Source organism: Coenobita brevimanus, chromosome 33 (genome assembly GCF_032717465.1).
Source record: "Coenobita brevimanus isolate Jiangsu-jjx chromosome 33, ASM3271746v2, whole genome shotgun sequence".
Taxonomy (NCBI): Eukaryota; Metazoa; Arthropoda; class Malacostraca; order Decapoda; family Coenobitidae; genus Coenobita; species Coenobita brevimanus.
Genome location: NC_136986.1, coordinates 6,901,798 through 6,973,886, shown reverse-complemented (window position 1 = coordinate 6,973,886; position 72,089 = coordinate 6,901,798). Strand labels below are relative to the sequence as shown.

The 72,089-nt window shown below is 41.0% G+C and overlaps 1 protein-coding gene across 1 annotated transcript; it reads right to left on the bottom strand.

Annotated features, from left to right (window-relative positions):
- Window positions 1–32,107: 32,107 nt before the first annotated feature.
- LOC145395779 (ionotropic receptor 93a-like) lies at window positions 32,108–48,898 on the bottom strand. The gene is made up of 9 exons (XM_080269316.1): window positions 48,806–48,898; window positions 45,558–45,674; window positions 44,564–44,694; window positions 40,207–40,335; window positions 39,464–39,635; window positions 37,189–37,265; window positions 34,807–34,981; window positions 33,218–33,483; window positions 32,108–32,246 (listed from the first exon to the last, which is right to left on the bottom strand). Exons 1-9 carry the CDS (start codon window positions 48,896–48,898, stop codon window positions 32,108–32,110), a joined length of 1,299 nt encoding a protein of 432 aa, XP_080125442.1.
- Window positions 48,899–72,089: the final 23,191 nt, after the last annotated feature.

Sequence of the window (72,089 nt, the reverse complement as noted above, 5' to 3'; positions counted from 1 at the left end):
ATTTGAGTGTAAAGTGGAGGGACTGTAAGAAAATGTTCTGGAGAGAGGTGAAAAGAGTAAGACAGGGTGGAAGTGAAGTTAGCAGGGGAGTGAAAAATAAAAATGGCAGATTACTAGTGGAGAAGGGAGAAAAAGTGAGCAGATGGGGAGAACACTTTAAGGAATTGTTGAACGAAGAGGATGGAAGTCATGCGAGTATAAGTGGCTGGGAAATGGCTGAGAGAAGGAGGGAGGTGAGAAGACAAGAAGAAATCAGTAGGATAAAAGTTGTGGAAGCAATGAAGAAAGTTAAATCGGGGAAAGCCCCAGGAATTGATGGAGTGTGTGGTGAAATGCTGAAGCATGGGAGAGAGATAGTAGTAGAATGGATGTGGAAGATGTGCAGATTGGCCTGAGAGGAAGGTAGAGTCCCGGAGGATTGGAAGTCAGGTATAATTATTACCTTGTACAAAGGAAAAGGGGAAAAAGAAGTGTGTGGTAATCATAGGGGCATTTGTCTTCTTAGTATAATAGGAAAAGTGTATGGTAGGATACTTATTGGCAGAGTTAGAGAAAGAACAGAGATATTAGTTGGATAAGAACAGGGAAGCTTTAGGAAAGGAAGAGGTTGTGTAGATCAGATATTCATTCTTAGATCTTTAGTGGAAAAGTTTCTAGAGAAGGGAAAGAAGTTGTATGCGGCTTTCATGGATTTGGAGAAAGCATATGACAGGGTGGATAGACAAGGATTGTGGAAAGTGTTAAGAATATATGGAGTAGATGGGAAGTTGTTGAATGCTGTGAAGAGTATGTACGATGGTGCGAAGGCTGCAGTGCGTGTGGATGGTGAACTAAGTGAATTTTTCTCTTTGAAAGTTGGTTTAAAACAGGGATGTGTCATGTCTCCATGGTTGTTCAATCTGTACATGGATGGGGTAATAAAAGAGGCACAAGGTAGGTAGTGGATGTTGGAGTGGCCCTGGTGAGAGAGGAGAGTGTTTGGAAACTCCCTGTACTGTTGTTTGCAGATGATACTGTGTTGTTGAGTGAAGACGAAGGGGAGCTGCAAGGCTTGGTGGATGAGTTTGAGAGAGTGTGTAAGAAACGGAATCTAAAGGTGAATGTAGGGAAGAGTAAATTGATGGTCTTTGAGAGAGGTGAAGTCAGTGAATGTACAGCGAGGTTGGATGGTGAGGAATTGGAAAATGTGAGTACGTTTAAGTACTTGGGTAGTGTGATGAGTAAGGATGGAGGTTTGGAGGGTGAAGTGCTTGAAAGGGTACAGCAGGGAAGAAAGGTTGCTGGTTCTTTGAAATCAGTGATAAGAAACAGGGAAGTGAGCATGGAAGTGAAAAAGTTACATGACAGTATTGTGATACCAACTCTAACATATGGAAGTGAAGCTTGGACGTTGCTGGAAGGACACAAGTCAAGAGTGAGAGAAGTGGAAATGAGTTATTTAAGAGGAGCCTGTGGAGTCACATGGAGAGACAGGCTGACGAATGAGGATATAAAGGAGCGTTGTGGTGTTGATGTGGATGTGATAGGAAGCGTTATGAGGAACACACTGAGGTGGTTTGGCCATGTTGAAAGGATGGAGGGTGAAAGACTAACGAAGAGAGTGTACGTGAGTGAGGTGGAGGGGGGAAGAGGGAGGGGGAGGCCGAGGATGAGATGGAGGGATGGGGTGGAGAGGTATATGAGAGAGGGGGGTGTGAGTTGGGAGCAGGGCAGTGAAATGGCGGGGGACAGGGCGACTTGGAGGCGATTTGTTTGTGGCCACCCCAAACGGGATTGAGGCGTCTGGCAATAGATAGATAGATAGACCTAGTTAATATGAGATCTAATAATGAGGGATATGCTTGTCCTCTTTTTCTTGTGTTATCCTTTACATGTTGTGTTATAAAAAATTCCTTTATAAGAGCCAAAAGCTTTAGATCCCAACAACTTTCATGGCTTTTATATCTAGAGTATTCCAGTTAATATTTGTGTTAAATCTCCCGTTAGTATAATTCTTTCAGATTTTTCCTCCATTCTGTATAGTAGGGTTCTTAAACTCTGATTTGTCTTTTCTACAAGGTCTTTATATTTACCTCTATCCTGTGTGTTTGTCTTGGGTGGCATATATAAATTTGACACAATTATTATCCCTTCTGATGTACTAATCTCTACTGCAACTAACTCTACTTGCGAGGGTATGTCTATCTCCATTTGTATTAATTGGAGTATTTTCTCTGTTATTATCATACCTTTTTTTTTTTTTTTTCTGTCTCTTCGCCAACTACTGTACTCATCCAGATTAAAAGAGTTGTTTGATATCCTTCAGGTTAATTTTGCTTCATTTAGACAAATGGAGCACTGCATGCCACAAGGAGTTAAGTGCCATACCTGTTGAAACCTGTTTTATTTATTTATTTATTTTTTACCAACTGCTTCCTCAAGCACTACCCTATGGCTGAGAAAAGTCGCTTTGCTCAATTCCAATTAGTGCAGTAAGGGTGGAAGTTTCATGTAAGAAGTGTGCTCCAAGCGACCATGTTGACACTTGGTCTGGGGTGTAGGTTCTGTTGTGCGCCACAAGGGGTAAAGTCCATTCGTATGTCATCCCACAGCAATGACCAGGCAGCCAAGCAGAACGTACTGTCACCCATGCATGGCCAAATAAAACCGCCAAGTTTCTCAAGGGTGGCGCCTTACCTGCTCAGTCTTAGCGTCGCTGTTATGCTACGTGTTCAGGAGCCAACTTCTTGCCCTCTGAACGTAAGCAACTGCTCTGGGCTCCCTTTGAGACCGGGTCTAGAGCTTGCAACTATAGGAACAGGGCAGAAAAACTCGGGTCAACCAACCTTACGCGTATATTGCCTTAAAGTCAACACAGTACTTAATACAGTCTTAACACAACACACTGTACAGATTAACCCATTGAGAGTGATAGGCCTCATTTGGGACTTATCAGAGTCGAAAGCGATAGGCCTCAAATGAGCGCGATTTTCAAAGACGTACCAAGACTGCACCAAGAGGAGTAGGTGGCTGAAATTTGTATGGGCAATAGGGCCAGGTGGCAGCTCTCGGTACCACCCACGCACTGCCCCACTCAGCTCCATATACGCTCAGAATATGCGCGCGCAGACACCATGGAGCACACACGTAAATTTTCCTCACTTTCCTCCCGTGATGCTAGCAAACCCAAACCAGGCGCTAGGGGATCTGTACAGAGAGAGAGAGAGAGAGAGAGAGAGAGAGAGAAAGAGAGACAGACAGACAGACAGACAGACAGATAGAAAGACAGACAGAAAGACAGACAGACAGACAGACAGACAGACAGACAGACAGGAATGACAGACACAGCGTGGTCCCTTGTGAATGAGGAGAAAAGGAGTGACAGCCATCCCACTTCTCTTTCTCATTGTCTATTCCCTCCCTCTTCTCTCGGAGACAGATAGATAGAGAAGGAGAGAGAGAGAGAGAGAGAGAGAGAAATAAAATCCGAAATGGCACAATGTGCGTCCCTTCATCCCTCTGAATGAATGAGTAACATCCCTCTTGTCTTCCTTCTCCATTCTCTCCATCCTCTCTCGGAGAGAGAGAAAGAGAGAGAAAGAGAGAGAGAGAGAGAGAGAGAGGGTTATGGGTAAATTGTGTAATAATGTATGCTTTCTTGGTAGTAAGATAATTTATCGCAGTTTGAGAAAGAGAGAGAGAGAGAGAGAGAGAGAAAGGGAATCTGTGTGCACACATACACACACACACACACACACACACACACACACACACACACACGAGGGAGAGAGAGAGAGAGAGAAAGAGAGAGAGAGAGGGTTGATGATACAGTAATCACCTGATCCTTGAACAAGGCCACGGCAAATATAGGCTGTTTTTCCCGGACAATGACATTCCTGAACCTCACTCACCGAGGGTGGTTGGTTGCTCGTGCTACCGGCTGTTCACCTTCTGGCCATTTTATCTCACCACCACGTGACTTTGTGGTCATATATATATATATTGCCGGATGCACGCGAACATATCCAAGACGATGACGTGTGTTTTATTCAATTCTGTAAGACTCGAAATTTCGGCCGAATCGTCGCTTCCCAGCAGGTACACACAGAACGATCGTCGTTCTCCACAGGTTAAATACACAATAAGACAGGAGGACTCCAGTTGGACTGCTGGGGATTTGGGCTAATCACAGGTCTTGTCCAGGTGTGGGAGGGACGGGACTACTGCCAGAGGCTGGGTCATCCAGAGTGAACTGCTGGGCGGTGTGGAGGGAGGCCCTTTCCTGGTGGGGGCTCGGTGAGAAGGTCAGCCCTCGGGACTGGGTCCGAACAGGGGAAGCAGGTGCACCTGCTTGCGCCCGGTCCTGGAGGAGGACTGCTTGCTGATGAGGCTGGGAAGGCCACGCACCTGAGTCCTGGGGGCTCCCCTGGATGACTGAGGGCTGCGGTCTCACTCAGATCGAGCCCCGTCAGGGGCTGCCTGCGGCGTCCCTTCCTTCGGGAGTCCGACAGTGAGGGGGGTCGTTGGGGTGCTGCTTGCAGGGCATGGATTCCCAGATTCACCACGGGGCTTCGCCAGATCTCCTCTAGCTGCAACTCCACTGGGGAACTGACTCTGTGGGGAGACACAGATGGGTGTCTCACTTGGCCTCTGGATGGGTGAGGCAAGCAAGGGATGTCCTTCTTGAGGGATGTCACAGGGGTAGTTGACGAGGGACGTACGGTGACCGAGCCCTCACGGGCGTGGATGGTGGCCATCGCCAATGTTTCACAAAACCCTGGGACAGCAGGTAAGAGTATACGGTGGCCGACCCTTCCCTGGTGCAGAAGGTGGCCATCACCGTGGTCCTGCTCCCTGCGGAGGTGGCAGACAAAGAACGAACAGTGATTGACCCTTCCCCAGAGCGGACGGTGGTCATCGCAACGGTTCTGCCCTTTCCTGGGGCCACAGCTGAGAGATGTAGGTGCCCTATCTCTACCTGGTGTGAACGGTGGCCGTCACTGAGGTGCTGATCCCAGCGGAGGCTGCTGGTGAAGGGGGTATGGTGGCCGACCTTTCCCCGGCACAAACAGTGGCCATTGCCATGGTCCTGCTGGGGGAAGTAGCTGAGAGACATATGGTGACCAACTTCTCCCCAATGTGGACAGTGGCTGTCATCACAGTGCTACCTAGGAGTGTAGGAATACAAGTCCCACCCCGATCCTGGCGAGCGTTGGGCCAGCTTTAGACTAGTCTACAGGGACGGCGTTCTTCAGTCTGGCTACATTGAGGGGAATAGACGTGCAAGGTAGTGGGGGACATAGGCCTGTCTGGCCTGGGCCCTTCGTGCGCCCTATGCACCTCCCTGTGGTCTCCTCTTGGGGTGGGTGTTGCGACACCCAGTCCGTGGTTCCTCCTTGGGGTGGGTGTTGCGCCAACCCGTCCGTGGTCTCCCTTTTGGGTGGGTTCAGTCACCTCTGCCGAACGCAAAGCACCCTAGGAACTTAGGCCTTGTCTTGGGTAACGCTTTGCTCTACCATTTTCTTCCATATTACCCTTAAAGAACAACATACCTTTATCATAGTATTGGACGAATATGATGTTTTATTGCGTTGAATAAGAAAAAAACAACAAAAATGGCTGCAAAACGCTCACAAAGTCTGACAAGACACTTGCAAAATATATTTTTCTGCTGATAACGTAATGTTGACAGTGAAAATATTATTCTGCCAAATTTCTTAAATATTGCTCTTAAAGTACTCACATTTATGCACCTTATGTCCAAATTTTAGAAACTAAAACAAAAAATACAGCATTTCCATGAAATATTTTGTCACCAGAGTCTGAAGACGATTTGTGGAAAATTGTAAAAGTGTCACTTTGCCCCTTGTGGCGTCCGGGGCCTCAAATAATACAAGGCTCATTTTCTATGATATAGTCTTTCATATCTAAAAACTTGGATACCATTCCTTCTATATTTGAGTATATTTTATCTGTCAATTGCCAGGTGCTTTAATCAGGTAAGGGGTGGCCATGAACAAATCGCCTCCATGTTGCTCTATCCAACGCTATTTCACTGCCCTGCTCCGAGCTCACACACCCCTCTCTCATATACCTCTCCACTCCATCCCTCCATATCATCCTTGGCATCCCCCTCCCTCTCTCCCTCCACCTCAGTCACATACACTCTCCTTGTCAGTCTTTCATTCTCCATCTTCTCCACATGACCAAACCATCTCAGTGTGTTCCTCCTAACGCTTCCTATCACATCCACATCCACACCACAATGCTTCATGACATCCTCATTTGTCAGTCTGTCTCTCCATGTGACTACACAGGCTCCTCTCAAAAAACTCATTTCAACTGCTCTCATCCTTGACTTGTGTCCCTCCAACAAGGTCCAAGCTTCACTTCCCTATGTTAGAGATGCTATCACGATACTGTCGTGGAGTAACTTTTTCACTTCCATGCTCACTTCCCTGTTTCTTATTACTTCTTTCAAGGAACCATCAACCTTTCTTCCTTGTTGTATCTTTTCAAGCACTTCACCCTCCAAACTTCCATACTTACAGATTACACTACCCAAGTACTTAAATACACTCACATTTTCCATTTCCTCCTCATCCAACCTCACTGTACATTCACTGACTTCACTTCTCTCAAAGACCCTAACGTTACTCATTCCTACATCGACCTTTATATTCCGTTTCTTATTCTCCCAAACTCATCCACCAAGCCTTGCAGCTCCCCTTCATCTTCACTTAACAACATAGTATCATCTGCAAAACATTGCCCTCTCTCATTAGGACTGCTTCAACATCCACTGCCCTACCTTGTATCTCTTTTATAACCTCATCCAGGTACAGATTAACAACCATGGAGACATGACACATCCCTGTTTCAATCCAGCCTTCAAATAGAAACTTTTACTCAGTTCACTAACCACATGCACTGCAGCCTTAGCACCCTCATGAATACTCTTCATGGCATTCAACAACTTCCCATTTACTCCATATACGCGCAATACTATCTACAACCCTTGTCTATTCACCCTGTCATATGCTTTCTCCAAATCAATGAAGGCTGCATACAACTTCTTTCCCTTCTCTAGAAATGTTTCCACTAAAGATCTAAGAATGAATAATCTTCACAACCTCTTCCCGTCCTAAAAATTCCCTGTTCTTCTCCAACTAATCCCTCTGCTCTTTCCCTAACGCTGTCAAGAAGTGTCCTACCATACACTTTCCCTATTATTCTTGAAAAAGAAAGGCCACTATGATTACCACATGCTTCTTTTTCCCCTTTTCTTTTGCACAGGGGAATAATTACACCTGACTTCCAATCCTCCGGGACTCTACCTTCCTCCCATGCCAATCTGCACATCTTCCACATCCATTCTATTACTCTCTCCCCCCCATGCTTCAGCATTTCACCATACACCCCATCAATTCCTGGGGCTTTCCCCATTTTGACTTTCTTCATTGCTTCCACAGCTTCTAACCTACTGATTTCTTCCTCTCTTTTCACATCCCTCTGTCTCATAGCCATTCCCCAGCCACTTAATCTTGCATTACTTTCATTCTCCATGTCCAAATATTCCTCAAAGTGTTCTCTTTACCTGCTCACTTTTTCTCCCTTCTCCACTAGTAATCTACCACTTTCCTTTCACTCCCCGACTAACTTCTTTGACACCTTGTCTAACTCTCTTTACCTCTTTCCAGAACCTTTTCTGACATTCCCTCCATTTTGCACTCAGATTCCTTCCAAATTCCCCATCCACTCTTTTCTTTTTCTCACTAATTTTTTCACCTCAATCTTCCTCTCCACATATAACTCTATCTCTTCCGTCTCTCAACTTCTTCCACGCCCCTGTTTCTCATCCACTTACTATATGGTTTCTTCTTTAATGCCACAGCCTGTCTCACCTCTCCATTCCACCATGCTGTTCCCTGCACTTCCTTTCGTCTACTCTTCACCGCACACACCACCTCACATGCTGCACAGATTTCTTCCGTTAATATCTTGCACACACTCGAGGTGCCTGGAACCACTGTCTGACTCACTTCTTCTTCATTTCTGCAACATTCGCGGCCTTTCCTCTAACTTTTGCTTCGTTGCGCACCACCTCTCCTCTTCTAAACCTCATCTTCTTTTTCTAACTGAGACCTAGCTGTCTGAGGCAACTGACAGCAAACCCTTTTCTGTATCCTCCTACTTTCTCTATACTCATTTCAAAGTCAAAGGTGGCTGTTGTGTATATGTACGCAACGACTTATCTTGCTCTCGTGTTCCTGAACTCGATTCTTCTGAATTCTCTACACTCTGGCTTCGGCTTTCCTGTCATTCTCTGACTAAATATATCTGTGCTGTTTACTTATCCCCTAATTCTACTGACTATCAAAAATTCTTCGACTATCTTACTTCTACGATGGAACACATTCTATCCATTTCTTCTTTCTCTGAAATCTCCATTCTAGGAGATTTCAATGTTCACCACCACCTTTGGCTCTCCTCTCCTTTCACTGATCCACCTGGTGAACAACCCTACATCTTTTCTATCCTTAATGACCTAGAGCAGCTTGTACAGCACCCTACCCGTATCCCTGACCACCTTGGACAGAGCTCCAACATACTTGACCTCTTCCTCACAACTAATCCTTCTGCTTACTCTGTTAATCTTTTCTCTCCGTTGGGGTCCCCCGATCACAACCTTATCACCTTAACCTGTCCTATCACTCCGGTACGGCCTGTGGACCCTCCAGGGAAACGTTGTCTGTGGCATTTTGGAGCCACGGACTGGGAGGCCCTCAGGCAGTACTTCTTTGATTTTCCCTGGAATGATTATTGCTTCCATGGCCATGAGCAATCTGAGTGTGCCTTGCGGATTACGGAGGTTATTATCTCGGGCATGGAAGCATACATTCCTTTGTCATATCCTATGACTAAAGCAGGAAACCCTTGGTTTAATCACGCTTGTTCTAATGCTGTCCGCAACAAGGAGAGGGCCTACAAAAGGTACCGGAGCCAACCCACCCCTGAATCACATCATCTTTACGTTTCTGCCCGGAATCGTGCTAAGTCTGTTCTTCGCTCTGCTAAAAATAATTTCATCCATACTAAATGCTCTAAACTCTCCAACTCGAATTCTTCCCGCTCCTTCTGGCACCTTGCCAAAAACCTTTCTAACAACTTTACCTCATCATCCTTCCCTCCTATTTTCTACTCTGATGGTTCTGTAGCTATTTCTTCTACTGATAAAGCAGATCTCTTCGCACAGACTTTCTCCTCTAATTCCACCTTAGATGATTCCAGTGCTGTTCCTCCATCACTTCCCCCCTCTGACTTCTTCATGGCTGACATTAAAATTTCTTCAGCTGATGTATTTTCTGCCATCACTGGCCTCAGTACTAACAAGGCATATGGGCCTGATGGGGTCCCTCCTGTTGCTCTCAAGAACTGTGCTTCTGTACTTACACCCTGCCTAGGCAAACTCTTTCGCCTTTGTCTGTCAACTTGTACCTTTCCTTCTTGCTAGAAGTTTGCTCTCATTCAGTCAGTCCCAAAGAAGGGTGATCACTCCCAACCCTCCAACTATTGTCCAATTGCTTTAACGTCCTGTATTTCAAAAATTTTCGAGTCAATTCTCAATAGAAAAATTTTAAGGCATCTATCACAACCTTCTTTCCGATCATCAGTAAGGGTTCCATCAGGGACGTTCCACTGGCTATCTTCTCACCTACCTTTCAGACTCCTGGTCATCCTCCTTTCGAGACTTTGACGAAAGCTTTGCCATTGCACTTGACATCTCAAAGGCTTTCGATCGAGTCTGGCATAAATCTTTAATTTCCAAACTGCCTTCCTACGGTTTCTATCCTTCTATCTGTGCCTTCATCGCTAGCTTCCTTTCTGGTCGTTATATAGCCGCTGTTGTAGACGGCCATCGTTCTTCTCTTAGATCTATCAACAGTGGTGTTCCTCAGGGCTCTGTACTATCACCAACTCTCTTCCTTTTATTCATCAATGATCTTCTAAGCTGTACATCTAACCCTATCCACTCATACGCTGATGACTCCACCATTCACCTTTCCATTCAGTTCGCGCAACGCCCATCTCAACAGTTACCTCAACAAACAAGGGATGAGGCTATGCCACACCTAATGTCTGACTTGGCTCGTATCTCTGACTGGGGTAAAAATAATGTTTTTTTTTTTAATGCATCTAAGACTCAGTTCATACACCTTTCAACACGACAAAATCTTCCACAGGTATACCCACTAATGTTTAATAATATTCAGCTTAATCCTGCATCATCCTTGAACATGCTTGGGGTTTCATTTACGCGGGACTTATCCTGGAAAGATCATATTACATCTCTTGTAAAATCTGCTTCCAAGAGATTGAGTGTGCTAAGCCGACTCCGCTCTTTCTTTACCCCTGCACAATTGTTGACTCTATACAGGGGTTTTATCCACTCCTGTGTGGAGTACAACTTTCATGTGTGGGGAAGCTCCCCACATACAGCTCTTCTCAATAGGGTGGAGTCAAAGGCTTTTCATCTCATTAACTCTCCTCCTCTTACTGACTCCCTTCAACCTCTGTCTCTTTGCCGCACTGTTGCATCTTTATCTCTTTTCTATCGCTACTTTAATGGTCACTGCTCCTCTGAACTGTCTGCTTGCATTCCTCCACCTCTATGACGGGCGCATAGCACCCGTCTGGCAGCAAACTCTCATCCCTTTTCTGTCCAACTCTCTAATGCAAGAGTTAACCGTTACTCCCAGTCTTTCATTTATGCAACAGGTCAACTCTGGAACTGTCTCTGTCTGTCTGTATTTCCTGCTGCCTATGATCTCCAGTCTTTCAAACGCAGTGTGTCCAGGCATCTCAAAATGATCGGATCTTGAATTTGGCTCTCTATTGTATTTTGTTTTTCTCTTGGAGGGAACTGTTACTGCGGGCCCATGGCCTTTGGTTCCTTCTTCCTCGCATTAAAAAAAAAAAAAATCCCCCATCTGCTCCAGTCCATATTTACCCAGTTGCTCCTCCACATCCCTCTTATAATGTGCTTTATTTCCATCCTCTTGTAACCTTTCCACCCTCCTTGTATGCACTACTTCCTCATTATTTCTTCGGTTCACTTGGACCTTAATTCTCACCACCACCAAGTGGTGATCAGAAACTCCACCAACCTCTATAATTATGCACTTGCATCCATTACACACCTTCTCTTCCAATCATCCACATGCACATAATCAATCATTGCCTTTCGTTCATTCAGTACACCACCCACCCTTCTCATCACTCGCCACATATACCTATGGATCATTTTGTGCCTGAAGAGGATATTGGCTATCACCAACCCTCTCCCGGCACAAATTTCCATTAAAGAACTGACATTCTCATTCATCTCTGTAGGCACACCCCTCTCACCAACTACTCCATCTATCTTTACATTCCCTACTTTTCCATTAATATATCCAATCAAAAACACTCCAATTCCTTTCAAACTTTTCCATGCATGCTTCCACATTTATCCAGAACTCAACTCTCACTCTGCTTGTACGATCTTGCATTGGCATAGACATGCACACAATCACCCACACTTGTAGTCCAGCTTTCAATTTTACCTACACAATCCTTGCACCAACGGATCCATACTCTTTTATATTCTCTTTCAGTATGTTACTCACAATACCCACTCCTTCTTTTGCCCTCTCATTCTCACCTACTCTCATGCATATACCTCATCCAGACTCTCATTCTCTCACACTCTCATCTCTTCATTTAGTTTCAGTTAATCTACATACATCTACTTTCGCACCCTCAAGCACCTGGACAATCTCTCTTTCACCTCATCATTTGCACCCCTTACATTCCATGTCACGATCCGTACCATGTCCTTTGTTCGGATCTTAGTCATCATCTTTTGGTCAGTCCTGGTCCGAGGCTTCTTGAGTACATTAAGTTAGCCATATTATTCACATATTTAACATTGGTTGAGTCTATTATCTTCCTCTTATTTAGTCCCTGCTGTTTATATGCCAGTTTTTTACTTACAATCCTACTTCACTATAAAAAAAAAAAAAAAAAAAAAAAATTACTTCTCAGTTCATCTGATCTACCTTCCTCTTTTTCTTTAGTAATCCCCATTCCTCTTGAGCTATGCACCTTCTTATCCACACTTCTTTGTACTACTCTGATTCCTTAAGTTTCTTAGCATTTATGATGCCTCTTCTACAGTGTTCACATCTTAGAAGGTTACTTTCAGAGGCTCTTGACCTGTTTCTCTCATATGACCCTTATCTTTTAAATTCCTGTACATCTTTCTAACAGATTACACATGATACTACTTTCAATATGTTCATTATATTTACCAACACTTTGTTATCTCTGGTGAATCTATCCCTTATTTCTTCTTCACCTTGCCAGTGATGACTTTAGATCTGTTAATCCCAGTTGTTTCCTTTTTATCAGCCATGGGTTCCTCTTCATGATGTTTTTCACCTTCTCTTAATCCTTGTTTTTTAGATCTTGAGTTTTTTGGCTAATTCTGCCCATGTATTTTGTACTTCCTCTGTTTAGTTTCTCATCATTTCATTTGCCTGAGTTATCTTCTCATCAATGTCTCTACTTTTCTATATCAGATCACCTGCTTCCCTAATTATAGCTTTATCATCATTGCACTCCTTCAAAACTCTTTTATGGCTGGCTACTGTATCTCCGAGTTCGTTCATTTTCTTCCTTAGAATGTCTACCTCAGCTTGTTGCTCACCTACTGGTGCATCTTCTCTGTTAAATTCCTTTACCAGTTCCTCATTTTTTTTTCCTTTAGTTGGTACAGTTCCTTCCTTACTTCATCCAATTCCAGTTTGAAAGTTTCTTCCAGTTTGTTCACTGTCTCTGCTAAATTAATAAATGTAACCAGTTCCACCAGGTCTGTGTGGTTATCATTTTGTTTTTTACTGTTTCCCTTCCTCTTGCCTAGTTGCACTTCTTGAAAGTACGCCATTTTATAGAAATATACTTTCTACTTACAGTTTATTATCTCCTTTCGGTCAGTGTTGGAATTTACCCGGGTCTCGTCTCTACCCAACACAGCGGCTGTCATCTGCTAACGCAGCAAACTCCTCAGGTCTCTGACCACTTGATATACTTCCTTTGGAAGTATATCAAGTGTGTGTGTGTGTGTGTGTGTGTGTGTGTGTGTTCCCGAAATATCTCTAAAAGTTGTGGAAGAATTTTCATCAAACCATAATGTAATGGCAATTATGTGAATGGGTAGAAGTGATTAACTTTTGGTTAGGATTTGATCAAAGGTGCCCGATTACCATCCGCCATACATCAAACTGTATTTTGTCCATTATCTCACCAATGGACAGATATATTTTCTTAAAATTAGGTTTGTAGGTAGCTTGTACCTTAGCTTAGATATTTTGATGGTGAATAGCATTTGGCCTCCGAATACTTTTGTTTTTCATTTCATTAAAAGTTTAAACAGGCTTCATGAGATTTCTAACTTAACCCAGTAGAAACCATTGTCACCCTCGGGTAACAGTTGGCGCATTTTCAAAACATAAATAAAGAGGGAACCCCTGATTGGGTCCTATGATCTTTGAGACTATGACCTGATAGATGAATGGCAGTATATTAAGAACCTTCCTCACAAAATCCCACCTGCAGCAACTCAGGGTTTTGAAGGGTTAAGTGCAGCGGTAGAGAATGTAACCCCTCTTTCATGACATTCTTTAGAAGCTGCATCAAAATTCTGTTATCATTTGTTTGAAGATAACCTGCCATGCCTCGTCCTGTAATAGCTGTTCTGCATTGGAACTGTTGAGGTGTTTGAGGAAATTGGGAGGAACTTCAACAGCTCGTGTCTGAGTTTCACCTTCTGAGATTGCCTTCAGGACACTATGTTCAGAGACAAGACTCTTCCTGCTCTAAGAGTATATACATTTCTCCATTCACCAGCTATTATGTACTGTGGTACTCGAGGTGGCTGTCCTATACTTTGCTGTACCATCTGGTCTCTCCTTCAGGCTGTGGCTGTTCAATTACATCTGGGGAGGAGTTACAGTACATATTCTGTTTTCTTTATCTACCCTCCCCCCCTCCATGCCCCTCTGTGCCTTGACCGCTTCATTCGTCAGCATCCTTGGCCATTTGTTTTACGCGACGTAAATGGGCGTCATGCATTGTGAGTGAAACTATATGTAACACTTTTGGTGATCTCATGGCATCTTTGGCTGAAGATTTGTATCTGGTTCCTCTGAGCACGGGACAACCGACGCATTTCATATTCAAACTGTTATTCTATATGTTATTGATTTTACATTGGTATCCCGTGATTCTTCGCTGAACTTTTCATGTGAGATTTTGTTTTATTTGAATGGTATTGATCATTACATTATTGTGGTTAAAGCATGCAACTCAGTGCTGGTGAATCATGTCCCTCCCTTGTGTTTGGGTTCTGCTGACTGGGGAGAGTTTGCAGAACACTGTAGTCTCGATTGTAGTGTTCCCAATTTTCAAAAGGCTGATGATGCAGAACAGTATTTCATAACTACTGTATATCAGGCTGGCCTTTCCTCAGTTCCACGAACGTCTGGAAAGTATTGCAGGTGACCTGTGCCTTGGTGGGATAAGGAGTGTGCTTTATGTAGGTGTGTCCACAAAGCTGCTTGTAGGAACCTTAGGAGAAATACTGATGTCTTCTTTTAAATTCAGTTTAGGAAAGTTCCTGCCTGTTATCAGTGGGTTCTGAAGACCTCGCATCAACCCCGGAGAACCTATGTCTCCTCAGCCACCTTATCCACTCCTTTACCATTGGTCTGGAAGAAGGTGATGAAAATAACGGGGAAGTTATCACCTTTTCCTTCCTTGGTGCTTAAAATTCAGGGATCTTCTTTATCCAACTCCTCTGAAGTAGCTTCAGCCCTGACAGAGCATTTACAATGATTTTCGTTCAGATCTCCACAAGCTATTTAGCTTATTCCGGCATCAACAGCAAAGGTTAGGTATTTCTTTTCTGTATAGTGAATGGGAACCTTATGTTTTCTTTGCCATCTATGAACTCAGGGATGCTCTAGTAGTGTAACGACTCTGCTCTTGGGCTTAATGACATTCCTTAAGCTATGATTTACCATTTGTTACGATTCTCTGTTTTTTATTAGAAATTTATAAGAGGATAAGGGATGAAAATAAAGTATCCATAGATTGGGGGATGGGTTTGGTTCTTCCATTTCCTAAGCCACTTAAAATCTATTTTTTTAATGAGTCTAACTATAGTTCCATTTGTTTGACATCTTCTGTATGCTGACAGTTTGAGAATATGGTTAGTGGGAGGGTAGTTCAGTACCTAAAGAAGATGTTTCTTATTTCTGTCACAAAGAGGGTTTCATTGGATGAGATGGACATTGGATTACCTAATCGGATCTGAGTCAGCAGTCTGTGAGACTTTTACATCTGGACATCTTCTTGTAGCTTTGTTCCTTGACCTGGAAAAGGCATATGATATGGCATGGCACCATGGCATTCTGAATTAACTTCACAGTTTGGGGTTGCATGGCCACCTGCCATTGTTCCTTAGTGGCTTCTAGTTGAACCCCAGGTTTCAGATCCATGTGCTCTCCTCACTCTGTGCTACGAGTTCAAGTGGAAGGTGTACCACAGAGGAGTGTGCTAGGTGTTCCTTTACTTGCTGTTGCCATCAATGACATAGTTGATTCCCTGCCACAGAGGGTGTCTACTTCCTTTTATGTGGATGATCTTGTGATATGTTTGCTGGTTCCTAGATGTGCCTGTTGAGAGGAGGATGCACCTGGTGCTGGAAAGGGTCGCCAGATGGGCAGCCTGCAGATATTTCCATTTTTCTTCAAGCATGAGTGTAGCAATCCACTTTTATAGATTAAAGGGGCTGGTGCCTGCTACAGTGCATGGAGAAGACTAAGCTTCTATATTATACCCGATTCCTAGGTTGTGGAGGCTGATGTTCCTTCCTTTTGGTGGAATTGTGTAAGATATATTCCAGAGTCATTGCTGTTTGTGTATCATGGCAGTCATTTTTTCATTATCATGTTTCTCATCCTGGCACTCCACATTCCTTTGGGTACAGGGTCAGGCAAATTATGGGGGATTTACATGTCACTGCATAGCCTATCTGACCCACTGGGCAACAAAGAATCGCGCCATGGTACCTTCCTGAGGTGCAGGTGTGCAGGGATTTTTAAGATACTACATCATCTCTCTCTTCTCTGGCGCTTCATCAGCCATCATCTATTTTTGGAACATTCGTCCATTCACAGAGGAACCCTCCCTGTATATAAAGATGTTTTAAAGTCAATAATTGTTTCTCATCCTCGCACTCCACATCCTTTGTGTACTGGGTTAGGCCGATTATGGAAGATTTAGGTTTCTCTGGAGTGTGTCTGCTTCTCTCCTGTTCCCAAAAATCGCTCCATGGTGCCTTCCTGAGGTGCACATGTGCATGGATTCTGAGGTTACAGTCTTCTGCTTCTTCTCGGGCTCTCCATCAGCTGTTTATGAACATTCGTCAGTTCACAGGAAAACAGTCCTTGTATATACAGATGATTCAGAGTCAGACACTGGCATCGGGTCTGGGGTGAATTTCCCAGATTTTGTAAGGGTAGGATTTCTTCTGAATTCCACTATTTTATCATCAGAAAATAATTCAGCTCATCCTCTGTCCTTGCTTCTCTCGAGTAAGGCAAGGGTTCATGAGCATGTCAGTGTGGACGGCAATGACATGGCAGATGCATCAACAAAATCCACTTCTTCTCGATGACACCTGCCAAGTACCCCCTTCCTGCTTCCAATATGACACCATACTTGAAGTATGATTCTAATCTGCTGGCAGAGTGTGTGGGATGCTGTTGTTAATAATAAGTTAAGGGATGTTAATCAGAGGGTAATAGTAGTCCCCTCCATGTCTTAGCGACTGGAGGTGGCTGTTGTCCAGCCACGCATTGGGCACTCATGGCTTAGTCATGGGTTCCTAATGTGTGGTGGGGCTCAACCGTATTGTGATGATTGCTTTGCTTCCCTTACTGTCTGTCACACGCTCGAGCTGTGTCCGAGTCTGGGGGATCTGCGGTGGATGTTTCTCCAAAGGCACAGCAGGACTGGTGGTGCCTATTCTCATACGTGACTGATGATTTAGTTACTTTGTTGCCAATTTTTATCCTTGTTTGAGGTATCGATTTTGTTTTAGTACACATGATTTAACGTTCATTTGGCAACGTGTAATCGAGCTGTTGCAGCGCCACAATTTCTATTCCCAATAATTCAGTTCATTTCTCTTGTCTTCTACGAAGATTTTTATTCATCTCAGGATATAACTCATCGAAGACTTGGAATTAGTGATGACTAGTTCACTACTAGGGACTTATCCGCAACAGGGTAAAAGTGCTTGGAGGCTGCAAAAATAGAATATGTAAGACATCATCCTTGTGAAATTAATAACTTCTTTAGTACAATGATATGTTTAAAAGTATTGCTATCTGCAGTTGTTGTTACTCAGATATGGAGTGATTTCGTGTGAAAAACATATTAAGCCAAAATATTAAATTCTCTTACCCACCTGTGATACAATCCTCAGAAATTTATCAATCTGAGGTGTGTAGGGGGCATCATGAGGCACTGGCCAGGCTACCGCAACCTTTAGCAAGTTTTCCTTGCCTAGATAGAAGGGGGAAGTGCCGTCTAGTTTAGCAAAGTTCCGGTATGTTAACACCTGCACGTTCAGAGGGCTACTAATATGTGCACTCCTGAAATAAATACAAAAATACTGAATTGTAATAATTCACTCAAACGCTTTTCCCACCTAGAAATAGCATGAGTTGGATAAATAAGGACGGGTTATTCGATACTGGAAGAATAATGAATAGCATGCCGACTAAAATGAGCCACATATCATCCGTACATCATTCAGTTCTCTGGAATCCTGGCGCCTTGCCACATACCAAACCATCTACACGTTTTTGCTCCTTCAAAATCAGCTGCCAAATTGCTTTTCACATGACTGTTAAAATAAAATTGTTCCACATAAATTTGTTCCACTCAGAATACAGACAAGATACGTAAAATCCATCCTTGACAATTTACTAACAAACAAAGCTCCAGGCCCAGATTGAAATCTTCCAATTGTTTTGAGAAAGTACTCCCCAGAATTTGCTTATGTTCTAGCTAAATTATTCATGCTATGCTCACGTACTTCTTCATTCCCTAATTCTTGGAAAGAAGCCAATACCAACCCAGTTCTGAAGAAAGGAAGTTCCTCTGACCCCTCCAATATCTATCATGTCTTCTCTTGGTAAAGTATTTGAAATTGCAATGAATAAAAACATAGTTAAACATATTGAATTCAACAACCTAATTAGTGATACGCAGTATGATTTTCGCCACGAAAGATCCACTATTGATATACTCAGTCTCCTGACTCACACCATCCACCAATCAGTTGACCAACATGGAGATACTGATGCAGTAGCTTTTGATATTTCTAAAGCTTTTGACAGTGTGTGGCACCATTCCCTGCTATCCAAACTCCCTTGCGATGGACTAACATCTTTTGTTCCTCTGATTTCCTCATATGTCAGCTACAGAAATATGAAAGTAGATGATGTATATTCAGATATCACTCAATGAACAACGGCATGCCAAAAGAATCAGTTCTGGCTCAAACACTATTCTTAATTCATACTAATGATGTTTTATATGTCACCCATAATTAATTCATTCATACGCAGTTGACTCAACACTTCACAGTTCATTCACACTTAAACATCCATTCACAAACTTTATTATGACTAACTCACAACTCAGTACAGCCATCTCCAAAAATCAAGACTTATCTAGGATCACTGAATGGGGGCAAAATAACCTTGTCTCATTTAATGCTAGTAAAACCAAATATACACAGTTTACTAATAGACAGATATTGCCAGATTTCTACACTATCTATAATGCTATTAATATTCCCATCTTCAAAAGTACTGAAATTTTTGGTGTCTCACTTATCAATGCCCTCAGATGGACCTCTCATGTCAGATCACTTGCTAAAATTGCCTCAGAGAAACTTGGATTATTGTACAGAGTCCACAACTTCTTCACTGACCAGCAGTTAGCTATAATTTATAAGAGTCTTGTATGCTCTCAGCTTGAATACTGCTGACCCTTGTGGAATGGATGTGGAGAGGTTGCACTAAAACAACTAGACAAAATTCAAAACAAAGCTGTTGGAATTATTAATAACCCTGCTATTATATGTAAACTACCTCCCCTACGAGTAGGAATGAATGATGCCTCCCTTGCATTATTTTAGAGATATTTTTATGGCAAATCCTCAGGCGACATTCCGTCCATTGTGCCACCTCTCTCATACCTTGCCTCGTGCTACATGGGATCTGGTAGCACTCATGACTGGAATGTCACATAGCCATAATGCAGAATACCTTCCTATCAGAATTCTTGTATTCCCCGAACTGCATCTCTCTGGAACTCGCTTCCCCGGAGTTGTTTCCCCCCATACTTCAACCTACAGCTGTTCAAGTCCAAGTGTTACAAATATTTTATGAATGGAGGACGAGGTAATGTGGTGTATGGATTTTTTTTTTAATTCCTTTCCTTTTCTTCCTCTGTTCTGTTATTAAGAAAAATGAAAGATAAAAAGAAAATTATATATAAATAAACAACTTTATGTCCTCCATGCTAATAACCCACTCCTGCTAGGAAGGAAATAAATAATGGTTCATTTAGGTTCATACCAGTAAATATTTATTCATCTGAGAGAAATATGCACAATGAAAGGATTACACAACTGCTGTACAACATCTCACTTTTCTTTTTTCTTTTTTTTAATCTTCCTTTTCAGTCTCTTAATTCCTTTACTTGAAGGACGCATTTCCTATTTGGTCCTGCATAAAGTCAGATCACAGTATTCAGCCTGATAAGAAAAACTGAAGCTTGTGTCTGGCTTTTCATCCTCAAAAGGTCTTCAATATAGTCGTGTGGGGATAGTAAGATGATAACATAAGATATATATTGAACAGATGTAGTATGAAAACTATCCTGAACAGTGGCGATTTAGTCCATGGTATCTTAGTTTAGAAGTTTCTGTCACTATACCGCCGAATATTTTAGTACGAAGGGAAAAAATCCATTGTAAACACGTATTTTCTCTCTGTAATGCAAGACAGTACTCTAAGTTCACCCTGAATGACATGTAACAGACTTAGTTCATATAGCAGGGGTCACTCTTCAAATAGCCATTGTGGCCCGTATTATCGCTGGCTAAGAAAACTCCTTAACATCATTGCTTAAGCAATTTATTATGCTTATTACGCCTTACTGTTATAGTCAGTGTTATATAAATCCTTCACACTTCGCTGTGCTCTGCATAAATAACGTACAAAAAGATATTAACTAGCCACATCCAAAAGTAAATCTCTATGGACAAGGTGCTAGGGAGCTTTTTTACCCAACAAGAATACAGGCCTGTGTCTAAGAAATGCAGTGCTTTGGGGAACAGACTAAACTTAAAACAAGTACTTTTTCTTTCCAGAAAATTGTATCAGTGTGTTTACATGCATTTTCTTCTTAAACTCTCGCAACAGTATATTAAAGTTTTGGAGACTCAGAGCCATAGGCAAAAATGTATTTACAATGTACTGTGAAAAATTACAAACATGAGAAAACAGATATTCATAAGGTTTGCTCAGTTATAGTTATAATTTGTGTTCCTCCAGCTTTATTTGTTCTCAAACTATTGCCATGACTCTTTGTGAGGTCATAAATATCAGACAAATTATCACCATACAGAATTATAGTTTGTCTTCTCCGGATAATAAGTAATTGTTTTAAGTAATTACATCACATGGAAGTAACTGTTAGAAATGGTCGAGAATAAATACAGTCGACAAAAGCACTAGAGAGACCTCTACATTCTACTGTTACCTTTAGTCTGGTGACATTTGACTTTTCATCCATGCTATCTCCAAGCAATGTCATTTAGGTCTGGAGAGATTTTTCAAACAGGTTAGGACAGATCAGGCATCCATTTACCCCTTCATAACAAGAGATCTGCCTAAAGGTGAACAATGTAGCTGAGGAAACATGAATAAATAAAACAAAAGCATTCGAGGGCCGAATGCTAATTGCCTGCCTAAGCATGTCGTTGGAGAAGGGAACAAATTACCTTAAAAAAAAATGAATATGTTGAAAATTTACAATACTCTACGGAATTCAGTCACCACACTTCGCAAAAATCCAATCCATATTGTTAACCCGTTAGCAGCATTAGGTTTTGTTGTCGATCCCCCTATGCACGAAAAAACAGATTTTTTTTTTCCTCAATAATCATTTTTGCTCTTATAAATGAAATAGTGTATGGAGAAGAATAGGAAAACCAAATATGAGTTCATTATTTACCTTAGTTTGGCCATGTTATGCTATTTATTGACATTTGGATGAAAAACGTAGCGTATCTTAAAAAAAAAAAAAAAAAAAAAAGCTTGATCATATGATGTACGTAGCAGTCACACGCTATTCTTCATATGATGTACGTAGCAGTCACACGCTATTCTTCATATGATGTACGTAGCAGTAACACGCTATTCTTCATATGATGTACGTAGCAGCTATCAGGTTTAGAAGCAAGATTTGCCAGTTAGGTATTGCTAGAGAATTCTCAATGTTTCCCGATATTTACTGTAGGTTCCGGTACGAGTCAGAGCTGCCAGTTTGCCTACTGTTTGTGAGCATAGTTGTATCGTAAGTTATGCATTAATTTTTGTGCTCTTTTTCTTTAATAATGTTTTAGTTATGTGACTGTTAAATTATGCAGTTCAATTTAAGTTTGTGTGCTAAATATTTTATAGTGTCATGTACTGCAAGAAACCTTGCATGTTTTTGGTTGTCTCTGAGTTAGTAACTGTGCTCTCCCTCTAGAATACACAAGGACTGTGGAAAAGTAGATCATTCTTGATCAATGTAAACTTATAAAAGGATGGCTAAGATATTAGTTCAGGTTTAGTTGGTGTTCAGTTCAGTTTGAGTGTGGTGCAGTGTCAGTGCATTGTTATATAATTTGTATAATTTCGGAACTTGTGAAAACAGTGAAGTGTTGTCAAGCATTAAGTGTAACTGCAGTCAGTAAAGTCTGTATAGCTCCAGTGCTTGCGGGAATAGTGAAGTGAAGTTGGAAAGCATTAAGTGTAATTATTTGGAAAATAAAGACTTAACTTAAGAAGCCAGTGTTTATTCACCACGCCTGAGCTGATCTTGTGTACAGTACTGTACACCTAAGGCTGACCATAGGAAGAACAACTCACTGGGCAACATATTTCCTGTACTGTACTGCTGCTGTTGGAGCCTGTGGCAGTGTGGGATGGGGACATAACACTGGTGTCAGAAGTGTGGATTATTTAGGGTTGCAGTGAGGCTAACCTTCAACATGGAAGCAGAAGGTGTCCAGACAAGAGGCCAAACTAGGCAGAAGAGGCATCACTGGGTGCAATTTTTAACTAGTACAAGCACAAAGTGTCCAATTACTAGCACAAAGTCTACAACTACAAGAACAATTACAGGACAAAGTGTAAAACTGAGGGCAGAGAGTGAAAACTAGAGGCACAATGTGAAGAACAAAAGAACAATTACAGGTCCAACGTGAAGAACAGAAAGAGCTAAGAAACGAAATCAAAGAACAAATGCAAGCTCAGAATGAAGAACAGAATGAACGATAAGAACTGCTTCAACAGGCATTACAGGAGCAACAGAGGGAAGTACAACTGAGGGTGCAAGGACAGCTACATGCATTCATGGGGGAAATGAAGGAGGAACAGCAATAGCTTAAGGAGTAAATAGATGCCAAGCTAGTGCAGCAGAAGTTTGAGGTAAGCAATAATGTGATGGAATGTAAACAGCATGTAGACAACCAGCTAAAGATTAGTGAGGGAATAGTGGCAGAGTGCTGACAGCAAGCAGATAATCAGTTGACGCATGTAGTTGACCATGTGAAAATAATTAGTGAGACAATTGAGGCTGTAGAGAAATACTTCACTGCTGAGCCTCAGGTTAGTGTACAGGGAGCATATGAAAGGAATGGACAGTATATAGTGAATCTTGATGGATCCCAGGCATCTAAATGCAGCATTACAGTGCTGAGTAATCAGAATGCAGAAATTTTAAGTCCTGGCCTTAATTATGATGCCCCAGTTTTTAGACCCAAACCCGTGATGTGCATGGCTATAATGGGGCGCCAATTAAAAAGAAACCTCGTGAATCTGAAGGTAGAGTCTCTTGGGAAGCTTACCGTGCAAAGTCTGAGTTACTTGCGGATCAGAATGGTTAGGATGATAGGCAGAGGACTGTGCAGCTTGCTACTTGCCTTAACGGTGCCACAGTGGAAATTCTGGGCCAGATGTCGGTGATGGAGAGGAACGGTTATCATTCCCAAGTAGAAGTGCTGGAATGCAGATATGGAGCCATGTACAAGACTGAGGTTTACAGAGCAAGATTCCAGAGCCGATTAAGGGCTCGAGGAGAATCCCTACAGCAGCTTGCACATGACCTGGAGAATATGGCATACCAGGCATACCCTGGTGCAGCACCTAACTTGTTGGCTATTGTACTGGGGGACCAGTTCATCGATGCTCTTGATAGTGCAGAGTTGAAACTGCAAGTCAAGCAGGCACAACCAAGAAGCACTAGCCAGGGCTCAAGAGTTTGAGTCCCATGTCAGGACCAGCACATCCATGCATGCAAGAAGCACTAGCCAGGGCTCAAGAGTTTGAGTCCTATGTCAGGACCAATACATCCACTTTTCAGACAGGTCGTAGTGCAGGATTCAAGGCATGAAAGGGGCAAGCATGTGAAAAGGAAAAATTTGAGGGAAGGTGCTGGTACTGTGAAAAGCCAGGACACAGAAAAGAGGACTGCCACAAGTGGAAGAGGGAACAGAAGACTGGAGGAGGCTGCTTGTTCTGCACGAAGTCAGGGCACAAGAAGGAGGATTGTCACAAATGGAAGAAGGAGCAAGAACAGAGTAGTGTAGGGAAGTCTTTACTTGTAACAAAAGCATGTTGGACATGTTGTGAGGTGGGACACTTCAGTTCTGAGTGTCCAAAGAAAAAAAAGGATGATAAGAAGGCTGCAGAAGACCAGAAAGAAGTGGAAAACTAGTGGAGGCTGGTGTGAAGGAGCAACCACCAGCCAGCCTTTCCCAAGTAGCCCCACCACTCAGAAAATGCAAGACAACAGCAATCGATAGTGTGCAAATAGATGGAAGGATTGATGGAAGGAAGTGTTCTCTGGTGATTGATTCGGTCTCAGAGCAGACTTTTGTGAGACCTGATGTGTTACATCATTGGTATCTGCCTGAGTCATCAGAACGACTGTGTCGCGTAACTGTGCACCATGCGGAACTGAGGGGACCCCTGAATGTCTGGATTGAAGTGGCAGAGCAAAAGGCTACTCTTCCAATCTATGTGGCCGACATGGAGGATCCTTGCCTTCTGGGTCTGGACTTTCTGATGTCCATGGGATGTAAGCTGGACTTCTGCTTCATGAAGCTGAAGGTTCGAGGAAGGTCAGTTCCTGTCTTGGTAGTGAGACTTACCAGTTCTGTTGGCGAGTTGAGGGCACTCCGCACTACAGTGATACCCCCAAAATCAGAACTACTGCTCCAGTGCAAGGTGAGTGGCTCTTTTGACAATTATCTAAGGGTTGTGGAGCCTGATGCACAGTGCAACACAAAGGTTGGAGTGATGGTGGGGAGAACACTGGTGGAAACAGGTACAGATGAAATGCCGGTTGTGGTGGACAATTTCTCCCATGAGCCACAGAAGATCAGTGAGGGAGAAATTGTAGGACTGTGCCAGGTGGCGGACGCTGAGTGGCATCAGAGCAAGGCCTGTAAAAGAAGCATAGTCAAGGAAGACGAGAACCTGACAGACCACCTATTTGCAAGGAATTGCCAATGCCTGGATGGTTCACAAGTCCTCAAGTAAGGGCAGCTGTTGACAAAGTTTGCTGATATCTTTATCAAAGGAGACCTAGACCTGGGATGCACTGATTTGATGGAATATAATATAGACACTGGGGATCACCACCCGATTTAACAGCTGGAGCAGATGGCGCCTACCTGACAGCAAGAAATGGAGAAGGTGATGGAGATTCTCCAAAGTCAAAGAGTAATAGAAAAGTCCAGCGTCCTTGGGCATCAGCAGTGGTTCTAGCAAGGAAAAAGGATGCCTCAATAAGGTGCTGTATAGATTATTGAGTCCTGAATGTGACAGTGAAGGATGCATAACCCATTGCCAAGAATTGATGACACCCTGGATGCTCAGTCAGGTGCTAAGTGGTTCTCCACCCTCGACATGAAGGCAAGATATCATCAGGTCAAGGTTGCAGAGAAGGCCAAAGAGAAGATGGCCATTTCATACAGGGAGGTTTATGGCATTTTACATTAAGGTGATGCCTTTTGGCCTATGCAATGCCCCAGCTACTTTTGAACATCTAATGGATCGCATACTGGAAGGCATGCACTGGCAGATGGCCCTCATCTATCTGGGTGATGTAATTGTGTTTGGATAGACTTTCAACAAAGAATTGAAGAGGCTATTGGAGGTGTTGAACAGGATCCGCACAACGCACCTGAAGCTTATCCCCAAGAAGTGCCACTTGTTTCAGAATGAAGAAAAATACGTGGGACACATTGTAGGTAAGAACGGCATCCCTACTTACCCAGAGAAGGTGGCAGCAGTGGGAGAATGGCCAGTTCCAACTTGTGTGAAGGAGCTACGGAGTTTCCTTAGCTTGCGTACCTTCTATTGGTGTTTTGTCAAGGACTTTGCAACGATAGCTGCACCTCTGCACAAGCTGTTGGGGAAGAGGCAGAAATTTGTGTGGACAGCAGAGACTCAGAAAGCCTTCGACGAACTTAGGCATGCGTTGGCAAGCTCTCCAGTATTGCCGTACTCTGATCAGAGTCAGCCATTTACCTTGGACTGTGATGCTAGTGACCATGGTATTGATGGAGTCCTGTCACAGAAGATGAATGAAAAAGAGTATGTGGCAGCATATTACAGCAAGAAGCTCAGCCCGCTGGAGCAGAACTACTGTATGACCCATAAGGAGCTATTGGCAGTGATGATGAGCCTTGATTTCGTTCATCCCTACCTGTATGGGTCAAACTTCATCATCAGGATGGACCATGCGGCACTCAAGTGGCTGAAAACGCTAAAGGATCCAGAAGGACAACAGGCATGGTGGCTTAGGAAGTTAGACCAGCACATTTATCAGGTTACATGGGCGGGTACATGGCAATGGTGACAGCATGAGTCGTCGGCCTTGTGATCCAGAGTGCCAGCAGTGTAGTTAAAAGGAAGATCATGGTAAGAAATGCAGCTGTGCCGCATTGACAGGGTCAGCGTCAGATGGAGAAGACCAGAAGAGGATGCAGATGGAGGATGCAGATTTAAAACCAGTGCTAGAGTGGCTGCAGCAGAGTACAGTACAAACATCATGGGAAGAAGTTTTCAGGTTAAGCTCTGCGACCAGCAGTTACTGGGGTCAGTGGGACCTTCTTTGTTTAACAACAGACGACTGGTGCGTCAGTGGGAGATACCTGATGGCCTCGGCAAGTATTGCCAACTGGTGGTTCTGAAGAAGATGAGGTCTGAGATCTTGGATGAGTCTCATAACTAGATCACTAGTGGCCACCTTGGAGTGAAGAAAACCATGCTGCTACAGAGATTCTGCTTGATTGGCATGCATCAGGATGTTGAAGAGTGGTGTCGGGCCTGTGATGTATGCTGTGCCATGAAGGGACCCAAAAAACATGGTTCCGCCCCTCTTCAGTTGTACCAATTAGTGCGCTGATGGATAGAGTAGCAGTGGACATTGCTGGACCTCTGCCATGCACCGAAAGAGAAAACCAGTATATACGTGTCACCATGGACTACCTCACAAAGTGGCCAGAACCCTATGCCATCCCCGATCAAGAGGCTGCGACTGTTGCTCATTTGTTGGTTGATCAGTTTTTCTGTTGCTTTGGGATGCTGCAAAAGCTACATTCAGACCAGGGTAGAAACTTCGAGTCTGCTGTGTTCCGTGAATGCTGCAAGTTACTGGGGATCAAGAAGACCAGGACGACCCTGCTAAGGCCACAGTCAGATGGGAGGGTGGAGAAATTCAACTGGACCCTAGGACAAGAACTGGCCAAGTACTGCATAGATGGACACACAGAATGGGACCAGAAATTACCTGCATTGTTGATAGCATATCTGTCTGCATCCCATGAGTTTACCGGCTACACCCATGCAAAACTGATGTTAGGCCACGAGTTATGCATACCTGTTGACTTGTTAATGGGAAGACCACCTGGTGAAGAGCTGCCTACAGACACCATCGACTATGTGAAGCACCTTCAGGAAAGACTGGCTGAGGTACATCATCAAGTGCGAGCCCTCAGGTATTCAGGAGAGGTGATGAAGTGCAAGTATGATCCCAAGGCAAGTGAAGTGAGCTTCAAGGATGGTGACCAAGTTTGGTTATACAGTCCTCAGCGAAAGAAGGGACAGTCACCAAAGCTGCAGAGGCCATGGGATGGGCCTTACACTTTGTTGGACAGCCTATCAGACGTAACGTATCAGATTTGGGGAAGCAGGAAGTCTCGCCCAAAGGTGGTACATGTGAACCATCTGTGGCAATACCATGGGCCAGGACAGTACAGCTGAGACGTCTCTAAGTAATTGTGCTCACCTGCAGCCGAGGATGTTGAGGAAGGCCAAGGAGCTGAAGTGCAAGACGAAGGTGACAGTTTCCCAAGCGAAGAAGTGAATAACAAAGCGGACCAAGACTTTCCAGAAGGAGTGGACTGTGTGGAGGAACAAGGATATCGTTGGAAGTGGTATGGAAGAAGACTTGATTTGTTGAAGGATTATTTTGTGTATAGTTAGATGTTTTCATTAGGATTAACCCGCCCCATCCTGACGTTTTCTGGGCAGTGGTACGCCCCAGTCCCAACATTTTTGGACTTTTTTTTTTTTTGGCTCAAACATCCGCTTTTGGTGGGAAACATCGAAAATTCATAGAGAAATCGCTCACCTGAGGTTCAAAATACTCGATCTAGGTACAAGTACTTCCTTACCTGACTGGATTTTCTAACAGGCTGGCACCAAAGAAAACGAGTTCTATGGGAGGGTAATTATTTTATCCACTCATAAACAGTATTTATTTATTTACTTGGTACGAATTTATATGTAGTACAAGAGTATATTGGTTTTCAAACAGTACTATAGGCATTAAAAGCATTGTTTCACTCACTAACTCATCACCATTCATGACCTTTTTTTTCCCACATAACCTGATCATCATTTCTGACTATTTCTTCCTTAATGCTATGTAAACTTTGTCCTCCACATTGTCATCGATTGGGGAATCTCTCTGGCCCTGAATGTCTTTATTGGCCAGGACACTGGTAACAGGTGAATTGCTGAGACAATGGCGTGCAGGGGGGGGGCAGAGGTTATGCGGTGTAAGGCATTGTCCCTGCTTGGCATTTTGTAGAGGAATAGAGGAAGGTGTCCCGTGTGTACGTGCCAAAAATCACTCGCGAAATCACTCGCGAAAATTGAAAATTGTGCAAATTAGGGACCTTGCAATGTTGCCGCGTTAATTCATGTCGCCGGGACATGAGTGCACATCATGTGCGGACGTTAATTCACGTCGCCGGGACGGCGCAGGTTAAGATTTATGTTTGCATATACTGTGTAGTTTTCTCGGGACGACAAAGAACTAGGGAGGGGGTAGTGTTAAAAAGCGAGAATTGCCAGTTAGGTATTGCTACAGAATTCTCGACGTTTCCTGATATTTACCGTAGGTTCCGGTACTAGTCAGAGTTACCAGTTTGCCTGCAGTTTGTGAGCATATTTGTTTCGTAAGTTATGCATAACTATTTGTGCTCTTTGTCATTAATAATATTTTAGTTATGCGATTGTTAAATTATACAATTGATTTTAAGTTTCAATGCTAAATAATTTATAGTGTTATGTACTGTAAGAAAACTTGCATGTTTTGGTTGTCTCATAGTTGGTAACTGTGCTCTCTCTAGAATACACCAGGACTGTGGAAAAGTAGATCATTCTCGAACAAGGCAGGCTTATAAAATGATGGATAAGAGACTAGTTCAGGTTTAGTCGGTGTTCAGTTCAGTTTGAGTGTAGTGCAATGTCAGTGCAATGTCACTTTGTATAATTTCGGTACGTGTGAAAACAATGAAGTGTTGGCAAACAGTGAAATGTTTAGTAAAGTTTGTCAGCATTACCTGTGAAAATAGTAAAGTGTTGTCAAGCATTAAGTGTAATTGCAGTCAGTAAAGGTTGTATAGCTCCAGTGCTTGTGAGATTATTGAAGTGAAGTTGGAAAGCATTCAGTAATATTTTGGAAAATAAAGACAGTGAACTTAAGAAGCCAGTGTTTATTCACCACGCCTGAGCTGATCTTGTGTACTGTACACCTAAGGCTGACCACAGGAAGAACAACTCACTGGGCAACGTCCTTCCTGTACTGTACTACTGCTGTTCGAGCCTGTGGCAGTGAGGGGTGGGGACGTAACAATATTAAAAAACATATACCGGCTGACATTCGGCCATCATTGATCAAATACCCACAAAAAGTACTAGGCTTCTGCACATCCATATAGCTGCTATTTCCCGAAGGTTTGGTGAAAATTCGTCCACATCTTTTCGAGACGATGTTGGAATCAGATACATATACAGACACACAGACACAGACACTGGAAAAAATATTATCGTTCCACCTTGGTAAAGGCGGATGATAATACGGTTTAAGAAACTGACCCTAGGTGATAATAATCGTTATCTATTTGTGGCCGAGTTCCTAGAAAGGTGTTCTCATATCCCAACAGATGCAGACTTTACTGACCTGCTATAAGACCCGCTAACATGTCGAAACGTCAACCTTCCTAATACCAGTACACCAGTCCTGTGTCAGAGCCATAGCATGTTTTATATATGGATGGCGGATGTTAGCGCAGAAGTGATGACATGTGAAGGTGTATGGAACAGTACCTAATGAGACTGCTGGACTTCAAGGAATGAGATCTGGTTCAGACATGTTGTGAAAAATCGTGTTACTAAATTATCTTAATTTAAAATGCAATATAACGTACGGTATGTTAAGTAGAACAAAAAATTCTAGTAAATAATTGATAATGCCAACACATTTTTTCTTTTCTTTTTCATTTGTTCATGTACAATACAAAAGTTATTTTTTTCTACTGCAAATGTATGTCAAAAGTTTAACATACATAAAAGAATCAAATTTATTCATGCAAGCATCCCAGTAACTTTAATTTTCATACGTCAGTCAACATATCTCGGAAATACCAAAAAATTATGTAACAAGTCATCACCCATTTCTCCACTAAAATCTTCAGACGATATTATTACAAATGGCTCACGTGGTAAAGCGAATATCCTTACTTGTACATCTGCAAGAATTCCTACGTTGCAAGAACTCAACTAGAACGTCCCAGGACTAGAACTTGACTCTCCCGAAATTGCCTCACTTAAAATACAGACTAGATACATACAATCCATCTTAGACAATTTACCAACAAACAAAGCTCCAGGCCCAGTTCGAGTTCCTCCAATTGTTTTGAAAAAGTGCTCCCCAGAACTTGCTTGTGTTTCTAGCTAGATTATTCAGGCTATGCTTACGTATTTCTTCATTCCCTAATTCTTGGAAAGAAGCCAATACCAACCCAGTTCTGAAAAAAGGAAGTTCCTCTGACCCTTCCGATTACAGACCAATATCTATCATGTCTTCTCTTGCTAAACTATTTGAAATTGCATTGAATAAATGTATAGTTAAATATATTGAATTCAAGAACCAAGTTAGTGATAGGCAGTATGATTTTCGCCATGAAAGATCCACTATTGATATACTCAGTCTCCTGACTCAAACCATCCACAAATCAGTTGACCAACATGGAGAAACTGATGCAAAAAGCTTTTGATATTTCTAAAGCATTTGACAAAGTGTGGCGCCAATCCATGCTATGCAAACTCCCTTGCGATGGACTAACATCTTTTGTTCCTCTGATTTCGTCACATCTCAGTGACAGAAGTATAAGAGTAAAAGTAGGTGACGTATATTCAAATATTCCTCAATGACCAATGGTGTGTGACAAGGATCAGCTCTGGCTCGAAACCTATTCCTAATTCATGTCATTCATATGTACATGACTCAACACTTCACAGTTCATTCACACTTAAAGACCCATTCACAAAGTTTATTATGTCTAACAACTGAGTACAGCCATCTCCATAAACCAAGACTTATCTAGGATCACTGAATGGGGACAAATTAACCTTGTCTCACTTAATGCTACTAAAACCAATTATTTACAGTTTACTAATAGACAGATATTGGAAGATTCCTTTTTTATCTTCAATGCTACTAATATTTCTGTCTCCAAAAGTATTGAAATTCTCGGTGTTTCACCAAACAATAACCTCAGTTGGACCTCTCATGTCAGATCATTTGCTCAGAGAAACTTGGATTATTGTACAGAGTTCGTTGCGTCTTCACTGATGAGCAGTTTTCTATAGTGTATAAGAGTCATGTGTGCTCTCAGTTGGAATATTGCTCACCCTTGTGGAATGGATGTGGAAAGGTTGCACTAAAACAACTAGATAAAATTCAGAAAAAAGCTGTTACAATTACCAGTAACCCTGATATTACTGGTAAGAAGGAATATTGTCTCCCTTCCAATATTTTAAAGATAGTTGTATGGGAAATTCTCAGACGAAGTTGCACCCATTGTGCCACCTCTCCATGCCTTCCCCTCTGCTACATGGGCATCTGGTAGCACTCATGAGTTGAATGTCACACTGCCATATTGCAGTACTTCCGCCTACCAGAAATCTTTTACTCCCTGAACTGCATCTCTTTGCAGCTTGCTTCCCCAGAGTTGTTTCCCCCCATACTTCAACCTACAGCTCTTCAAGACCAACTGTTAGATTTTTATGAATCGAGGACACCAGTAATTTGGTGTATGAATTTATTAAAAAGAATAAAAAGTATCACTCTAAGTAAAACCAACTCACTTCATCTTCAGAGCTGCGTTGAGTCCGTCCATAATATCTACCCCGACTATCATCCTCCCAAGTTCTCTATAGGCACTTGATTCAGAGTTTAAAAAGAACTTCTTGTATGTACCATTAGAAGATCTTATTGTCACCCTGTAACATGTACAAAGAAAAATTGTTTAATTAGTATTACTACTAAGGCCCCTAGACTAACACAACACCAAACTTAACTTCAAGATGCTTTTATTTATTTTTCTTTTTAAACTTTAAAATTAGCATAAAACTGTCATATCTGCACCTCGAATACCAACTTGTGACAATAAATAAACACCAAAATATGATGCTAGTCACGAAGAATTGCTATGGAAAGAAAGTGAGGTACAGTATTGTCTCTTCCTGCCACTGAGTTTCGTGAAATAAGATACAATTGAAATCTAATAAAACTAGGGCAAGGTAAATTGAAAGAGCTATAGTGTTTTCATTCGGACTTTCTCTATACCTTTTATTACAACACATTCCTTGAATTTAATCTATTGCAGTATAGGAATAATAATAATAATAAAGTTACACAACTGCCTGAATATACGATAAGCAGTGAACTAAATAATTTCCAAGGTGCCACAGGATGTGCGGATCCAGTCCATGTATTAAGGCAGACAGTGGAGGAAGCATAAACGAAAGACTATGACAGTGAAGTCTCTGGAGAACAATGTATGTGGAAGTGAGTAAGGTTTCGAGAGTGGAGAGCACAAAAGTAAAGAAAAAAATATAGTAAAGCCGGAGATAAATACTGAGGGATGGAATATTTCAAGTATGGTTATGTGGATGGTGTATTACGTGGTACTTGAGAACACAATTGATTGATTCTTTCAGTGTTGCCCTGTTTTTGAACAGTCAGGTCTGAAAGTAACGTATCAAAGGATTTGAATGAAACACCATCTGCTGGGGGAAAACTAACTCACTGTGTGATGCGTTGGTGAATGAGGAGAAAAATAAAACTGAGACTTTAAGAACTCTGACGCAGTGATGGAGCAGTGATGAATAACCAAAGGGCCCAGCATTAACTTACATTTCAATTTCATTCAGTACCTTTGCATCCAAACGTTTGTTCTTCGATATCTCACCTGTCAACTACTTTGACTAGCTCCTCAACTGTCTCTGGTCTGGGTGGCGGCTTTGGGAGGGTGAGGGAAGTGATGAGGCTGGCTCGATATGCTGTGCCCACCACTACACCGAAGAACAACCAAATGCCGACCAGGATGTGGTTGGACTGACTGGTTGAGAGGCGTCCGTACAGTCCCTGGCCCAACAGGGTGCCCACAGACTCCAGCACCACCGAGCCAGTACTCAGCACTCCATGCCGCGTTTGCCATGTTTTTCTCTTTGTAATCTGTAAAACATACATATACTATGATATACATATACAACGATATGAGTGCGTAGCTGTTTATTGTGTCACGGGGCAAGCAGTGATGTTTTGGACAGTGAATGGTTTTGATAATACCAGTCATAAAAGAAAGTGCACCTTCACGCATCTGCTACCGTCAGGAAGACACAATTCTGATGAGGTCATTCGGGCCATTTTTTTTGTGGAGCTGCTTCGCATAGCCTATCCAGTTTCGTAAAGTAATTTTGATATTTTTCTGCTTTTCATAATGTAACTTTTCGGCTACATATAGCACGCTCTAAAATATTGAAAATGTTTTGGAATAGTCAGATATTGTTAGGCCTATAGTGAAGGTACGATGTATTATTCATTTTTTTAAAGTTCAAGTTCTTCGCCAAAATAGGCAGACCAAAATGAAACTGCATAAAAGGAGAATTAATTAACACTTCCAAGCTATGGTCTCAAGAAATCAATAAGTGTTAAGTAGCCTAGCACATACGTGACGATGGTGGCTGTACTACAGGCTCGAGGTGGAAGTAACAATGCAAACCCATTTTTTACTCACCTGTACCATAAATATAAATTCCAGCAAAAGTGTTTAAGGATAAATTGCATAAATACAGCAATTTATATTCTTTTATTTCTTATTGCATGAATCTAACATCGTCGAAGAAGAGTCGTTGTACTTATAGCTGTAAAATGAAACTAATATTTTCCATTATATTTCTTTATCGCTCATACTGATTTTCACCTGTAAGCCTCATGTTAAACACTCACTTGAACCTGTCGTCTGGAGTTAACTGGAAAAGATAATAGAATTAACCTGACCAAGGGAGTGTTCATGGTACCAGAATAAGCAACTGTCTCCATTGACATTCACCTAAAAAAAAGTCATATACTGTTGGGTCATGTTATATAAAAGAAAAGAACAAGAAAACGCGACCATGAGAGGGTTAAATGCATCATTGTCCTCGTTGAGTATAAAACAATGAAGAACAATGGCAATAGACAAATGTGGGCACCATACTGGCCTTTGCTAAAACAAAGAACCATATTGTGTTTCGCTAGAGGAAAGCACATTTGCGTAAAAATCCTGAAGGAGGTGAACAGAAGCACCTGCCTTATGGAAATATATTTACGCGTGTGACTAACATTGGAAGACGGCCCCGGGCTGCTAATTGAGAAAGTCCCACAACTAAATTATGATGATAAATAAGAACAACAACAACAACAATAATAATAATAATAATAATAATAATAATAATAACAAAAGGAACCGTTTTCTGCTGCCTGTTATTACTAATACTGGATGCTGCCGTGACTGACCACTTGCATGTTTACCTTGACAAGTGTGAAGCTGACAGTCAGCGCACAAGCCAAAACACCGACCCACACTCGGCCACTCAATGGGTAGTAGAAGCTCAGCCAACTGGGTGTTATGACCGGCGTGGCCATGGCGAATTTAGTAGTAATTTGATCAAAGGAGAAAGTCACATCCCATCTGGAAACATTGTTGGAAATAAAGAGGCCACGTTTGTAGATGCTATAGCCATTTGTTGCATCCAACCGTAGGAGGGAAATTGGTCTCGAATAATAATAATAATAATAATAATATAACAATAATAGTAATTAAGAATGAAAGTAAAGCATTCGGAATCCGAATGCTAATCGTCCGCCAGAATATGCTGTTGGCCAAGTCCAAGATTTTGCCCATATCTTGATATGCTGAAGGTTTGATTTTGTTAGCTCAAGACGTTTATGAGAAATGATTGTGCCACAGGCGGGCTACATATAATTCTTGATTTTTGGCAGCCATGTTTCTGACCTAAACCTTGACCCAGAGTGACCATTTTCGAACTCGACCAAGATTTTGACCATATCTTGATACCCTGAAGGTTTAATCGCTCAAGCCGTTCATGAGATATTATGGTGCTAAAGGCGGGTGATAAAAAGTAGTTCAACTTTGGCAGCCTTTCTGGTGACCATGTTCTTGACCCCGAGTGCCCACTCTCAAACTCGGCCAAGATATTGGCCATATCTTGAGGCCCTGAAGGTTTCATGTTGATAGCTCAAGCCGTTCATGAGATATAATGGGAACACACACACACACACACACACACACACACACACACACACACACACACACACACACTGAGGCAGGGAAAAACATTATTTCTCTGCCTCGTAAGGTGGGCGATAACTAGAGGCCCTCCTAACAGGGGAATCACACCAGCTGCGAGCCGATACATACCTAGCGCGGTTCGGAATATGACCTTGGCCTACTTTCACCAATTTCGAACTCGTAAATTTTCATCCCTGCTACACACCTGAAAAATTTCGTGGTAATATCTTGAACGGTTGCAAAGTTTTCATGGTAACAGACACACAGACCTTGACCTACTTTCACCAATTTCGAACTCGTAGAAGATTTTCATCCCTATTACATACCTGCAAAATTCTGTGATGATAACCTGAGCGGTTGCGAAGATATCGTGTTTACAGACACACATACCTACTTTCACCAATTTCAACCTTGTAGGATATTTTCATCCCTTCTACTCAACTGTAAAATTTTGTGATGATATCTTGAGCAGTTGCGAATTTATCATGGAAACAGACACATAGAGTTTGACCTACTTTCACCAATTTCGAAATCGTGATCGATTTTTTTTTTTTATCTACTACAGACCTGTAAACTTTTATAATATCTTGAGTTGTTGCGAAGTTATCGTGCCAACAGAAACACGGACTGAGGGGCAGAAAGACTGATAGATTGAAAACAATACCAGCATCGTTATCGTTAATATTATTATTATTATTATTATTATTATTATTATTATTACAGCTGAAACTGAAGTCCCATCTGGGAACAGCTAGTACCGGAATATTACTGTTATATATATATATATATATATATATATATATATATATATATATATATATATATATATATATATATATATATATATATATATTTCCAGCTTTCCATAGCTCCAGGCATACCCTCCAGATCATTTCCTGTACCATCGAACATTGTCAGACTACAGAAGCTACTGTATATTATTTACAAGTCCATCATCATCTTCCCATCCATCTATCCTTCCAAGTTCTGTTTATTATGTTGGGAAGACGAAAATAACCAAGAATTAGGCACACGAAATATATTTTCCTCAGAGATGAATATATAGTCCTTCTTGAACGCACTGCCGGAATATAACATGATGGTACTGACATTTTTCTTCATCGGCTGAAATGAGATTCTTTTTAAAAGAAGAGTTAACCGAGCCAGTTTCTAACCCCTTCTTTATGGGATGGACTTTCTTAGGCTTACTAATGTTGCATAGTAACATAAAAGAACCAAAAGAAATGTATTTATTGTGAACAAGCAAAAGAAGGAAATATGTGCAGACTTCAATTCCACATCTGTAGGCAGTCAGTAGAAGAATGCTCCTAACTATTGTACACTGACAGGTTCATTTTCTAGTTACCTCAATTAAGCAAGTAAAACAAAATTCAAATATTATTTTCCTTATCACTTACATTATTTATAATTAATAAGACACTAAGCAATTTCAAATTAGGCTATTTCTATCTTTTCACGATGTATAGCTTTACTTTGCTGCATAAAACTATCTGCAATTCAACCGGATTATCAATAAAAACAATGAACACTGCAGAGCAAAGGTTACTCTTAGCTTAGAATCTCACCTCTCTAGTTCTTGAGGAACAACACCATATACCACTGTTGCCATGAATGATTTACGAATCTGCACCTGATCTGTTACCTGCAAGTAAATATAACATTAAAAAAAAAAAATGAAAGCCCAGTTGATGTTTTTCTCTAGTGTGTCATTTTTACCATAAACTCTTTCAGGGAAATGTTTTGAACTAAAAGTTATGATGTAGGATTCCTTAAAGCTTACCAGCAAGATGCCCTTCCTAATTCGAAAGAAACTGATCATTTTAGTGCATAATAAAGTACTAACCAAAGGTTCCAAGTATAATACTGTACTGCTCTTCCTAGGAAGAACTAAAAAAAAAAAAAATCATCATGTTTATTTCGAGATATCTGGATCGAACACATTGTTTAAAAGTTTAGAGATCATAGGCATTATGAAATACAGAATGATGACAGTTCCTAATTTGATTATATGTATACATGAGGACTGAAAATACCAGGTAACTCTTGCAAGCAAGAGCTGGACAGGAAAGGGGACTAGGGTTCCCTGCTTGTCGAATGCTATATGGCCTCCGTAACTGGGGAGGGACAGAGGCATTCACTTCAGAAGAGTAATGATCTTTGAAATGTCAGTAAAATATGGCAGGATATGCAACGCTTCAGTTGAAGTGCGAGAAACACAATGCCACAAAGAAGCAGAGGGGTGGCGGCGGGAAGTTATTCCTTTACCACCACTTTGTTTTGAATACGAGAGAGAGAGAGAGAGACAGAGACAGAGAGAGAGAGAGAGAGAACTCCTTACGGAGTCAAAATTATCCTTTGGGCAAAGTCAGCAAACTGTCCAGGGATAATGGACGAGCTATGACAATTTTCTTTTTAATTTCTAGTTTTACCAGTTAGTGAATAGTCAAGATGAAACACAAATTATTGCTTTCGGTACCAAAGTTTTTTTTTTTTTTTTAATAAATCTGATAATATCCTGTAAATAATAAGACATTTAACAACATCCTGTAAATAATGAGATATATATCAAAGGAGAGTCGAAAGAAACCCATCGGTGCACATCAAACAAGAAAAAAAGACGTCATTCACAAACAGTGGTGCACTATGGTTGAAATTATCTATGTACATACTGGGGGTTCATAAGACACCAAATAGGATACCTCTGGGGTTTATCATGCAGTTTTAGGTGGCACTGACGAGACCGATGCCAGCGATAGTTTGTACTGTACGTTTCTGATCGACATCGATCACCACTGAGCGCAGTAGAGAGGTTAAAGTACTGTTTCAGTATGATTTTTTTTTTTTTTTTTGCTTATCGACCATTGGGGCCGGAGCCCCTGGTCATTAATGCAAAATTATATATATATATATATATATATATATATATATATATATATATATATATATATATATATATATACACACACATCCTTACGTAGGAACATACACACTTTCATGCACCCGTACATATATATATATATATATATATATATATATATATATATATATATATATATATATATATATATATATAATTTTTATTTTATTATTTTTTGTATTTTTATTTTTATCATTATTTTTTTTTTTTGTATTTTTAACCTTATATTACTTATAAACTAAAATGCCTAATCTAAACACCCTAAAACTAATCACCTAACAGACAAATCGCTAACCAATACTAAATCCTAAGAGACAAATAACTAGACCTACACTAATAGTAAAAAAGCCACGACCATGAGAACACCATCGACTGCAGATATGTAATGCCTTTCTACATTACATACCTGCACTCATCACCTGGTGACTGTCAGTCGAGGCACAACCTAATATAGGGGACATCAATATATGGAATGGAACCAGACGAGTCAGGAACATTTCCATATACGTCATCTGCCGTTCCTAATTAGAATAACTTAAGCAAGATGGTTATATGATTACACAATTCATCTAGCATGATACTGTAGAACACTGATATGCTGGTGCTGAATCGAGTTTGAATAACACCTTAATTTAAAAGAGATGACATGTTGTTTGAAATTAGGTTTCTGGCAGTAGCAGCCAAAATGAGATCAAATCCAAACCCTTGCAGTGAATACTTTCTGAATATTATATTAGTGCAAAACAATGTAGTTTCTATAGAGATTGCATTTTAAATAATCGCTGATATAAGAGAGATGGCTACAAAATACTGCAAAACGATGCTGATATTATATTCGAATGTAATGTTCATATTAATTACTTTATAACAGTAACAGATAATAACAGCAAAAGATTGAATTTAGACAAGTATATAATACGCACCTCTTTCCAGCTGCGTGAAGGAAGGACACGGAAACTAAAGTTCAAGGCCTGGGCAACCGCAACCAGCTGGTTGTAGTCAGTGCCTGAGTACGTGGTGGTGTTGCCATCGATAGACTCTTGCCAGAAGGGTTCACAATGAAACGCCGTCACATTTATCGTCGCGCCATAGAAACTGCCAAAAATAACGAAATATTCTGAACGCGCATAAGTTACAGTTAAGTGGAAGTGACTTTATTTCAGCATATGATAATCCTGTAGGAATAAAGGTTACTGCGTGTAATTCAAAGCAAGTATAAGTACACTATGACACATTTTTATCTATTACAGGATTACTGTAACTGTTTCTCAGCTCGATGTTCTCTTTGATTACATTATCTATAACATGTATACTGTCAGCTACAAATTATACCTGTTTTACACTAATCTGCACTAGATTTTCAACCTTTCACAACATATTTCACATACCTCAGATGCAGAAAAATTCAAAGCTGTGTCAACTTCATTTCCATAACACTTTCTCATGACTAGCACATACTCTAGTGTTAATCTCTTGTTAAACCCATTCAAGACGAAGAGATGACAGTTTTAAGCCAGGTTAGAATGAAATGGGTATAGTCCAGTGTATACTCGTGAGTAATCTGGATACATGACTTATATGTTTCCAGTTTTGTATTGCCCAGTAATTTCAGCAGAGTACATGAGATACTCCAGTTCTGAAATGGCCTGTAATCTGTACACATTACTTGGTGTATTTCGCCGGGAAAAGGGTGGGAGGTGTGAGAGAGCGTAGACCTGATGTGGGGGTCCAGGAAGCCACTTGCAGCACCCGGGCACCGTCAGGACTATACGGTAAGTGAACCAACATGCTGTACCTGCACAATACGTTTATAGTTTTCAGATAGAATGCATTATCTTTATTCATTCGACAGTACAAGGGTGTAATTTATCATTTCTTGTAGCTAATGAAGGGAGAGTTTCACGTAGTCTTTGGAAGAACTCTTGTATCTTATCGAGGCTATAATCTAACCCATTCGTTAAGGAAAGTATAACTAACCCCTAAGTCTGAAAATTTTCTAGTTAATGAAATTTTCTGGTGGTAGCAGGAATGAACGAAAACAATAATGTATGAAGTTATTTCCGTGTATTCTCTGTTCATCATATACTGCAGGGCCGTTTTATCTGTCTTGGATGTTTTCAAGTAATATATCTTGTCCAGTTAATTGCTTACTACGGTGACTCATCAGCCATTGATTCTATATACTATCCACTGTTTTTATCTCGCCGAAACAAAGTAGTATTCAGGGCTTCTCACGGGATAAAGGCCACTTACTCTATACTGTTAATTTTTACTTGGACAAATACTATAATCTCTCCATCTCGAATGCTAAGCTACATCTAGATATCAGCACTATGATATGTTGCTGGTCATGAAAAGTGTCATAGAAAGGAAGTATAACCGCAAAACAGTTGTTGTGCCACTTAGCTGTGTGAAATACAATGCAAAAGGTAAAAATCTGGGACAAATTATAATGAAAATATAATCATCATATAGACTGCACAAGTAATAATATCATTGTGCATTGTTCTTTCTTCAATCCAATAAAGCTTTGAACTACCAACTCAGCACTGGACAGCAGGTGTTTATTCAGTGTGGAACTCCGGCTACGATTTCCTTGGACTTCTTGGGAAGTTTAGAGGGTTGGCAGATACTGTTGCTCAAAAGTGTACGTGTATATTTGCCACCTAAATATTGCAGCGTTGACTCTTACAGTAGAGAGTTAGACAGAAAAGGGATGAGAATTTGATGCTCAACAGGTTTTATGCACCCGCCGTAGTGGTTGAGGGATGCAAGCAGACAGTTTATATGAGCAATGACCATTGAAGTAGCGATAAAAAAAGAGATAAAGGTGCAACAGTACAGCGAAAATACAGAGGTTGAAGGGAGCTAGTAAAACGAGGAGAGCTGATGAGATTAAAAGCTTTTGACTCTACCATGTTGAGAAGAGTTGTATATGTGAAGCCTCCCCACACATGAGAGTTGTGCTTTACACAAGGGGTGAATGAAACCCGTGTTTAAAGTCAACTGTGCAGATAAAAAGAAAGCACGGAGTCGGTTTAGCACCCCTAATCTCTTGGAAGCAGATTTTACAAGAGGGGTAATATGTTCTTTCTATGATAAATCCCGAGAGAATGAAATCCAAGTATGTTTTAAGATGGTGCAGGATTAAGCTGGATATTGTTGAAATTTCAGGGTAGTCCTGTGGAATATTTTGTCGGGTTGATAGATGTAAGAACTGAGCTTTTGATGCATTAAGAACAAGATTACATCCAGTCAGAAATATGATCCAAGTCAAACATCAGGTGTGCCATTGCCTCATCCCTTATTTCTTGAAGCAAGTGTTGATATAAACCCTGTGGGAAGTGAATGAAAAGGTTGAGGGTGGAGTCATCAGCGTATGAGTGGATAGGGTTAGATGTACAGCTTAGGTCATTGATGAACAAAAGAAAGAGGGTTGGTGCTAGGACAGAGCCCTGAGGAACACCACTATTGACAAGTCTAGGAGAAAACGGTGACCGACTATAGCAGCAGCTATAGGACGACCAGATAGGAAGCTAGAGATAAATGAACAGGTAGAGGGATAGAAACCTTAAGAAGGCAGTTTGGAAATTAAAGATTTGTGCCAAACACGATCGAAATTCTTTGAGATGTCAAGTGCAAAGCTTTTGCCATAGTTCCGAACGGAGGAATACCAGGAGTCTGAAAGGTAGATGAGAAGACCGCTAGTGGAGAATCCCTGGCGGAACCCATATTAACGGTTGGGAAGATGGTTATGACAAGGAAGATGCTTTAACAAATTTTGGGTTAAGAATAATCTCAAAACCCTTTGAAATACATGCTGTTAAAGCAATTACAGTAACATCCTGTATTTGTAAGTGTTTAAAACTATTCTGTAATAAAAAAAAAAAATAATAAAGCACCTCCCATATCATAACATTCTCTGATTGTCATTAGGGGCTTAGGCAGGGGTGCTCCACTGGCTATCTTTTCACCTTCCTTTAAGACTCTTGGTCATCCTCCTTTCTGAACTTCGGTGAAAGATTTGACATTGAACTTGACATTTCAAAGGCTTTCGGTCGAGTCTGCCATAAATCTAAAATTCACGGCCCTGTTACGTTTTCAGTCCTATTTGTGACTTATCTCTAGTCGCTCTATAGCTGCTGTTGTAGACTGCCACCGTTCTTCTCCTCGAGCTATCAATAATGGTGTTCCTTAGGGCACTGGCCTGTCACTAACTCTCTTCTATTCATCAATGACCCACTAAAGTTTACATGTAATCCTAGTCACTCATATGCTGATGACTCTAGTATTCACCTTTCCATCTACTTCCTCCAGCGGCCATCTCAACAGTTACTTCAAGAAACAAGAGAGGAGGCTATGGCACAATTATTATCTGACTTGGCTCATATCTCTGATTCGGGTAAAAATAATCTTGTTTTTAATGCACCGAAAACCCAGTTCTTACATCTTTTGACCCATTAAAATGTACACTGGGAACATCCTTGAATTTTTAACAATACCCAACTCAATCCTGCATCATCTTTGAACATACTTGGGGCTTCATTTTCTCAGGATTTATCTTAGAAATATCATACTACCACCCTTTATAAAATCTGCTTCAAAGTGATTAGGTGACCAATGTTGACTATGTACCTTCTTTACTCCTGCACAGTTGTAGACTTTAAACAGGGGTTTTAATTGCTCTTGTGCACACCACTACTTTAATGTGTGGGGAGGCGCCCCACGTACAGCAAGGTGGAGTCAACGACTTTTCTTCTCATTAACTCTCCTCCTAACGACTCCCTTCAACCCCTATCTCTTTGCCGTGCTGTTGGATCTTTGTCTCATTTCTATTGTTAATTCAATGGTTATTGGGCCTCTGAATTCTCTGCTTGCATCCCTCAACCACTGTGGCAGGCGGGTAGCACCAGTATAGACGCAAACTACTATCCCTTTTCTGCCCAATCCTCTAATGCAAGAGTTAACTGTTAATGCCAGTCCTTTATGTGTGCAGCAGGTCACCTCTAGAACTGTCTTCCTCTGTCTGTATTCCCTACTGCCTATGACATCCAGTCTTTTAAACGCAGTGTGTCCAAGCATCTTGAACAGATCCTCAATTTGGGAATATTATCGTGTATTTATTTTTGCTTAGAGGAAGCAATTTGCAGGCTTGTATCATTTATTTTCTTTTTCTTGCATTAAGAAAAAAGAATTGCTGCAATATAGTGCATCATACATGAAAACTGGATTTGTTGTGATAGTAAACTAGCATTTTTTGTGTGCAGTTCCTCTCGTGCAGTAAGAACTTAGCCAAATAAGTGCTTAAAAAAATATATGCATCAGAAATGGACATGACCACAGGGATAGCTCAAGTGATCTTATGCGACTCAGAAAACTCACTCGCAGAGACAGTAAAAGCAATTGTAATGGTTAGTCATGTGTAATAAACCTTGGCATTTCTTTTCTCACTCCCATCCAACACACTGTAATGCACATTGTCACTCTGAATAAACAGGAAAAACTGGGTAAATTAGCTGAGTTAGCCAAACGTAGAAGGGGTGATAATTCACTCAAGTAACGGTGGCCTGGGGCAGTGGAGAGGAGTGTGAAGGACAAGTCGGGCAAGGGGGAGCAAGAGTGCATGCGAGCATGGATTCCCTCTTTTTCCCAGGCCGGGGCGTGGGCTGTAACTACCAGCTCACCCCCGTACGAAAACATCCTTTCGTGACTCCCCAAATTACCTCCCTTCATCACCTCCTACCTCCACAATTCCTTCACCTACAGCCGACCTGAGGATACTTACAATGGAAAGATGAAAGACAAATGAATAATATGGTCTTTAATTGAAAGTTCAATGTGCTGTCATAATGCAGATGTGACTGGTTGGCAAACCCTACTTTCAAGAAAAAAATAAATTCATGAAAGGCTTGTCTTGTAAGACCCCCAAGGTTTAGGGATTAGTACTGAAGTGAGCGTAATACTTGGGTAACTACATTCTGAAGCTGTTGGAGATAATATATAATAATGAATAGGAGTGGTACCGTTGGTGACTGAAGCCCTGTTTAGGGGGCTTGAGTAGATCTACATTTTTTGTAGATTGGTACTGTAGGACAGGTAGCGCTGACAATTTATTTAAGATTTTGGTTAGAAACTCTTTGTGAGGCACAGGAGGCTAAAAAGGGTTGCACGAGCAGAGACAAATGATTAGAAAAGATTAGAATATTTAAGTGTTGAAGAAGGGTGGGTGTAGTACACAAGGTCAAGATTAATATAAACTTGGCAAAGGATTTAATGAATGTTATTTTTATGACAGTTAAAAAATAAAGGTAAGCACACGGCTCTTTCAAATACATGTCATCCTACAAAACAACTACAAATTAAGATTTTGGCATTAGAGGTACGTTCTTGGTTGCTGAATAATTTACCGTTTGTCAGATGCTGAGGTTTCATCATTTACAACCACGGTGTTCATCATGGAAAATGTCCAGTGGGAAACGAGTAGAGCCTCGAGGTCTTTCCTGGGCAGGCGAGTGACTACCAAAAGCCTCGTCGACCACACCAGGAGGCGGCCATTGAGGGACCAATCGGCGAAGGCAGTGAGGAAGGCTGGGTCGTCACTCACCACCATCACCATCAAGCACCACGACACCTGCCGCAGCTGCTGATGTCACAGTGGTACAGGTTAGCTGTGTGACCTAACTGCCTCAACAGTAATGAGATTGACCAACCCACCTCAGCATTATTGTGAGAATAACCTACCCACCTCAGCAGTGCAGTGAGAGTGACCTACCCGCCTCTGCACTAATGTGAAAGTGACCTATACGCCTTGCCAGTAATGTGAAAATAGCCTACCCACCTCATCAGTAATGCGAGAGTGAACTACCCTCCAAAGCAGTAATGTGAGAGTCACGAACCCACATCATTAGTAATAAGATACTACCTGACTCCCTCAAGAGTTATGTGAGAGTGACCTACCCACCACAACAAAAGTGTTAGAGTGACCTTCCCACCTGAGCAAATGTAAGAGTGACCCACCCGACGAGCCTGGATGACCACCGGGGAGAGCTGTGCCTCCGTCACGTTAGCGTCCTGGCCGTCCACACCCACCTCAAACACACCCACACCCCGTGCCGCTCCAACATCACCAATACTCTAATAAAAAGTAGTATATAATTACTCAGAGTAAATTAGTTTTCACAGGGTTAAGAAGCCGGCGAGCAAAGTATATCATTACTTTAAAATTTCTCCCTAATTATCTACTGTATCTATCTATACTCAGACGTCTCAATCCCGCAAAGGAAGGCAACAAACAAATCGATTCAATGTCGCTCTGTCCCAGCCCATTTTGCTGCCTTCCCTCAGCTCTAACCTCCTCTCTCATATATCTCTCCACTTCATCCCTTCATCTCATCCTTGGTCTCCCCCTCCCTCTTCCAACCCTCCACTTTACTCACATGCACTCTCCTTATCAGGCTCTCTCTCTCCATCTTCTCCACATGACCAAACCACCTCCGTGTATTTCTTCTAGCGTTTTTTATCACATCCACATCCACACCACAATGTTCCTCCACTTTCTCATTTGTCAGTCTGTCTTTCCATGTAATTCCACATGCTTCTCTCAAATAACTCATTTCCACTGCTGTCACCCTTGATTTGTGCCCTTTCAACAAGGTTCAAGGTTCACTTCCATGCGTTAGATTTGGTATAACAATTCTGTCATACAGAGGCTTTTTTTTACCTCCATGCCCACTTTCCTATTCTGTATCACTGTTTTCTACGAATCAGGGACCTTCCTTCCCTGTTGTACCTTTTCGTGGACTTCCTCCTCTAATTTTCCATCCTTACTCATCACACTTAGCTACTCCACAGTCACTTTAATGATCTCACATTTTCCATTTCCTCATCATTCAGTCTCACTGTGCATTCAGTGACTTCTTTTCTTTCGAAGATCACAACTTTACTCTTCCCTGCATTCACCTTTTGGTTCCGTTTCTTACACATTCTTAGAAACTCAGTCACCAAGCCTTGTATTTCTCCTTCGTCGGCACTTAACAATACAGTATTATTTCCAAACAGTAGAACAGGAAGTTTGCAAACGCTGACTTTTCTTACTAGGACCTCTCCAACATCCACTGCCCTACCTTGTATCTCTTGTATAACTCCGTCCATATACAGATTCAACTACCGTGGATACATGATAAAGCTTTGTTTCAATCTAACATTCAGAGAGAAAAATATGCCCAGTTCACCATCCATACGTACTGAAGCATTAGCTCCCTCATACAGACTCTTCACGGCATTCAACAGCTTCCCACTTACTCCATATATTCTTAACATTGTCCACATTCCTAGTCTATCCACTCAGTCATAATATGTTTACTCCAGATCCATGAAAGTCACATACAACTTCTTTCCCTTTGTTGAAACTTTTCCAACGAAGATCTTAGGACGAATATCTGATCAATATAATTTCATTTCTTCCTAAAACCTTCCTGTTCTTCTCTAACTTATTGTTCTGTTATTTACCTAACCCGGTCAAGAAGCATGCTGCAATATAATTTTCCTATTTCACCTTGAAGACAAATACTACTAAGATTACCACACACTTCTTTTTCCCATTTTCCTTTATACAGGGGAATAATTGTACCTGACTTTCAGTCCTCCGAGACTACCTTCCACCCACGCCAGTCTGCACATCTTCCATATCCACTTTACTACTATCTCTCCCCCATACTTCAGCATTTCACCACACACTCCATCAATTCCTGGGGTTTCCCCATTATGGCTTTCTTCATTGCTTCCACCACTTCCATCCTACTGGTCATTTCCTCCCTCATCTCCCTCCTCGTCTTAGCTACTCCACAGTCACTTATACTCGCACTAGTTTCATTGCCTGTGTTTAACAATTCCTTGCAGTGTTCTCTCAGTCTGTTCACTTTTTCTACCTTCTCTTCTAGCAATCTACCATTTTTACCTTCCACTCCCCTACTTTCTTCTTTATCACTCTAACTCTCTTTACCTCCTTCCTAATAATCAAGGTATTTTTTACAGTATAGTAATGTCTTTGATAAAAGAATAAATAGTTTTCTGTGTATTATTGAGTACTTAATGTAACTTTCAGTGTTAAAACTCAATTCTATCTGTAAGACCATCGCTGTGGTAATGAACTAAGACATCAAAGTAATGATCTCATCCAGTTATTGTGCCTTATTTAATAACCATTACCGTATTCTTTCCAAATACCTTGATTATGGTGGTATTTGCTGTTAAGTTGTCCGTGAGCAGCATTGGAAAACAACTGCCTTGTAGCCAAGTTTCCAACACTGATCCAACCGTCGGTACCGATTCCCACAGACGATCTCTAGAATCTGTAATGAAATAATGTCTCTCTCTCTCTGTACACACACACACACACACACACACACACACATACACACACATATAGATAGATAGATAGATAGATAGATAAAGGTGGAGCGTTTTTACACTTTTCTCGATTTTTTAATGTGGGTTGTGCGGAAAAGTTGTCAATTCATGAGAAATAAATTGTGTTAAAAGCATTTTGCTCTACAATGATATCTTTTGCAGCCTCAAACTAATTGAAGTTTTTAATCTCACCCTCGAAAATAGGCAAAAGATTTGATAAATCCCGATCTGATATTTTGATGTATTTTCCTTTTGGGTACTGCTGAAAACAATTGTTATATCTTGTAAATGATTCATGCAAAGACGGACTGATATTTGATAATATCTTCTACTGTCCCAAGTCGTCTGAAAAAATGAAAAAGTTTATTTTTTTCACTAGTTTTTAAAAAATTCCTAAAATTCTACCATGATGTCTGTACTTTATTGGTAGCTATAATATGAACATTAAAAGCCTATATATCATTTGTGCAAAGGTACATCAGTATACAATAATATCTTCCACTGCCCAAATTAAAATCAATTATACTATACATGAACTTGGTCAAAAACACTGCATCCATGACTGCTTGCCAGTGTTCAGAATATATATCTTCTGTTTTTTAAGCTATTATTTAGTTGAATAGAATTTCATATACAGCTCTTTGCTTATTTCTCATTTAAACTGAGGAAAAAATAACCCAGAACTCACCGCGAGGAGGTGGCTGTATTTCAAGTTCCGCCCTACTCCAGCCCAACCACCCTACCATTGCTGCAACTATTTATTTGCTAAATTGCTTTTTAGTTTCAAATCGAGCCATTTGTTGGCGAGACAACAGATTTCCTTGAATATATCCATCCCAGTTTCTTCTTCCACAAACTTTCTCAGAAGCCTCGGTAACAAGCTTGATGTTCCGCTGCTTGAGTGTGACACGGAATATCCTTTGCTTGAGAACGTGGAACATCACCTGCATTAATGAATTCCACGATATTTTCTGTGTCCATGTTCCTTGTAAGAGGAGGTTCTGTCAGCTCCAAGAAATGCCTGTCAACCATGTTACCATGTTATAGGATTCAGCGTTGAAATTTAGAGTGGGCAGTTTAAAAGCTTTCACACAATCTGGTGCTGATCTTCATGCCATCAAGATCCTCCTTCAACCCAGCTCTCTTATGTGACCTTTTATGTAAACTGCCCACCTTAAATTTCAACGCTGAATATATATAATATATATTATGGAACATTTATCAAGCTTGTCATCGAGGCTTCTGAGAAAGTTTGTGGGAGAAGCAAATGGGGTGGATTTATTCAATCAACTCTGTTGTTTCGCCAACAAATGACTCGATTTGAAACTAAAAAGCAATTTAGCACATACACAGTTCCAGCAATGGTAGGGTTGTTGGACTGCTGTAGGGTGTAACTCGAAATATAGCCACCTCCTCGCGGTGAGTTCTGGGTTATTTTTTCCTCAATATAAATGAGAAAAAATAAGCAAAAGAGCCGTATATGAAATTCTATTAATCTAAATAAGAGCTTAATATCAGAAAATATATATTCTGAACTCTGGCAAGCAGTCATGGATGCAGTGTTTTTGACCAACTTCATGTATAGTATAATTGATTTTAATTTGGGCAGTGAAAGATATTATTGTATGTTGATTTACCTTTGCACAAATGATATGTAGGCTTTTAGTGTTCATATTATAGCTACCACTAAATTACAGACATCATGCTAGAATTTTAGGAATTTTTTAAAAACTAGTGAAAAAAATATATACCGTTATATATATATATATATATATATATATATATATATATATATATATATATATATATTGTTACGGAACAGAGAAAGATAATGAACACTTCAAGTGAGAATACTAAAAATCACTACTGTCCTGCAAAGTTCCAGGTTCAAAACAAAAGAGTTAGGTAAAATTACAAGTTAAAGTTTAATGCTCAAACTAACAACTAAACATTCAGGACTCATAAGGATAATGTAATGGCAAAAACAGGTTAAATATATGGTTAACTGCAATAGCCGCTATTAACACGAAATTAGCAAGAGTAAATTTATCTAAGTCAGCCCTGATAAAATGAGAAAACCGGATAATGCTCAGTTAATGTAAGATATATTATTACAGATACAAAATATTATTACTACTGGCTGACAGTGAAACTTTACATTAATCACAAAAACCTCACCAGGCCTATGAATAAACACCTTATGCTATACAGTATAAGAAAAAATGTAATAACACTTATACTCAAATTACACAGCAGCTAGATAGTTGGAGACTTCCCGAGCACTCACAAAAATAATAACAACTGTACAGGGGAGGACAGATGTGAACAAAATTAGTAGATCTAAGTGGCAATAATGCAGAGACTAAGCTCATTATATAGGGGCCGGCAGAGCTTGATACAACTTGTAAGAAGGACACGCAAATGAAGCCATAGGGGACAAAGAGTTGACATTCCTGCTCTGAACAACAGAAAGAACGACTTACTCTACTATAAGGGAGGAGGGGGGGAGTGAGGTAGAACACGCGCTATGGAAGCCACGAGGCGAATCGTGATCAAACATGCAGCATACTGTACGTTAAAGTTATACAAAGGATGATGAAATCATAGGCTATGTAACAATATATATATATATATATATATATATATATATATATATATATATATATATATATGTATGTATACCTCGGGGCTAAGATGCTAATGACTGCTTGAATGGATGAGTAAGTGGGGAGTGTGTCGTCCTGTCTCGGCTACCTCCCTTTCCATGGGGGAAGCAGCCTAGGTATATATATATATATATATATATATATATATATATCTATATATATATATTTATATATATATATATATATATATATATATATATATATATATATATATATATATATACAGAGAGAGACAGACAGACAGATAAACACCAACGTGGAACATCCATAATAAATTGGTAACGTTTTGACAACTCATTTGTCATTTTCAAACTTAGGAGAATGCATGAAAAACCAAAGTAAACACTATATCTATGATACAAATATAAGCAAAACATGATTATGATACCTAGGTTTGAAAATGAGTTGTCGAAATGTCACCAATTAAAGATGTTCCTGACCACGTTGATGATCTTAATATTAAGACTACATTTCCCCCATGGTGGCTCTGTTTCATCTGTCTTTATATATATATATATATATATATATATATATATATATATATATAGATAGATAGATATAGATAGACAGATAGATAGATAGATACATAGATAGATAGATAGATAGATAGATAGGTAGGTAGTTAGATAGATGGATATATATATATATATATATATATATATATATATATATATATATATGTTGCCAGACGCCTTAATCCCGTCAGGGGTGGTCACAAAGACATCGCCTCCATGTCGCCCTGTCCCCCACCTTTTCATTGCACTGCTCCCAGCTCACACCCCACTCTCTCATGTACCTCTCCACTCCATCCCTCCATCTCATCCATGGTCTCCCCCTCCCTCTCCTCCCCCCTAGCTCACTCACATACACTCTCCTCGTCAGTCTCTCACTCTCCATCCTCTCTATATGGCCAAACTAGCTCATTGTGTCTCTCCTAACGCTTTCTATCACATCAACATCCAAACCACAATGCTCCTTCACTTTCTCATTTGTCAGTCTGTCTCTCCATGTAATTCCACATGCTTCTTTCAAATAACATTTCCACTGCTCTCCCTCTTGACTTGTGTCCCACCAACAAGGTCCAAGCTTCACTTCCATACGTTAGAACTGGTATCACACTACTGTCATGAAATTACTTTTTCACTTCCCTGTTTCTTACCACTGTCTTCAAGGAAGCAGCAACCTTTCTTCCTTGCTGTACCCTTTCAAGCACTTCACCTTCCAAATTTCCATCCTTACTCATCACACTACCGAAGTACTTAAACACACTCACATTTTCAAATTCCTCCTCATCCAACCTCACTGTATATCCAGTGACTTCATTTTTCTCAAAGACCATACCTTTACTCTTCCCTACACCCACCTTTAGATTCCGTTTCTTACACACTCTCCCAAACTCATCCACCAGACCTGGTGCGGTGTCATCTTCTCCGTGGGTCTACCGCCCAGAGGCTTTCGAAGCAGTGGGGGAGGACAGCATGGGGGCTAAACAACCACTAACCTCCCCGGTCCCTCATGGGGCCCGAGAACCTGGAAGTGGCTTCGGTCACCCGGGCAAGTACCACATCTATCAACCCAACACAACAACATCGTTTTTTCTGCACCGAGAAATGACTTCCCGGTGGTCACTTCTTGAAGACTTCTACCCGGGGACATTGAGAGCAATCCAGGACCCATCAACAAATGCTTATGTCCAACATGCACAAATCCTATCACTTCGAGCTGTCAGACAAAGGGTTCAGTTCAGTGCAATTCCTGCAAGAACTGGACCAATTACACCTGCACAACACTGCTTCCAGAAAATATTACACAAATACCTGAACCTGCTGCTTATGATCCTTCTTCCCATCCACTAACCCGTCCACCAACCCCACTCCTACTTCCTCCACACCTCACCCTAACCCACCGATCCTTCCCACACCATCCAATCCCCCCAACCCCTCCCGTTCCATCCCAATCTAATCCACCCCAACCCCTCCCATTCCACCCCACTCTAATTCACCCCAACCCTTACCTCCATCACAACCTTCTCCTACCCCTTCCCCTCCATCCACACCCCCACCTCCCCCCGGTGCTGCAGCACCCAACACACATCTTACACACAACATAAACATTCTTCAAAAAAACATAGATGGTATAAACACCAATAAACAAGAACTCACACATTTCATCAAACAACAAAACATACACACTGCCATCTTACAAGAAACAAAACTATATACAACACACACACAAAAATACATTTCATAATTTCACCACCATTAGTCATGACTGGGCCGACGGCAGTGGCATTGGACTTATTACCCTGGTACACAAATCCATCAATTTTTCAGTCACTAATGCACACATATAGTCACTTCTCCCCCCACAAGACACAACAACAGAAATACAATCAATTAAAATACACACTGGAACTAAATCACACATAACAATTGCCAATACATACATTCCCCCCAGTCGTCCCCCATAGTACCACAATTACTCTCCACAAATACACCACATCACTAACATACCCAACATTATCCTGAGTGATGATTTCAACGCCAGGGTGGCAGCCTGGCATGTCAACAACCCTGACACAGACAGGGGGCTGGTACTACAATCCCAAACAGATAATCTTTTCATTCTCAGTTTTCTCCATCAACATACCCATATCCTACACCAAGCCCTCTTCCTCCCATTATCCCCAAACATCACCTTGTGCTCCCCAAACCTCATCCCCATAACATCCTGGAGAAAGGTCAAACCCCTTGGCTCTGACCACCTCATAAGCATCGTCACTACCAAAACCAGAATCACCCCAGCTGGCCACAGACACACATACACTAATTATGGGAGAGCCAACTGGGGGGCCTTCACAACTGAAACAGCATAACACTTTGAAACATTAAACAGTACCCCATCACAAACATCAACACCGCTGTGCACACTTTCAATAAAATTATTCAAAATGCAGACAAAAGACACATCCCTAGAAGGAACAGAATGAGACACAACCCCAACTTCACACCAAAAGTTCAAGGTCTCATCAGTCAACGAGACACACTACCACACTCCCGAACACCCCATACACAAGTCACCGTAAAACAAATACAAGAACTCAACACTCAAATAAACAACAAAATATCAGAACAGCAAAAACTTCATTGGAATAATTATCTCCAAACACTTGATCACAAAACAAACACCAGCAAACTCTACAAAACACTAAACAGCATCACACTCTCCAACAGCAACACTACACAATCACACACTGCCATCACAACAACAAACACCATACCTTCAAACAAACAACAAGCAAACACTCTCATCAATCACTTTTCACATGTCAGCCATCTAACACCCATTGCGACGACCGCCGTGTCATCCGATGCAAGAGACAGTTCCCACAGATCCAGACTTCACACCTTTCACTTATAACCAGACGAAGCACATCAATAGCAACCTTAAGCACTCATCTGCCTGTGGACCAGACAACATAAGCAAGATACACCTTAAAAACCTTGGACCACAAGGCATACAAGCACTCATAAACATATCAAACTACAGCCATTCACACAACATAATACCCATCATCTGGAACATGGCACTAACGTCACTATCCACATACCCAACAAAGACCCCACATTACCTTCCTCACACCGCCCCATCACACTCCTCTGCACCCCCGCCAAAGTCACTGAACGACTGGTATTACAACTGGTTACACCTCCCCCTTCCCCCCTAAGCCCCGTCACAACATGGTTTTAGGCCACTACCCTCCACGAACACTTCTTACAGACCTTACACAGAGAGTTTTTCATGGCATGAATTCAGATAGGCCACAACACACACCACTCCTAATCACACTAGACATTAGCAAAGTATCTGATATTATCCCCCACCACAACCTTACAAACAAAATATTCAACAGAAACATGCACAATGACACAAAAAGATGGCTGGCCATATATGTAGCAGGCAGATGTGCACGCGTAACATTTGCTGGTCAATCTTCGAATATCAGAAACTTCGCAAATGGCGTCTCCCAAGGATCTGTTTTGTTCCCAACTCTCTTTACCTATACATGCATGGCATACCCACACCCTAAACACCACAAATACACATAGCTCTCTATGCAGACGACATAACACTTACGTGTACACAGTAAAACGCAAACACAGCCGCACACATCCTCCAACCTTACCTCAACACACTACACGAATGGTTCACCACAAACACGCTCAAAATAGCCCCAGCCAAATCTACAGTGACCCTTCTCACAAACGGGACAACAGAACATAGTCACATTCCACACATCAACATAAACAACACTCCCCTACCACACACACACACACACACACACACACACACACACAAAATCCTTGGTATAACATACAATACATCAATATCATTTAAACAAACATCACAAACATTAAAGATAAATTAACACCAAGACTCAGTACCTTGAGGTCACTTGCCCATACAACATTTGGACACAACAAAGAAACCACCACCACAATATAGAAACAATATATACATTCAATGCTGAATTATGCAAGCCCTGTTTGGGCTTCTAACCTCACTTAAACACACAACACTCTACAGACCATACGGAACAAGGCACTAAAATTAATTACAGGCTGCACAGCCACTAAACCCACAGACCATCTACACCAAGAGACCAAAGTCCTCAAAGTCAAGGATCATCTAGACATGAGAAGCACCCAAATTATTGCTGCAGCCTCCACAAACCCACACCATCCTCTGCACTACATGGCAGCACGTTCACACACACCAAGGAACATCAAAACAACACCCAGCACACGATATCATACACAAATACAGTCATCTCTCCCCCCTCACCTGCCTTAGACCAGCTTCCAGAAGCATATCCATACTTAAAATAATCGCTTGCTGCTCCATTCAGCCACTCAAAGACAACATACAGCTGGATGCACAGCCTCCTGATATCCACCCTTCTGAATCCTATCTCCCTCACGAGGACAGGGTCCACTTGGCCAGGCTGAGATGTGGGCATCATCCAGTCCTCTAGAGTTATCAGAAGAGGCTGGATGTCTTTGTCGCTGATGCCAGTCCAGGATGCAACACAGCACCCCATACTATTAACCCTTCTGTGGGCGTGGGTCCGGAATTTTCTGTACACCCCAGGCAAACGTGGGAGCCATTTTCTGAAGTTTCGAAAATTAATTTTTTTTCTTGCTATACTGAAAGAAAATTCAGGCACACCTAACAGTGCAAATCCCAGCTTCCTAGACTCATTCTGTGGCTTGCAGTGGAGTGCAAAAGTTGCAGAAATATCGGCAACCGATATTCGGCACCCAGAGGTGCTGCCGCACTGCAACATTGCAAGTGTTGTTATTTGTTTTTTTAAACCGCAAAACGAAGCAAATGGTTCTGAAATATTGCGCATATATAGGATTTGATGATATCGAATTATTTCAGTACATAATCTGTTCGGAATGGCTGGGAAAATATTTATTATGAATATTTTTTCATCTTTTTTATATATAATGTATTTATGGTAGTTTTGAGTTATTTTTTATGTTATCGTTGTGCCCATGCTTGGAAAAGGAAGTGAAAGGATTAAATTTTCAGTCCTAAGTCAGAATATTGCACGTCCTCCGAGGCTAGGCTCTCCCACGGGGGATGAAAATAGAGGGGTCAGATGTCAGATCCGATTAGCAATGCTGAAGTTGAGTCGCAGCTTCCAGCTCCCACACCACATGCATGGCTAAAAATAGAATCGTAATGCAGTTTCAGAACTACGAATAAGTCTAAGTATTACGAATACAGAGACAAAGCAGAAATAAATATGTTTACAGATGGGGGAAAATGTATTTTTTCCCGTAATAACACGTTCACTTTTCTCTATCATTTTATCTTGTAATTTTCGCAATATATGTTGCTGTCTCGTAAACAGGGTGGTTGTGTGTGTTTTGCGAGGGAGGAAAATGAAAATATTTTCTGTCTGGGTCGAGCTAATGGGTGTAACACTGTGTTTTTAGGCATCTCAGGAGCGCAAAAATCGTACATCCACTTGTCACGGCAGCAAGTGGTGAACTGACAGATGATATGTGACAGGGTGTAGTCAAGGTCAGTCTCATGTCCCAGATGTTCGTTCACTTCCCACAAGTTTTCAGTTTTCTACAAGCGGCACTGCACTGAATGATCTAAACCATTACAACAAACCTGAGCAAATAGGTAGATACCAAGACAAAAATTTATTTTTCACCTATTACCATGTCTTTGATTGTGCCTGTACTAATTCATAATCATAAACAGGTGGTTGTGTGTGTTTTGCACGAGTGGACAAAGATGATATTATTTTCTGCCTGGGTCGAGATAGTGGGTGTAGTTGTGCTTGTTTAGACATGGCCAGGAGCAAAAAAATCGAAAATCCACTCATCACACCAGCAGGCTCTGAACTGCTTGATGGGGTGTATAGAAGTGTAGTGTAGGTTAGTTTGAAGACGTTCAGAACGTACGTTCACTTTCCAAAAATTTTTGCAGCTTTGTATAGACTGCCCTCAAATGACGCCTGCGGCCATTTATCGGCTAAATATCATATATATATATATATATATATATATATATATATATATATATATATATATATATATATATATATAAATAAATATATACATAGAGAGAGAGAGAGAGAGAGAGAGAGAGAGATCTGTGACTGTTGGCAGCAGATTTTCATTAATACGTGTTGAGTTAAACACGACAACAATTTTGCAGTTGCTAAGCTTCTAATATTTTCAGTGAGCGAAAACTAACTCTCCAGAGTTGTTTATTTTTATTTGTCATTTCATCTAGAGAGATCACCAGCAATGGAAAGTCTACACCCACATCTGGGAATGTAATATGAATGTATATATATATATATATATATATATATATATATATATATATATATATATATATATATATATATATATATATAAAGAACATAAGTATAGGCAGCTCTTTGAAGGGTAACTGAATTACTAGGATGAGATAAGGACTAGAGGTGCACCAGAACTTAGGTCCGGCCGGAACCTCAATTTTTATAGAGTACCGGTACCGGCCGGAACTGTTATAAAATAACTGGCCGGAACCAGAACTTTTATTTTACATCCAATCATTTATCATACTACTTATAAATTTTGTCTCAACTCATAACTTCTTGAATTTCTTTCTTACTTATTTCTTCTTAACTCTTCATTTATATTAGTTTGTTAAAAAATTAGGCAGCTAAAATACTGTAGTTATATTTTAAGAATATTTATTAAAAAAATATGCAGTACAAACATAAACTAGAATTTTTCTGTGAATTAAGATTACAGTAATTCCTCATTTTTCAACCAATGTGCAAAAGAAAATGTCACTTCCCCTCATCAATATGTTTAAACTGAAAAATGAGCCGGTGACTGCACTGAACTGAGCTCATTCATTTGCCATGATCTGCAAGTTAGAAGCAAGGAAGATTATGATGGAGAAATAGTTACTCTCCTGTTCGAGGTAGCAGATGAGAACGTTTCTCCTCGTATATATTACCAGCTTCCGAAAACAGCCTTTCAGAGTAGACTGAAGATGCTGGACATGACAGATACTTTCTGGCAACTTTGGATAGTATTGGAAAAAGTACAGTACACAATGGACAATGTACATACATGCTTAGATCTCTCTCAGCAGTTGTTCATCAGTCACCAGACTGTGGGGAACTGAGGAGTGGAGACTGAGGCAGGCTCAGCTTGATGACTCAACCTGTACTGGACGTGTTAGTTGCTCACGCGTCTAGTACGGGTTGACCATGAATGGAGGGTTAGGCCCAGCGACAGGGATAAGGAAGAGAGGTCTATTGGTCTGATAATACAAATAAATTAATAAACTAAATTCTCTTTCTCTCCAATATATATATATATATATATATATATATATATATATATATATATATATATATATATATATATATAGAATATTAAACCACAAAAATTTCCTAGTTCCGGTTCCGGTCGGAAGTTCTGGCCGGAACTTTTGGAGAGTTCCGGCCAGTTCCGGTTCCGGCAGGAACTTAATATCCTAGTTCCGGTGCATCCCTAATAAGGACAGCAAAGAAGAAGACTCTCCCCCGCCCTCGAAACCCTCCAGCCGATGCCGGCAGGGAAAAGTATAAAAGAACACCATGCAGAATAGAAAAACTGGCGTGGACATTTTATAGGAAAGTGTGAAGAGAGAAAAAGAGGTTATCATAGTATACCCGGAAAAGGAAAAAGAATGAATTAGTATTGGTTATCAGATTTTATTTCTCTATATGCTCCCCTTATTTGCCTTATGAAATTAGCCTATGCTTGAATCTCTCAATGGAAGAGGCAGCAACTACTTTACTAGGTAACTTATTCCACTCGTCTACTACTCTATTATCAAACCATTTCTTACCTTTTTCCTTACTGAAACAAAATTTTTCTAGTTTGAAACCATTACTTCTAGTTCTGTCCTAAGTACCTTGCTAATATCTCCCTTATTTATACCCTTCATCTACTTTAACACCTCAGTTAAGTCTCCCCTTACTCTACACCTCTCTAATGAGCGCAGACTTAGTCTTTTAAGTCTGTCTTCATATGACAGGTTCCGAACATCATGTATCATTTTTGTAATTCTTCTCTGTACATTTTCTAACGAGTTATTATCCATTTTATGGTAAGGACACCAAAACTGCACGGTGTAGTCTAAATGTGACCTTAATAATGCTAGATAAAGTGCAATATTACTTTTGATGACCTATTGCTCATTCTTCTCGAAATAAGTCCTAGGACCCTATTTGCTTTATGTCTTGCATTAATACACTGTTGCCTGGATTTGAGATCCTTATTAACCATAACTTCTAGATCTCTCTCACATTCCGATTTACTAATTTCTTTGATATCTAAGCTGTTTTTAGTATCTCCAGTGGTCTTACCTACGTTAAGTACTTTACATTTTTCAACGCTATAATCCAATTCCATTTGCCAATTTTATAACCATTTGGTCAACATATCGAGGTCCTTTTATAAGTTGTGGCAATCGTCAGTTGAGTTAATGATACGCCCTATTTTTGTATTGTCGGCAATTTTTTTTTTTTTTTATGTGTCCGACTCTAGGCATAGGCTTCACAGCCTGCTATCAAGGCCCAGCAGTCCTCCTACATACCATACACCTCTACATGTCACCACTTCGGTGCTAACACCCACCGTCCATATTGAATATATGCTAGGGCTGTCTCATACAGGACTGGTATAATGCAATTAGCGGGGGTATTTTTACGACATGTCGGCTTGTCTTCTGGTAGATCAGTAAAGCCTGATTTATTGAAATTCAAATCCTTAAACTGTTCCCTGCCCCAACCGGGATTCGAACCTGGGTCCGTTTGGACTGCAGGCCACCTCTCTACCGATTGAGCCACCCTGATACTGCTAGTTATTCCGAAGTCTAGACGATTTATATATATAATAAATAATCAGGGACCGAATACTGAACCCTGTGGTACACCGCCAGTTACTAATCCCCAATCCGACTTAGTTCCATTGAATAATACTCTTTGCTTTCGTCCTTTCAGCCAGGATTTTATCCATTTTAAGTTATCGTCGTCTAAACCGTTTGCTCGAAAATTTCTAACTAAGCTTTCATGTGGCACCCTATCAAAAGCTTTACTAAATTCAAAATAAATAACATTGTAAGCTTTATCACTATCTACTGCCTGATAGACCTAGAAGAATGACAACAAGTTTGTGAGGCAGGGTTGTCTGCCTGAATCCGTGCTGAAATTCATTTACAGTATAAGATGAAATCTTTCTTAATGTTCTCTAATCTTACTTGCGAAAATTAACTCTATAATTTTTCCAGCTATTGAGGTTAGACTTGTGGGACGATTACTCAGTGCAGCTGATTTACCACCCTTTCTAAAAATGAGCACTACGTTTGCGGTTTTCCACGCCTCTGGAAATTTTTCTGAAATTAATGAGTCATTAACCCACCGCGTGGCAGTGCCATTTTAAAACGGTCTGACATAATACCGCGGCCAGTCCAGTGCCAAGTTAAAAAGGTCTCAACTAAAAACATTCACTGTGACCACATTTTTCAAGATTTGCGGGTAAAAATTGGCAGGCATGTATGGTAACTGTTCCTCTACCATAACCCAGGCTGACAAGGCCATACACTCACTTGCTTCCCCCCTAATGCTCACTCTGCCTCACTCTACCTGTGTGCCTCACCCATTGCTGTACATAGTGAAAGCATTTTGTAAAAATTTTCATGTAAGTTTTTTTTCTCTTACACGAGGAAGAAGGAACCAAAGGCCATGAACCCACAATAACAGTTCCCTCCAAGAGAAAAACAAAATACAAGAGAGAGCCACATTCAAGATCCATTCATTTCAGACACACTGCGTTTGAAAGACTGGTGATCATAGGAAAGCAGGAAATACAGACAGAGGGAGACACTTCCAGAGTTGGCCTATTGCATAAATAAAGTACTGGGAAAAATGGTTAACTCTTGCATTAGAGAGTTGGACAGAAAAGGGATGAGAGTTTGCTGCTAGACGGGTGCTATGTGCCCGTCCTAGAGGTAGAGGAATGCATGCAGACAGTTCAGAGAAGCAATGACCATTGAAGTAACGACAGAAAAGAGATAAAGATGCAACAGTGCGGCAAGGAGACAGAGGTTGACCGGAGTCAGTAAGAGGAGAGTTAATGAGACAAAAAGCCTTTGACTCCACCCCATTGAGAAAAGCTGTACATTGGGAGCCTCCCCACACATGAGAGTTGTACTCCACACAGGGGCAAAAAAAAAAATAAAAACTGTATAGAGTGAACAATTGTGCAGGTGTAAAGAAGGAGCAGAGTCGGCTTAGTACACCTAGTCTCTTGGAAGCAGATTTTACAAGAGATGGACTGTGATCTTTCCAAAAGAAGTCCCGAGTAAATGAAACCCCAAGCATGTTCAAGGATGATGCAGTATTAAGCTGAATATTATTAAACATTAGTGGGTATACCTGTGGAAGATTTTGTCAGGTTGATAGGTGTAAGAACTGAGTCTTAGATGCATTAAAAACAACCAGATTATTTTTACCCCAGTCAGAGATATGATCCAATTCAGACATTATGTGTGCAATAGCCTCATCCCTTGTTTGTTCAAGTAACTGCTGAGATGGGCGTTGCAGGAACCGAATGGAAAGGTGAAGGGTGGAATCATCAGCATATGAGTGGATAGGGTTAGATGTACAGTTTAGAAAGTCATTGATGAATAAAAGGAAAAGTTGGTGATAGGACAGAGCCCTGAGGAAAACCACTGTTGATAGATCTAGAAGAACAATGGCTGCTTACAACAGCGGCTATAGAATGACCTGAAAGGAAGCTAGCAGTGAAGGCACAGATAGAAGGACAGAAACAGTAAGAGGGCAGTTTGGAAATTAAAGATTTATGTCAAACTCGATCGAAAGCCTTTGAGATGTCAAGTGCAATTGCAAAGCTTTCGCCAAAGTCCTGAAAGGAGGAAGACCAGGAGTCTGAAAGGTAGGTGATAAGATCGCCAGTGGAGCATCCCTGACGGAATCCATACTGACAATCAGAAAGAAGGTTGTGATGGGAAAGATGCCCTAAAATTTTTCTATTAAGAATTGACTCGAAAACTTTTGAAATACGGGATGTTAAAGCAATTGGACGATAGTTAGAGGGTTGGGAGTGGTCACCCTTCTTTGGGACTGGCTGAATGAGAGCAAGCATCCAGCAAGAAGGAAAGGTACAAGTTGACAGACAAAGGCGAATGATTTTACCTAGCCCTTGAACAGTACTCCTGGGTCTGAGAGACCCAGCCACTTTTTGCCACTTACTGGTTCAGCAACTACTATATGCCAGGGACCCCTGTCCTTCCCAATAGCTTCCTAAGTTTGGATGCCCATGCTAAAGGTGGCTCTGTGGTTTTCCAGGTCTCCTTCTGTTTTGGTGTATAACACACTAAAGTCGTGGTCGGGTCTGTGAGACCCAGGTGTACTGAATGAGGGGGGCTGAAATTTACTGTTGTGTGATGCAAATTTTTTCAACCTGTGAATTGCCCTCTCCACATCACGAAGACCCTTCATGCCACTAGCTTTGACAGCAGTGTGAGCATCATTGTGTCGTTTCTTTTCTTATGGGGTCCATGTAAACAGAAACTGTAAAGATTTTTTCAAAAATTTGCCTAAAATGCTTTAAATATGTTAATTTTAATTGTATATTCTTTATTGCATAGTAAGTTAAACCTAAAAGGTTGTTGGTTGGTCAAAGATTCAGTAAATAAAACACAAGTATTTTTTTTTTTCTATTTTGTGGGTCTGTGAGACCCAGGTGTCCTAATGGTGTATAGGCGCAACTAGGTGTACTGTTTCAGGGCTAGGCAGGGTGTAAGCACAGAAGCACAGTGCTTGAGAACAACAGGAGGGACTCCATCAGGCCCATATGCCTTGTTAGCATTGAGGCCAGTGATGGTAGAAAATACATCAGCTGAAGAAGTTTAAATGTCAGCCATGAGGAAGACAGGGTGGGGAAGTGATGGAGAAACAGCACCGGAATCATCTAAGGTGGAATTGGAGGAGAAAGTCTGAGTGAAGAGATCTGCTTTATCAGTAGAAGAAATAGCAACTGAACCATTAAAATAGAAAAGAGGAGGGAAGGATGAGGTAAAGTTGTCAGAAAGGTTTTTGGCAAGGTGCCAGAAGGACCAGGAAGAATTCGAGTTGGAGAGTTGAGATCATTTAGTACGGATGGAATTATTTTTAGCAGAACGAAGAACAGACTTAGCACGATTCCTGGAAGAAACGTAAAGATGATGTGATTCAGGTGTGGATTGGCTCCGGTACCTTTTGTAGGCTCTCTCCTGGTTGCGGACAGCATTAGAACAAGCGTGATTATACCAAGGTTTTCTTGCGTTAGACAAAGGATACGAGAAAGGAATGTATGCTTCCATGCCCAAAAGAATAATCTCCGTAATGCGTAAGGCGCATTCAGAAAGTCCTGACCATGGAAGCAATAATCATTCCAGGGAAAATCAAAGAAGTACTGCCTGAGAGCCTCCTAATCTGCAGCTCCAAAGTGCCACAGACGACGTTTCTTTGGAGGGTCCACAGGCTGTATCGGAATGATAGGACAGGTTAAGTGTAAGTTGTAAATATTTTCTAGTAAGTGTAAGGACAATATATTGAAGTCAAATTGTAAATACCTTCTTGTAAGTACCAGGATTGTATGTAATGAAGCAAGGTTGTACCTGTCTTCAAGTAAGTGTAAGATAATGCATTCACAGTGAGAAAGACACAAATTGTGATAGACGCTGAAGTAATAAGTAATCAGAAAAATGTACTGATTCAGTGGGCCTCCACATCCAAAGGGGGTCATGCACCAAAAATAAAATTTTACAGGAGAGACTTGTAAAGGTCAACAAAGTGTTTGCAACTGTAATTTCGTTAGTTATTGACATCCAGTGCTCATTTTGGTATCAAATTGCAGCTTAACACCTGAAGTGTATGAATCTGTTAGAAGATAATGAATTTTGTGAAAAAATAATGTATCTATTGCTTGTTGTTGCAGTTGCATAATGTTGCACCCTTACTGAACTTTACAAGCATCTCCTGTTGCGAAATATTACAATAATATCCATATTAATATTGTTAACAATAGTCGATAGCATGGGCAGCATAAAAGCATCATAAAAATACTGGACAAAAATGATACTATTACTACTACTACTGCTACTACTACTACTACCACTACTACCACTACTAGCAATAATACAACCCCACACAACATTCCTCCTCTTCCCCCACACACATTAACACTTTTTCTATCTCTTTACACAGAAGTAATGTCCACAGTCACCCATTAGTAGTGAAAAATGCAGTACAGTGCCAGTAGTGCCATGTAATGCCATAGTTTTCCTCCGTTATCCATACTCCGTTGTCCAATATCCAGGCCAGGGTCGTCAACTGGGATGGTCAGGGCAGGTGAGGTGTGACACTATAGTGCCATGTAGTGCCACAGTCGTCGTCCATTATCCATAATCCGTCGTCCATCCAGGCCACAATGGGGAACTTCCTTGTTGCAGCCGATGCTATTACATCTGCGTACTCCTTAATACTTGGCAGGTAGTTCGTCTTCCTGATATTCTTTACGATGTTGCTGAAGGCCCATGGCTGGACTTCAGGAACACAAACTCCACCTGCACAGACACCTACCCCACCACCACCACCACCTCCGCCACACTCACTACACTGGACATGCAAGTCTTTAGACGTGGAGTTTGCCTCGGGCCGAGGCAGCTGCGTGCAGGTTTGGACGTGGCAATGTTGAACGAAATACGACTTTCAACCCTATTTCCAGTGTCGGAAAGGGGTCATTTCCACATACAACCGTTAGAGGAAGGGTTAAACTAGTGATCTCTGGTGCAATCACAAAACTGGCCGGGCCGGCACTTGACCCCCTTTGGACACGGAGGCCCACCTGATTGGTCTACCTGAGTATACCTTACATAGAAAACGGCTTTCTCTCACCTACGTGGTGAACGTGAGAGGGCAGCTATACTTGTATACGAGAATGCAGGACTCAATAAAACTCATTTCCAAGCCTCGGTGAGCATTTTAATGGTGAAATTCGTTGTTTCCACATCAAAATCTACCATTTTAGCCAAAAAAAAAGTCGAAAAATGGCAGGCATTGGGGCGACCCATAGGGCTAAAAATAGCTGGCACACTTCGGGTTAAAGAAAATTAAAATTGGCTGACATAATTCTTCTTTTTGTTCTTTCATAATTCTTGCATATATATATATCATCCAGACCTGACGATTTTTTAGGTTTAAATTATTGATTTCTTTCAATACATCCTCCTTACAAATTGTTATTTTACTAAGAATGTTTTCTGTATTATCATCGTAAATATTTGCTGTATTATCATCGTAAGTATTTGCTGCTTGAGGGACCAGGTCTAGATTTTCATTGGTAAATATTGATATGAAATACAATAATTATGTAGGATGGAGCACATTTCTTTATCTTCACTATTAATGTCACTTGATTCTGTTCTAAGAGGCCCTATCGTATCTTTATTTTTTGTACGGTACATTTGATAAAAACCCTTGGGGCTTTCTATCGATTCACTATCAACCTTAATTTCTTAACTTCTCTTTGCTTTCCGTTTCTCACTCTTCACTTGTCTATTCAAAATCGTGTACTGGTTATGTATGCGTTTCTCTCCATGCTTTATTTTTCTATATATTCCTTTGCTTTTGGCCTATGAGAGATTTTAATCTGTTATTTAACCATCCTGGTTCTGAATAATTCGTTTTAAATGGTTTTGATGAGATATATCTATCTTGGCCTCATTTTATTTCTCACTGGCTGAATGGTTGCTTGGTACTGGACCTGAGTTAGTCCCCGTCACGTGAACTTCACTCCCACCTGAGAACTGACCTTCCACAGAGACTTGGCAGACTTTCCCACCTGTTTCCTGCCCCTCATCTATGACCTGGGATTCCCCACTGACCTGGCACTCCCTATGGAATACCGTTCTAAAATAAACTCTTAATCCATCAAAATATCCTAGATGAAAATTAGGAGCAGAGGAAATACTTCTCAGTGCAGTGGACATCCCAAATAAATTTGACTTAATTTCTGCATGATCGCTATTACCAAGGCGTCAACCAACCTCTCTATCACCTATGACATTTTCTTTATTTGCTAAAACCAAATCTAGTATATTATTACCACTGGTGGGCTCCCTAATATACTGATAAAGGAAGTTATCCCGTACTACCTCTGGAAATTCCCCTGACTCTGCATCCCTTCTCTGATTTAGCCAATCTATCCTTGGCAGAATAAAGTCCCCTACAATTATTACTAAACTGTACTGTGATGCTTTTCTAACTTCCTCCCAGAGGTGTTAAACCATTTGCTCTACTTAATTTTCGAAATCTGTAAATAGCTCCTAAAACTAATTTCTCTCTGTTGTTACTATTTTCAACCCAGTAACTTTCTGTGTCCCTATTTACTTTAATGTCTGCTTTACTGTAACAGTTTATTGAATCCCTTATATAAACAGCTACCCCGCCTCCCTTCCTTCCCAGACGGTTTGACACAAAAGTGTTATAGTCCTTTATCTGATATTCTGCTAATAATTCACAAGTGTCTATTCATCCAAGTTTCACTAATAACGGCGATGTCTATTTTCTCTGTACAAATTAAAGTCCTTAGTTCATCCATTTTATTGCTTAAACTCCGTCTATTTGTGTAGAACACTTTCAGGTTACTTGGAGTAGTTATGCCCCTACCTTGGGGCTTACTATTTTTTATTTTGTTACTAACTGGAAAACTCTGTACTTACTAATATAAGTTATTTGTACTATCACTAAACGCCCCTCTATAATCACTTGTTTAGTCCTCTATCACCGCCTGCTCATTTTGAGGTGCCTAAGTGGATGTATCTACACTAATGGTTAAACTGTTGTTCTTACTTTTGCAAGTCTTCATGCATGTATCCAAACATGATAATAATGATTTCTGAGTGTAGTTGCTGTAACTTTCTGTACATCTACTTCTCATTCTCGAAAAAAAAAAAAAAAAAAAAAAACTAACTCCCTATCTGTAATTTCAGCCAAAATAGTAACTCCCTGCCTGCTGAGTCCCATCCCAACTATATATGGCTTCCCTCCATAAAACCTGTCCCAGCTGTCAATGAAAGGTATTGCACTGTCTTTGCAATACCTTTCAAGGTGGCAATTAGAACCTATTGCCCTGCTCAACCATTCCCTCCCAACCCGCCTCCTAGGGAGAAGACCGAGTACTACAAGGGGGCCTCCCCTCTCCTTAACCTTCTCCAGCATCACCTTGTACTGCTGCCACAGTACCTCACTCTTGCGCCTACTAATATCATTGCTTCCTACACTGAGGCACACAGTGGGTTTGTCTCCATTATCCCTCACGATGTTTGAATTTTTTTCTATTACTGTACATTACCCACCCTGGCCCCTGGAAGACACACATGTTTATTGAATGGAGTATACATGGCTTGGGAGCCTTCAACAATGACAACATTCTTCTTACCTTTCTTTTTCTCAGTATAGGCTGCGTATCTGTACGGGAATTTCTCTCACCATCCCCCTCCTCTGCTTTCCTCTCATCCTTCCCTTCATATTCGTCCAGTAGATCGTCAATTGCATTTGTTGTCTCTCTCTCCACTTGTTTTGAACTTTGTTGCACCCTTGTGAACGAATGTCCAACCTTTAGCCTTTTTCTCTCTCTCCTTCAACAATTCCCTCATTTGTAACTTCTGCCTTAGAACTTTACCTCCTACTTCAGTTCAATAAGTTCTTCCTTTAACTCAAGGTAGTCCTTCTCAAAACTTACAGAAGGGACACAACTCTCAGTAGAGGAAGCCATCACGCACAAATTCACACAGGGGTAGCACGGGTCACTACAACACTCTAGCACAACACTATCACAGGTCACTACAACACACTACCACAACACTATCACAGATCACTAAACTCACCAACAATTCTCACAACAGGTGGGTACAGCTAACTAAATCAGGAATGCCAGGAGAGACGTCCAAAGAGACTGACCTCACGAGAGCAACTGATTGACCTCACAAGAGCGAGTCATTAACCCTTTAACCACGGGTGTCATCCCAGAATGACATTGCAAAAACTGGACCAAACCGCGGGTGTCATTCTCGAATGTTTGTGAATATTTTGAATACCGCGCTTTTTTTCCATGCGGCAATTGTTTCAAGGGAGAGTAGCTATTAAGTTCTTTCACTCCAGCTGACCCCCACCTCCCTCCTCCCCCCCCAGGCCCCCACCTCCCACCCCCTGGGCCCCCCACCCCACCCCTGACCAAACACGCATCAGTATCTGTCCAGCTGTGTGAGTGACAACACTGCTGATGTGGCAGTGAACTGCTGGCAAGTACAGTGCCTTTTACCTGCCCCAGTGAACACAGAGTGGGTGTTTATCGTATGTGCAGTGTTCATATATGTTTATAGTATTATTATCAGAATGAGGTCGGCATTTGGTAATGGTGTGTGAGCGAAAAATAGTGATTACAACACCGCTGATATGGCAGTGAAGTGCAGGCAATTACAGTGCCTTTTACCTGCCTCAGTGAACACAGAGTGGGTGTTTATCGTATGTGCAGTGTTCATATATGTTTATAGTATTATTATCAGAATAAGGTTGGCATTTGGTAATGGTGTGTGAGCGAAAAATAGTGATTACAACACCCTGATGTGGCAGTGAAGTGCGGGCAATTACAGTGCCGTTTACTTGCCTCAGTGAACACAGAGTGGGTGTTTATCGTATGTGCAGTGTTCATATATGTATATATATATATATATATATATATATATATATATATATATATACTGAGTATTTCAAAAGTCCCTCATTATTTTTTTTAATTGTATTAAAACTGCAATTACAAGAGGAACCAAATGATAATTTGGTTTTGGAGTCTACGATTCACGAGATTTTGGTGACCTCAAACTTGGCTTCATAAGTCTCCTGGAAAGTCACTGGTACACCTCAGAGTGGGCACCAAATTTTTTGACACAAGTGAGCCACCGTTTTTCGCATTCTTGGCCGACATCGGACAACATTTCGGGAGTAACAGGAGCACATTCATTCCTGATCTGTTCTTCTAGTGTGGGGAGGTCTTGCGGCTTGGTGGCATACACTTTGCTCTTAATGTAGCCCCACACAAAAAAGTCGCATGGTGTAAGATCCAGCAAGCAAACAGCCCATTCGATGGGACCATGGCGACCAATCCACCACTCAGGGAACTGCTCATTCTGAAATGAGCGAACCTTTCGTGAGTAATGAGCAGGGGCACCATCTTGTGGAAAATGACTTCTTGCATGTTGACTACAGCAGACAGTTGGGGGATACAGAACCCCTAAAGCATACGAAGGTAATTGTCTACATTTATGTTCATGGAATTTCCATCTTTATCCTGGAAGAAGAACGGACCAATCAGCCGAGCTGAGGAGATGGCACACCAGATGACCAATTTCAGCAAGTACTTTTCACGTTCACGGATTTTCACAGGATTGTGAGTTCCCCATATGCGGGTGTTGTGCCTATTGACGCGACCAGAAAGGTGGAAGAGAGCTTCGTCACTGAACCACATGTGTTCCAGGATCAATGGGTCTCTTTCAAAGAGATGCAGCAGTGTCTCACACATCTCCACCCAGCAATCGTAGTCTTGAGGTTCCAGCTTCTGAGCCACCTGGATCTTGTACAGATACAGCTTGAGATCATGCCACAAAATCCGTTGGATAGATGTCATGCTGATGTTCAGTTCCGCAGCTGCTTACTGAATGGACTTTCCTTGACTCTGAGCAAAAGCCTCACGAACAGTTTCAACATTCTCCTCACTCCGTCCACTTCAAGGTCTTCCTGATCGGGGTTTGTCCGTACTGGATCCGGTCTCCATAAACTTCTGGGTTGGCGACGATGCTGTTCCTATCCAGTGCATAATGCTGTCTGTAGACTGCCAGGAATCGTCGCTGCACTTCAACCACGGATTTAAAAACCTCCTGCCATGCAGCGATCTCATACCTCTGCTCTGAGTCAGGATGGTAGCAGAAGAAAAAGGTGCAAAACGTCATATATTGACTCAAAAAAGTTCTCAACTACTGAGTAAGAGTTTACCACAAGATGAACGTCGTTGGTCGATTACCTGCAAAGAAAATTGAAAATCAAACTAGTGAGGGACTTTTGAAACAGACAGTATATATATATATATATATATATATATATATATATATATATATATATATATATATATATATATATATATATATCGAGCCTCAGTGGTAAAGTATGTATTTTCGTACACTGAAGAACCAAGGTTGGCGCCCCAGCAGGGAAATAAACTTTGGGAGGGTTCTTCTGGCCACGTACTGCATTGGCGGACATCAGGGGTGCTGTGGTTGAACCAGTGTCGCATACTATAAAGTATGCTTGCACCCAGTCAGCTTACGCAGGCCGATTACACTTAGGTCACAGACTACACACACATCCAAAGCCACTTCAGCACTACAATACACTAACAAGCACTTCTCACCCCACATACAATCTCTACCAGACAGCCTAAGCCACTTGGCAGATATACATTGGCTGTATCATCCCTGCTTTGGTTGGGATAGGCCGGTCCTGCAGTGGACACTCAAACTGCTGTTGAGATGAGATTATATATATATATATATATATATATATATATATATATATATATATATATATATATATATATATATATATATATATATGACAGATAGATAGAGAGATAAACAGATACAATAAATATAAATAAATAGCTATATATCTATATCTGTCTGTCTGTCTGTTGCCTTTTCAAAATATAGCCTCCTCTTATCACGTCTAACAAGTCTTTTTACTCCAGAATGTAAACTCTAGTACTTTATTCTAAGTACTTCAACTACCTGGCCATCAACATGTTGTTCTTCACTTCTTAACTTTGCCTCTTTCCTTTTCTGAATTGCATTCCATGTTTCATCTGACATCCACTTTCTCCTTCTCGCTTTTTCTTTTTTCTTAATAGTAACCTTAGCACTCTCATGCAAAACCTCTTTTACCTCTCTCCACATTTGATTAATATCATTGTCTTCAGATTCCATCAAAGTCTGCAGGATTACAAACATGTTCCTACATTCCCACCGAAACTTTTCCTTCGTGTTCTCATCAGTTCTCAGCTCATCAAAATAATTATTCAAAATCATAATTATTACCTCCTGTACAATTACCAACAACGTTCTCTTAAGTTTTATTTTAATCTTTGACACAAGTTGATGATCACTACCTATATCTGCCCCCCTCCTTACACAAACATTTTGCAGATAACTCCTATGCCTTCTGCTAATTGCAATGTGGTCAGTCTGGTTACAATATTTACCACATGGTGAAATCCAAGTATGAAGTAGTCTTAGATATTTTTCTATGCTCAAAGATAGTTCAACCAATTTTAAGGTCATTTGCCAAATAAAAGCTTCCAAATCGAACCCCATTTTCGTTTCTTATACCAACACCCTCCTTACCCATACAATCTTCAAAGCCATCCCTACTACTGCCAACAATCGCATTAAAATCACCAATGCAAACTAACACATCATGTCTTGCCACTCTATTCACTACATCCTGCAGCTTCTCATAAAAGTCATCCTTCATTTCATCAGCAGCCTCATTTGTTGGAGTGTAGCCTACAACCATACTGATATTACCATGGTCAGATTTTAAACGAGCATAAAGCAAGCGCTCATTAAATGGTTCAAACTCACATACTGCCTTACAAGCATCTCTACTCAGTAGTAAGCCTACTCCTTGGTAATGATTTCCATCACTCATACCAGAAACCAACATAGTAATACCATCTTCCAAATTCATTTTATCAACTCCAAGCAACCTCGCTTCTGTAAG

Bases quoted from the DNA above. Each gene is read 5' to 3' on its own strand.
- LOC145395779 (XM_080269316.1), bottom strand. From the start codon at position 48,898: ATGCAGGTGATGTTCCACGTTCTCAAGCAAAGGATATTCCGTGTCACA. The intron at 45,675-48,805 runs GTTTGTGGAAGA...ACTTTTTATTAG, and splicing joins TTACCGAGGCTTCTGAGAAA to AGTATTGGTGATGTTGGAGC. The intron at 34,982-37,188 runs GTGAGATTCTAA...CAATGTTTCCAG, and splicing joins GTTCCTCAAGAACTAGAGAG to ATGGGATGTGACTTTCTCCT.